The 72,089-nt window shown below is 36.4% G+C and overlaps 1 protein-coding gene across 1 annotated transcript; it reads left to right on the top strand.

Annotated features, from left to right (window-relative positions):
• The first annotated feature begins 40,497 nt into the window (after positions 1-40,497).
• On the top strand, positions 40,498-56,120 carry LOC141566843 (uncharacterized). Its single transcript, XM_074311965.1, has 6 exons — positions 40,498-40,586; positions 41,157-41,472; positions 42,977-43,065; positions 46,246-46,360; positions 46,813-46,908; positions 54,560-56,120. The coding sequence occupies exons 2-6, from the start codon at positions 41,439-41,441 to the stop codon at positions 55,774-55,776; spliced, it is 1,551 nt and encodes a 516-aa protein (XP_074168066.1). The 5' UTR covers positions 40,498-40,586; positions 41,157-41,438; the 3' UTR covers positions 55,777-56,120.
• Positions 56,121-72,089: the final 15,969 nt, after the last annotated feature.

The raw sequence follows: 72,089 nt of genomic DNA, 5'->3' as shown, positions 1-72,089 counted from the left end.
ATGAGCAAAAAATTAAAGTACACTCTAACTATAGATAGCTTTTATACAGATAGAGAACAGACTTCAAACCCTAAGGAGACTAAAAGCAGATTGTCTCCAGATGAATCCCCAAAGGGGGATATGATCTAGTCCTCAACACACAAGGCTCTCAGAAGAAATTTAAAAGGCTCTTACAAGAAAGCTAGAAGAAAAATGGGCAAAGGAAAGGGAAGCTTGACAAGAGAATCTGGATACATCATCCTACTCATTTAAAGATAGAGTGGATAAAGAAATCAAATCCTTGAAAAACAGAATTAGTGAATTGGAAAAAGAAAATAGCTCTCTAAAAAATAAAATGGGCAAAATGGAAAAAAAATTCCATAGAACAAAACAATTCACTTAAAAACTCAATTGGACAATTAGAAAAAGAAATACAAAAGTGAGTTAAGAAAATGATTCATTAAAAATCAAAATTGAACAAATGGATTGAATGACTAGAGAAGACACCAAGAATCAGTCAAGTAAAACCAAAAAAATGAATCAATGGGAAAAAATGTCAAATACCTTCTTGGGAAAACAACAGACCTGAAAAATAGATCTAGGAGAGATAATCTGAGAATTATTGGACTTCCTGAAAAATATGATAAAAAAACAGCCTGGACACTATTTTCCAGGAAATTATCAAAGAGAACTGCCCAGATGTTATAGAAACAGAGAGTAAAATAGATATTGAAAGAATTCATCAATCACCCATTGAAAGGGACCCTAAAATCAAAATTCCAAGAAATATTGTGACTAAATTCCAGAAATATCAGACCAAGGAAAAAATCCTACAAGCTGCTAGAAAAAAATCAATTCAAATATAGAGGACCCACAATAAGGATTACTCAGGATCTAGCAGCATCCACATCAAAGGATCAAAGGGCCTGGAATCTGATATTCATAAAGACTAAGGAACTTGGTATGCAGCCAAGAATAACTTACCCAGCCAAAATGAGCATTTTTTCCCAGGGAAGAAGATGGAAATTCAAGGAAATAGGTGAATTTCATCTATTTCTAATGAAAAAACCGTAACTAAACAAAAAGTTTGATCTCCAAATATAAGACTCAAGAGAAACCTAAAAAGGTAAAAAGAAATCTTGGGAACTATATTTCTGTTATAAAGATACATAAAGAACACATGTATAATTTGTTCTAGAAACTAGAGGTGGAAAGGAAATTGTACCAGAAAAAGGGTAAAGTGGGGGTACTACATCTCACAAAGAGGCAAAGGAAACATATTATATCTAAGAGAAAGAATGTAGGGGGATGAACATAGTGTGTATCTCACTCTCACTAGAATTGGACTAAAGAGAAAAATATTAGACATATTGGATTTAGGGTGAAACTTTTCCCATTTCATTGAAAAGTGGGAGGGGAAAAGGGAAAAGATAAGGATTAAGCTAAATAGAAGGAAATGCAGAAATTGTGAGAAAAAAGGTAAGAAAAGGGGAGGGATTATAAAGAGGGAGGGCTGCATGATGCAAATGGTGCTCACAAGTTTAATATTGGGGAGGGGAGTAAGGGAAAGGAGAAAAGCATAAGCAGGGGTTAACAAGATGGCAAGTAATACAGAAGTGGTAATTTGAACCATAAATGTTAATGGGGTAAACTCCCCCATAAAGAGGAAGCAGATAACAGACTGGATTAAAAGCCAGAATCCTACAATATGTTGTTTACAAGAAACACACTTGACTTAGGACAATACATACAGAGTAAAAGTAAAAGGTTGGAGCAGAATCTACTATGCTTCAGATGAAGTAAAAAAAGCAGGGGTAGCCATCCTGATCTCAAATAAAGCAAAAGCAAAAAATTATCTAATTAAAAAAGATAAGGAAGGGATCTATATCTTGCTAAAGGGTAGCAGAGATAATGAATCAATATCAACACCAAACATATATGCACCAAGTGGTATAGCATCTAAATTCTTAAAAGAGAAATTAAGAGGCCTGCAAGAAGAAATAGACAGCAAAACTATAATAGTGGGAGATCTCAATCTTGCACTTTCAGAATTAGATAAATCAAACTACAAAATAAATAAGAAAGAAGTAAGAGAGGTAAACAGAATACTAGAAAAGTTAGTTATGAGAGATCTTTGGAGAAAACTAAATGGAGACAGGAGTACACTTTCTTCTCAGCAGTTCATGGAACCTATACAAAAATTGACCATACATTAGGACATAAAACCCTCAAAATCAAATTCAGTAAGGCAGAAATAGTAAATGCATCTTTTTCAGACCACAATGCAATGAAAATTACATTTAATAAAAAGCCAGGGGGAAATAGACCAAAAATAATTGAAAACTAAATAATCTCATACTAAAAAATAACTCGTTCATAATCTATTTATTTAGAGCTATACCAATCAGACTCCCAAAATACTATTTTAATGACCTAGAAAAAATAACAACAAAATTCATATGGAAGAACAAAAGGTTGAGAATTTCAAGGGAAGTAATGAAAAAAAAAATCAAATGAAGGTGGCCTAGCTGTACCTGATCTAGAACTATATTATAAAGCAGCAGTCACCAAAACCATTTGGTATTGGCTAAGAAATAGACTAGTTGATCAGTGGAATAGGTTAGGTTCACAGGACAAGATAGTGAATAAAAATAGCAATATAGTGTTTGACAAACCCAAAGATCCCAACTTTTGGGATAAGAATTCATTATTTGACAAAAATTGCTGGGAAAACTGAAAATTAGTATGGCAGAACCTAGGCATGGACCCACACTTAACATCACATACCAAGATAAAATCAAAATGGGTCCATGATTTAGGCATAAAGAACGAGATCAAATAAATTAGAGGAACATAGGATAGTTTGCCTCTCAGACTTGTGGAGGAGGAAGGAATTTGTGACCAAAGGAGAACTAGAGATCATTATTGATGACAAAATAGAACATTTTGATTACATCAAATTAAAAAGCTTTTGTACAAACAAAACTAATGCAAACAAGATTAAAGGGAAGTAACAAATTGGGAAAACATTTTTACAGTTAAAGGTTCTGATAAAGGCCTTTTGAACTCAGATTGTCTTGACTGAGGTCCAGTGTTCTTTCCACTGTGCCACTTGAGTTCTTTCCAGTAAAGTTATGGGGTCTCTTGGTTAATCATGAGTACTCTGTGTCATGATCAAGGTTAATAAAATATCCACTCATTTTCTAAAAAAAAAAAAAAAAAAAAGAATGACTAGTTGAAACAGCAAATCATAGACATAATTAACACCCAAGAAAATGACAATAATGAGACATCATACCAAAATATGTGGGATGCAGCCAAAGTGGTAATAAGGGGAAATTTTATATCTCTAGAAGCCTACTTGCATAAAATAGAGAAAGAGAAGGTCAATGAATTGGGCTTGCAACTAAAAATGCTAGAAAAGGAACAAATTAAACCCCCCCAGTCAAACATTAAACTTGATATTCTAAAAATAAAAGGAGAGATTAATAAAATTAAAAGTAAAAACACTATTGAATTAATTAATACAACTAAGAGTTGGTTCTATGAAAAAACCAACAAAGTAGATAAACCCTTAGTAAATCTGATTTAAAAAAGGAAAGAGGAAAATCAAATTGTTAGTCTTAAAAATGAAAAGGGAGAACTCGCCACTAATGAAGAGGAAATTAGAGCAATAATTAGGAGTTATTTTGCCCAACTTTATGCCAATAAATTTGATAATTTAAATGAAATGGAAGAATACCTTAAAAAATATAGCTTGCCCAGATTAACAGAGGAAGAAATAAATTGGTTAAACAGTCCCATCTTAGAAAAAGAAATAGAACAAGCTATTAATCAACTCCTTAAGAAAAAAATCCCCAGGACCAGATGGATTTACATGTGAATTCTACCAAACATTTAAAGAACAATTAACTCCAATGCTATATAAACTATTTGAAAAAAATAAGGAATGATGACGTCCTACCAAATTCCTTTTATGACCTCAACCAGGTATGTTGAAAACAGAGATAAGAGAAAGAAACTATAGACCAAGCTCCCTAATGAATATTGATGCTAAAATCTTAAATAAAATATTAGCAAAAAGATTACAGAAAATCATCCCCAGCATAATACACTATCACCAAGTAGGATTTCTACCAGGAATGTAGGGCTGGGTTCAATATTAGGAAAAGTATTAGCATAATTGATTATATCAATAATCAAATGAACAAAAACGATATGATCATCTCAATAGATGCAGAAAAAGCATTTGATAAAATCCAACATCCCTTCCTAATAAAAACACTTGAGAGTATAGGAATAAATGGACTTTTCCTTAAAATAGTCAGGAGCATCTATTTAAAACTGTCAGTAAGCATCATATGTAATGGGGATAAACTGAAACCATTCCCAATAAGATCAGGAGTAAACAAGGTTGCTCAATATCACCCTTTTTATTCAATATTGTATTAGTAATGCTAGCCTTGGAAATAAGAGTTGATAAAAAGATTAAAGGAATTAGAGTAGGTAATAAGGAAACCAAATTATCACTCTTTGCAGATGATATGATATAGATGATATACTTAGAGGACTCCAGAGGTTCTACTAAAAAGCTATTAGAAATAATTCACAACTTTAGCAAAGTTGCAGGATACAAAATAAATCCACATAAATCCTCAGCATTTTTATACATCACCAACAAAATCCAACAGCAAGAGATACAAAGAGAAATTCCATTCAAAATAACTGTTGATAGCATAAAATATTTGGGAATCTATCTACGAAAGGAAAGTCAGGAATTATATGAGCAAAATTACAAAACACTTTCCACACAAATAAAGTCAGATTTAAATAATTGGAAAAATATTAAGTGCTCTTCGATAGACCGAGCGAATATAATAAAGATGACAATACTATCCAAACTAATCTATTTATTTAGTGCTACATCAGACTCCCAAGAAACTATTTTAATGACCTAGAAAAAATAACAACAAAATTCATATGGAAGAACAAAAGGTCAAGAATTTCAAGGGAATTAATGAAAAAAAAATCAAATGATGGTGGCTAACTGTACATGATCTAAAACTATATTATAAAGAAGCATCACTAAAACCATTTGGTATTGGCTAAGAAATAGATTAGTTGATCAATGAAATAGGTTAGGTTCACAGGACAAAATAGTCAATAACTATAGCAATCTAGTGTTTGACAAACCCAACGATCCCAACTTTTGGGACAAGAATTCACTATTTGACAAAAACTTCTGGGAAAACTGGAAATTAGTATGGCAGAAACTAGGCATGGACCCACACTTAACACCATACACCAAAATAAGATCAAAATGGGTCCATGATTTAGGCATAAAGAAAGAGATTATAAATAAATTAGAGAACCATAGGAAAGTTTACCTCTCAGACTTGTGGAAGAGGAAGGAATTTGTGACCAAAGAAGAAATAGAGATCATTATTGATCACAAAATAGAAAATTTTGATTATATCAAATGAAAAAGCCTTTGTACAAACAAAACTCATGCAAACAAGATTAGAAGGGAAGCAATAAACTGAGAAAATATTTTTACAATTAAAGTTTCTGATAAAGATCTCATTTCCAAAATATGTAGAAAATTCACTCTAATTTATAAGAAATTAAGCTATTCTGCAATTGATAAATGGTCAAAGGATATGAACAGACAATTTTCAGATGATGAAATTAAAACTATTTCCACTCATATGAAAGAGTGTTCCAAATCACTATTGATCAGAGAAATGCAAATTAAAACAACTCTGAGATACCTCTACACACCTGTCAGATTGGCTCAGATGACAGGAAAAAATAATGATAAATGTTGGAGGGGATGAGGGAAAACTGGGACACTGTTGATAGAGTTGTGCTCTGGAGAGCAATCTGGAATTATGCCCAAAAAATTATCAAACTGTGCATACCCTTTCATCCAGCAGTGTTACTACTGGACTTATATCCCAAAGAAATACTAAAGAGTGGAAAGGGACCTGTGTGTGTGCAGCCCTTTTTGTAGTGGCTAGAAACTGGAAAATGAATGCATGTCCATCAATTGGAGAATGTGCAGGTAAATTATGGCATATGAATGTTATGGAATATTATTGCTCTGTAAGAAATGACCAACAGGAGGAATACAGAGAGAGGTTTGGAGAGACTTACATGAACTTTTGCTGAGTGAAATGAGCAGAACCAGGAGATCATTATATACTTCAACAACAATACTGTATGAGGATGTATTCTGATGGTAGTGGGTAGCTTTGACAAAGAGAAGATCTAATTCCGTTCCAATTGATCAGGGATGGACAGAATCAACTACACCCAGAGAAGGAACACTGGGAAATGAATGTGAACTACCTGTATTTTTGGTTTTTTTCTTAGCTTATTTTTACCTTCTGAATCCAATTCTTGTGCTATAAGAGAACTGTATGGTTCTGCACACATACATTGTATCTAGGATATACTATAACATATTTAACATGTATAAGACTGACTGACATCTAGGGGAGGTAGTGGAGGGATGGAAGGGAAAAGTCGTAACAGAAGTGAGTGCAAGGGACAATACTGTAAAAAATTACCCATGCATATGTACTGTCAATAAAGTAAAAAAAAAAAAGTTATCAAATGACTTAGTTTAAAATCTCTGATTACAAAGTAAGTTCTATATATTATAGAGAAGTTATCAATGTCTATTAGTGGACAGGATTTTACACACTGCGAGTTCTTTATACCAAAAAACAAAATGTTTTACACACTGCGAGTTCTTTATACCAAAAAACAAAATGTATAAGTCCCTATTGTAAAAAAAGTAAGGACTGTGCCCTTCCCTTCACCGACCATTCCTCACATACTTAAATTAGCTGGTGATTAAATAAGCTATCAAAGTATCTTTCTTAGAAGCAAGAGGCATGCCACTTTAAATTGCTTACTATATATTTTTTTATTTATTTATACCTGCACATAGTTTTCTCAGATAGAATATAAACTCCTGGAAGCCAGGAAGTGTTTCATCTTTGTTATTGGATTCCCGATTTCTAATACAATTGGGCCCAGAGAAAGCATTTAATAAATGATGGTTGGTGAATTTTCAAATCTGATTTAATTTTAAAATTAAATTCCTTAAAATACAGGTGCCTAGTTGAATTTAACATTTATTGAGTTTTGTTTTTGTTGTTCTCTTGCATATCAACTTATCTGGAAAACTGCAATTTCTGTTTCATTTTGATCATAAAATAAGAAATTAAATATACAACTCATTGTACATGTTTTCATTCTCAGCTTCTCATTTCCTCATCTTTCAGCAAGTTACTTTTTCTCTCCTTAACCATTTGTAACGTGCTCTCCTGGCAGTTACAATTACTAGTCTGTCCTAGACCCACCAGAGTACCTTTGACTACTGTCCTTAGCAGTGTGAACTCTACCCGGCTCGCCTCCTCTGAGGCCTTCAAAGGTCTCTGGCCACAAGCTCTTGAATCTATAGCTTAATAACCTATTATAATAACCTATAGCTTAATAACCTCTTCCTATTACCTACACACACACTAGCCTATCAAAATTTTTTCTCAGCCTTTAAACTATAATACCATCTCTTTTGCTAACAAAGGAAGGGCAGAGATTAAACCCCATCACTATCCTCCCCTCCCCCAGAGCCAAGCCTCAAACCCCATCTTTCTTTAAAGTTTTGTGGTTTGTGTGTACCTGAAGGGAACATATCCCTCAGAAAATTTTATGAAATCAGAAAGTTAAAGAATCAGAAAGGGTTAAAGAATTCTGGGAGTCGTAGTTTGTAAGTTACGCCTGTGCAGGCGCAATTTCACTTGGCTTTTGGCCTTAGATATCTATTGTTTAGTCCGGTACGGAGGGAAGCTGAGTCCGGTTTCTTGATTCCAGTTCTGTGTTGCGGAGTTCTGTAAACGGATTCCGGGAGGCGTCTGGGTGTGACGAAAATAGGGACACATGTCTCAGGAACGGGCGAGGGGGTTGAAGTGTGAGTGACCATGGTACTTCTATTCCTTTTTCCTGGAATAAACGGGTAGACTACTTCTGGCAGACTTTTTCCTCGTCTGTAAGGTGTTGTTTCCTTCTAGCTCAAACAAATGATTCTAAGTAGGCATACAAATTGGGCTGCATGTTCTATTCGACTGAGCTCAGAATTGTGAGACAAGAACAACTGGGCTCCCATCTAGTGCTTGACATTTCATTTGTGCCTCAGTTTTCTCATCAGCAAAATAGGGATACTACTACATAAGAGGGATGGTGTGAGTCTCAAGTGAGTTAAAGTATTTAGATATTTGCAAATTCTGAAAGTCTCAACAAATCACAGTTATTTTTATAACTGACACTGCGGACAGTCAGAAACTCACCTTCATCTGTGGACACATCTGCCTTCTTTCTTAAGTGCTGACTATTTTAGTGGTGTGTGTGTGTGTGTGCATACACTGGAGCAGAAGAAATGAACACCTGAATCCCTATGGTAGGAAAGGAGAATCCTATCCACAAGATCAGAAATGGATTGTGGAAGAATTGACTTGTAGTCCCTCGGGAAAGGTGCTGGTTATCAAACATTTGTTATCAAACATTCTATCTGATATCTGGGAAAGCAGGCTTGGAATCTGTTAGTGCCTGAAAGTGCTTGATCTTTTATGTGTAGGCTTTGCCTGTAGTCAATAAGTTTCTCTCCTCTCCATTTTATTAGTGTAGGAAACTCCTGATATGAAAATTACCTCTTTAACTCTCTAATTTGCTTTAGAGAGTGCCTGGTGACACTGAGAGGCAGTGAGAATATATCAGATTTAGGATTTGACCACACAAGTCCCTGGCTCCAATGTTAATATGCTTTATCTACTACATCATGCTGCCTTCCTGTTTTCTCCCACTTTTTTCTGAGATTGGGGTCTCTGCTTGGAGATATTTGATATTTGAGTTTGAGAAAGAAAAATTTTCAAGCTGAAGAGATATTTCCTTCTTGGCTTCTAGCTCCCTCTTCCCTTAGGAATAAGACAAGTTGGACCCTTGAAAATAAAATCAAAAGGTCAGTCCTTCCCTTCTACATATTTCACTAGAACCATAATCCATCTTGAAAGACAAGCTTGACCTAGAAATACTCACTAGAGTTTCAAGAGAGAAACTGAAGATTTATGTGAAGAAGTAACATCAGCAATAATCCAACCATTCCACCAGGACTTGAATGATGTCACAATATCCAGAAAACAAGAAAGAATTGGCTACCTCTTTAGTTTTAATCCAAGAGCAAATGCAAAGAGGTGAAAAATATAGTTGATAAGGGAAGGTCAGCCTAATCAGATTAGGAAAAAAAAACAATTATATTTAGATTGATGGAAGAAATTTAGTATATTGGTATACATACATGAGAAGAGATTTGGGAGAGACCTTGGTATCATTAGCAATTAGCTAATTAAAAATTAACATTTTAAAACTATCTCATAGGATTTTTTAAACTGGCTATTCTCATCCATAATTTGATTTTTATTAACAAGAATTTCAGGGGATAGCATTTTTAATAGTGTCTCTACATTCTTGAAACGTTTACCTGAGGTTTGCATTTCCCTTTGTACTCCCTTGTAGCATTATCCATGCATCTTCTCTGATTTAGGAAGTTATATTTGGAGGGTGGATTTGTTAACATATCCCAGTTGATATGGAAGGATTTCTAGGCTAGTTGAGTCCCAAAGCTATAAAACAGCTGTGGTCTTTTCATCTTATATTTTTTAAATAAAAAATTTCAGAGTTAAGGACCTATACCCATTCCAGAAAAAGAATTCCTGATACAGCGTGCCTGATAAATTCAGCTGCTGTTTTGAAGATGGTAATAGGGAATATACTAACTCTTAACGTAGACCATTCTACTTTTGGATAGCTCTAATGGTTAAGAAGTTTTACCTGACATCAAGCTGAATCCCATTGTTTTGGGTACTTTTTTCTCAGGCCAAAGACAGTAAGTCTTTGTTTTCCATATAACTATTTAGCCTTTATTCTTTTCTTCAGGCAGAATTCCTTTTTCTACAGTTGATTAACATATATCTTTTCCAGCATCCTGATTGCCCTCACAGTTACCTCCTTAAAAGTCACTCCTAGATGTGATTTGATTAAGACAGAGTACATTGAGACTATCATCTTATTCTTGGTCCTACCTCTCTTAAATCAAGCTGAGATCATATTAGCTTTTTTTTTTTTTTTTTCTTTTTTGCTCCTATGTTATGCAGCTGAAACTGAGCTTGCAGTCTCTTAAACCACCTTAATCCTTTTTCAAACAAAGTACTGATTACCATTCCCCCCATATCCTGTACTAATTAACTTGATCTTTGAATATAAGTAGATTTCCCACACACTCCTATTAAGTGTAATGTTATTAAATCTAGCCACATGTTCTAACCTGTCAACATCTTTTTGAATCCTGATTCTCTTATTTAGTGTGTTAGCTATGTTTTCCAATTTCATTTTCTTACTTGGAAACTTGATGAATCTGTGCCTTTACTTACCTCATTGATAAAAATGTTAAATAGCATGTCAACCTTAAATCCATGAGGCACATCACTGGAGACCTTCAAGATGATAACTAACTACTCTAATAATTAACAATCCATTCAACCACTTATTACCTCATCTAATTGTACTAGTCTATATTTCTTCATCTTTTCTCTAAGGAAGACATGAGATACTTATTGATGAGGTATCAGGGAACCAAATGATGAGATAAATACCTAATGATGAGGTTTATACCTCATTAAAGTTAGGATTAATTGAGGTCTAGTGGCAGGATTGGGGTACAGGGAGTCACATGGAGCTCTCCTGCAACCCCTTTAGGATTCAGTACAAGGATACAAAGTTAAATGAGGTCTAGTGGCGGCAAGAGTCCCCTGTAAATGAATTTACAGACCCGAAAACCTAGATTGATAAAAAGAGGTTTATTGCAGGGTTTGGAAGCAAGGTTAAAGTCTGGTTAGTAAAAGGCATTAGATAGAGGAAGATATACACCGAAAGCCGTGGTACAGAGAGTCTGTGATGTAAAGCATGGCGCTCGCATGTTTCAACTCTCTGCCAAGGGATGATTCCACCTTGGCTCTTTTATCTGCTTCAAGAAGCCTGGGACAGTGGGCAAATTCTTGGCGGGCTTTTCAGATAAGGAAGAAACTGTTTTGGGGAAACCTGAGCAGATAGTTGGGGGTTGGATTATCTGAACAGATCATTAGAATGGGGGCTGAAAACCCAAACTGGCTCAGATAGCCCAAACTTGCTTTTTTTCTACCATATAGATAAACATAAAATATTAATATAACTATATTAAATCTAAGTTGATAAATACTCTGTGTTCACATCCATCTCTTTAGTCTATTTAGCCATTCCCGTTTTAATCTTCATTGGAATTGGAAACCTTCATTGGAAAAGGAACCCTTTGTATCTTCAAAACTTCATTTTTGAGTTTCATCTCCTCCTGGGTTGACTTGCCTTATAGACTATGACCTTACCTATCCTATCCTACCTTTCCTCTGAATCTGAAAAATCTCTTTTCCCCAAAGCTAGGAATTTTTTTTCTGATTGTGTCTGGCTCTTCTCTTTTACAAAATCTAAGAAGTGTAAGGTTCACTTCCTCCCAAGCTTCCCATAATTTTCACCTCAGCAAAGTTCCTTCTTGTTGATGAGAATCAGATCGAGAATATAATTTCTCTTTTTTGTTTCCACTGCTTTTTGAAGTGTATACTTATCATTACAGTAAGTTAAGAAGTTATTAGCTCTGCTTTTGGCAGAGAGGGCTCTTCTACAAATATCTGAAAGATTACAATTCTACATTAATTTTCTATAGTGAATCCATGCCAGACTTTGTGATTTGTTCTTTTGCTGGGTGTAGCTGGTTCAGTTCATTACTGCTCTATTGGAACTGATTTGGATCATCTCAATCCCATGATTGGAGGGATTAGGATAGAGTAAGAAAATGTGATCACTATGTTGAAGTAATTTAGGAAGGTAGAACTTATCAGAGGCAGAAGACTGTGGAGGATAGTATAACATTAATAGGTAACATTATTTGAATGAAAAGAACTCCTAGAAGATCAGGAAAAGCTTATCGTAGCATAGGGGTAAACTGGAAAGTTCTACGGATGCAATCCAGGGGCTAGATTTCTAGGTATCTGTGAACTTGGATGAAAAGAAAACAACATTATTATTTCACTAATTTATAACTTAAATATGACATTTATTTCCATTGTGAATTTTTTAAAATAACATTATTCTGAGAAAAGGTTTGTGGGCTTCTGTTAGGATTACTAGGTGAGAAGTCAGGTTGTCTGGACAGTGACAAGGTGAGAATTCAGGTTGTCTGGACAATTACAAGGTGAGAAGGAGCAAGCTCATTGGCTGAAGTGGTTCTTCCCAGAAGCCCTTGCATTATCCCACGCCCATTCTCTGGGAGGATAAAAGAGGACACCACTCCAGAGATAGGAGGGGTCTCTGCATTACATCAGGCCTGACGGGGCTTTCTGCAGGAAGGGAAGTCACTTCTCTGGACAAGAGTTAACAGCAACTGCCTGGAGACAACGGTTCACTACAGGAAGAAGAATCTGTCCAAGAGATTTGAGTTGACACAGCAGATCTCTTCCTAGAGAGCGATCCGGCAGCTTCTGGAGACGACAGCACGTTACAATTGGCGTCCACACGTGGGGCCAGGACTTTTGCTTATCCTGACAAGAGGAGCTAGACCAGACCTTCGCAATTTGGTGCCCGGACACGGTCCTGATTCCAGTGGAAAAGCCTCCCATCCAGATCTCAGTCTCTCTGACCCAGAACCGTGAGTAACGAGGAAACTTTGTTAAAGATTATGTGAGCGTGCTAATAGATAAATAAGGAACTTAACTTGTTAAGGGCTAAACCAGGAATCTCTTATAGTGAAATGGGGCAAACACCTTCTGTTCAAGGAAAATGTTTAGAGAGCATCATCAAAGTTATGAAAAGCCAAGGATTGATTATAATTTTGGAGGAGATTACTGAACTTTTAAGAACTGTGAAGGTCATATATCCTTGTTTTTCTCTGGAAAAAGAATTGGATCCAGATGAGTGGAAATTAGTAGGAGAGCAATTAGGTGAACACTACAATTGCCTTTGTGACATTTTACCCTTTGGTTCCAGACCAAACTCAGTTTCCAAAGATACAATTCATACCTACAATTTAATCCAAATGGCTTTAAAAAATGTTATTCTAAAGGAAGAGATGAAGGAGCAAAATGGGGAGGTGTCAACTAAACTAGGTGAAAAGGATGAATCAGATAACAATGAAGTACAATTCTGAGCAACAGCAACAGGAGCACCTCCCATCTCCTCCCTCAATTAACCCTTCAGGGGTGGAGCAAGAAGGAGGAGAGGAAGAGGCAGAAACACAAACAGAATTGTCTGTGAAGCAGTCTAAGCCTATGACAAGATTAGAAAAAGCATTGGTTAAAGCTAAGAAAGAAGGACAGGATATAAGTGATTTTATACATGCATATCCTGTGATTGAAAATATTGATTCTGTAGGTCATAAAAGGAGAAGATATGCACCTTTAGATTTGAATAAAATTAAGGATTTGAAAAAAGGTTGTACCCTTTATGGGGCTACATCAGCTTATGTTAAAATGTTACTAGATGGTTTGTCTTATGAAGTCCTAACCCCAAATGATTGGAAATCCATAGCAAGGACATGTCTGGAACCTGGAGAAAATTTGCTATGGCTTGCGGAATTTCATGAATTATGTAAAATTCAAGTCAGATGCAATTTGGAAATAGGAGTTAACACACAATTCACTTTTGAGCACTTAGCTGGTGAAGGTCAGTATGGAGAGAATTCAGAACAGATTAATTATACCATGACAATATATGAACAAATTGCTAAGGCTGCAATAAAAGCTTGGGGTGTCCTCCCTGGACAGAAAGATCGCGGAGAGGCTTTCACTAAAATACAGCAAGGTCCCAATGAACCTTTTGCAGATTTTGTGGGTTGTTTGCAAACTGCTGTCAAAAGAACTATTGGAGAAAATGCAGCTACAGAAATAATGATCAGACATCTGACTAAGGAAAATGCCAATGAGATTTGCAAAAGAATTATATGGGGATTAGACAAAGATGCTCCTTTAGAGGAGATCATAAGACGCTGTGCTACAGTGGAAACAAATGCTTTTTACACCCGGACAATGATGAATGTGGAAAGGCAGAGTCCCTCCTGGCAAGGGACTTCTAGAGAAACTCGGCGATGTTTTCAATGTGGAAAAATTGGGCATCTAAGAGCTCAGTGTAGGTATGGAGATACAGTGAGAAGACAGGGTGAAAGAAGACCTAAAACCCCATGTCCAAAATGCAACAGAGGACTCCATTGGGCATCAGAGTGTAGAATAATTCAGGGAAATGGGATGAGGGGCCCAGGTCCAGGGCCCCAGGCAAAAAAGACTTGGGACATGATGGCAGCTGATGTTACACCCAAAGAACCTTTAGAAGGCCAGGACTCTGATTTAATCAATCAGCAGAGAAGCAATCACATGGCAGAAAGGGATTACCTGATAAGTCAGTCAAAAGGCAATCAGATTGCAAAAATGGATTACACTTGGGGAGAATACAGGCCTTTTAAACCAACAGGGCTTTGTTCAGTGCAAACAACTCCAATGTAATTGCCAGATGATGAGAAGAGATTTAAAAAGTGGTAAATAGAAGGAAATTAGATAGGTTGGCTGCCTGGGAGAGAGGGTTTGCTTGTATTTCTTCAGCAGGAGAAGGAATCAGATGGGTGCCAACGAGTCATATTCGCCTTGTCCATCAGAGAGAGACAGAAAAAGAGAAAGACCTCAAAATAAAGGAGAAGATCTAAGAAACATCTTACACCGAAAGAGCATGGCTAATAAAAAGACTGTTAAAGAACTTTAAAACCAGCAGGAATCATTGGACTTCCTCACACAAGATGAGACTAATGGACAATGGACTTATGGACATTTATAAATTTTCAATTTATGATTATTTGATTATGTTATTTGTTATATACTTCTAGCATGTGTTATGTTACTATGTTACTATGTGCTTATGTAATTTATGTAATTATGTGTAATACTTCCCATATTGATGGATTTATGTTTCAAGGTCATGACTGTCCTATGTTCTAAATCAAAAGAAAGGGGGAGATGTTAGGATTACTAGGTGAGAACTCAGGTTGTCTGGACAGTGACAAGGTGAGAATTCAGGTTGTCTGGACAATTACAAGGTGAGAACTCAGGTTGACTTGATAGAAGGAGCAAGCTCATTGGCTGAAGTGGTTCTTCCCAGAAGCCCTTGCATTATCCCACGCCCATTCTCTGGGAGGATAAAAGAGGCAACAGTGGGCCTGGAAAGCAGTCTGCCTGGAGAAGGATAAGAGCTGGAGGAGATTCAGAGCCAGGATTCAAGGAGAAGACTCTGCACTACATCTGGCTTGACGCGGCTCTCTGCAGTAAGGGAAGTCACTTCTCTGGACAAGAGTTAACAGCAACTACCTGGAGACAACGGTTCACTACAGGAAGAAGAATCTGTCTAAGAGATTTGAGTAGACACAGCAGATCTCTTCCCAGAGAGCGATCCAGCAGCTTCTGGAGACGACAGCTCACTACAGGCTTCAACTGCCGAAGGAGTCCATGACACACAAAATGGGTAAGGACTTTTTGTATAGAAGGTGATGTTTGAGATTCACTGAAGAAAGTAAAAGGATTCTATGAGGTAGAAGTGAAGGAGGTGGTAGGTTAGCAATTTGGGATTGGTACTGGACTTTACAAAGGAGGCTAAATCTATTCAATCTATTCCTCCTCTCTCATTTAGGTTTTTTTGTTTTGTTTTGTTTTGTTTTTTACCCATTTACCCATGAAAGAATAGTGAGGATATCATTTATAGGGAACTAGGGTTGTATTAAAGTGATTACATAAAATATATTAGACAAAGATTAATTTCCCAAGAAATATAGTCAAAGGAAGTGAACAAACAATTCTCAAAAATTTTCAAATTATTAATAATCTTGTGAGAATCTACTCTAAAACATTAGTAAAACAAAATCTGCAAGTCAAAATAATTCTGTTGTTTTTTTAACCTTATAACCAGCAAAGATGAAAAATGAAAAAAAAAAAAAAGGAAACAGTGAGATACTAATATGCTATAGCTGTATTTTGGAGTTTTAAATTGGTCCAACTATTCTATAAAGCAATTTGGGATTCTTTGAAGGAAGTGACTAAAGCATCCACAACCTCTCATCCAGAGATTCCATTGCTAGTCATACATTTCAAGAAAATCAAATCGGATACAGAATCAGGCTGAAAAACACAATGCAAATTTTCTGGATGGTACTTTGTTGAACATAGGAAAATTTAGAACTTAGGTAAAGCCCTTTAAAAGGCAATGTGGTATTAAGTGGAAAGAGTAATGGATTTAGAGGAAATGTTATTGTACATGCACATTTCTATTTGTTCAATAAATATTTACTTCAACAAACATGTGTATCTTCTGTGTGCAAGGTACCATACTAAATGCTAAGTAGACAAAAAGTTTAGTTAAGTAGAAGATTAAGAAACTATAGATAACACTAATACAATATAATACAGAATGTCCTTTTTTGAAGGGGATCATTGGCATCACAGGTTGATGTCTCTGCTTGTTTATGACTTAGATTTAAATGAGGCAGAATTGTACAAAAGTCATCAGTCTTACTCTCTCTTGCTTAGTCATCAAAAGTTTAGTGGAAGACCATCAGTTGGGGAATAGATAAGTTATGGTATATGAAGGTAGTGGAATATAAAAAATGATGAACAGGCTGATTTCAGAAAAGATTGGAAATACCTATATGAACTTATGCCGAGTAAAGTAAGCAGAACCTGGAGAATGTTGTACACAACATAAACACAAGATTATGTGATGATCAACTCTGATAGGCTTGGCTCTTCTCAACAGTGTAGTGATTCAAGACTTAGGATGGAAAATGCCAATCATATCCAGAGAGAGACCAATGGCGATAGAATATGTATTGAAGTATAGTATTTTTATCTTTTCTGGTTTTTTTCCTTTCTTATTTTTTTCCCTTTTGATCTAATTTTTCTTGCACAAAATGACATATATAGAAATATGTTTAGAAGGATTGCACATATTTAACCTATATCAAATTGATTGCTGTCTTGGACGGAAGGGAGGAAGTAAGGAAGAGAGGAAGAAAAGTTTAGAACTCAAAGTCTTAGAAAAATGAATGTTGAAAACTACACATATTTGAAAAAATGAAATATTAGTGGAAAAAAGTCTAGTGGCAGGACAAAACTCATGACTGATAATAGCTTGGGAAGCAGTGGATGGCTGACCAACTTCTAAGCACTGGCTTCAATTGCCTCATTGCCATTAGAACAAATTGTTCTCATCTGCCCATTCCACAAGCTTGTATAAATATCCACCTAATTCAGCGACAGATTCCAACCCTATCAGTTATTCTCAACCTAGTTTAACCTGTTTGCTGAAATGGTATTAGAGAGATGTAAAATATGGGTGTCTTAATTAGAAGGTATTATGAATTTCAGGATGAGGAGGTATTTGAAGGTTGATAGTGCAGATAGATTGAATAAAATAAAATAAAATTTAGTAGAAACAATTGTAAAATTTGCTATGGTTAAGTTGAAAAAAAAAAGTCAATTTCACCAGTATGATGTGATAACACAATAGTTTACATGAAAAAATCAAAAGGAAATATGCTTAGTAGATTGCAAACAAGTGTCAACAGTATGACATGCCATCCCCCCAAAATCTAGTGCTATTCTAGGTTGTATTCGGAGAATCATAATGTTCAGAATAAGTTCCATTGCATTCATCCCTGGCCAATGAACCAAAAAGCATTTATTAAGTACTTACCGTGTGTCAGACTATTCTAGGTATTGATGATTTTTAAAAAAATTTAAATTCTTATTCTCAAGGAGCTTATATTTTGGAGTAGAATATATAAAACTATGTATATATAGTAAATACAAAATAAATATAGGGTGAGATTAAAATTAACATTTATGATCAGGAATGACATGTAAAAGATGGTTCTTGAGCTGAGTCTTGAAGGAAGTGAAGGATTCTATGAGTTGAAAGTGAGGAAGAGGAAGCAGAGCCAAGGTGGTAGAATGATTAAAAAAAAAAAAAATGTGGTTTGCTTTAGTCTACAAATTTGTCCAAACAGATCTAGAAAATGCACCAGATAAAAACTCAAGGAGGAAATTGAGAAAAAAACAGTGAGTCATTTATACAACCTAGCTTTGCATAAGAAGATATAGAGGTTTGCTTACTGGGGTGAGTCAATCATACACCATGTATGGAAAACTAGTGCCCAGGGAGAAGCAGTGCCCCTGTATAAGAGAAGTTTCCAGACCTATAAAGGGTATCTCCAGACCTATACCAATACCCATTGTAATTGGGACAGATTTTGAGTTGCAGCTTTGTCCATCCACTATCTAATTCCAAGCCTCAGGGCAGACTAAACAAAAAGATTTACTCAGGGTAGGGAGCCCCTAGGTATATACTGAAGAAGTAGGGAATTCAAAAGCCAGCAGCAGTATGGTTTAGATTGTTAGATTCACAGCAAAATCTCACTTCCAGAATCTATCCCAATCTTCAGAAAAATAATGAAGTCAGAAATCTGAAACAAAAGAGTCCATAATTCTTCCACTTTGAACCAATAGAGTTTTCTAGCTAGATTATAGAGGCAAAGCCTTGCACAGATCAAAACCAAACAAGGCTCAGATTAGGGGGCCAGAATCAGATTTTTTTTTCCTGGATCAGATCACTTTGGGAGTACTGAAAGTTTGCAGATCCATAGTCATTCCCTAAGATGCCCCAAGAAAGCAGCAGCTGGACCAGTCCCAACTTTCCTTCTAAAAGAGTGGCAGAAGTTATCTTTAAAATCAAATCTTATAAATTCTGGAGAAACTGAGGCAAGATAGAGATTAGAGAATTTTTAATATTTTATTTGGATTTATGAGAGGGAAAGATTGTGCTGGGGGCATGATGCCCCTAGGGCTGATGTCCAAAGCATCCAGCAGCAAATGTGAGTTCTCAATGACATATTTATAGCTCTTAGACGTGTATGGTCAGGTAGCTAAACAAAGGCAGGAAGGTGGAGTCCAAACTCTGGTGAGTGGGAATCTCCAGTCAGGGACTATCAATCCAGTTCTGACAGGTTGGGGAGTAGGACCATAAATTCTTACAAACTGGGAGTTAAGAAGGTATCCAGTTTAGAGCTAGGAAGTCTGAAACTTAGAGGTATAAACAATGCCAATGAGGTATCTGATATAAGACATCTAGAATCTTATCTTCTAGAATGTCAGATCTCCACAGATCTCACAGTCCTAATTATCTCTATAATAATGGGCAGAAAAGGGGGGTTGCAATCCGGGAAGCTGAGGCAGAACAATTCAGGAAAGTGAGGCAGGACAATTAGGGAAACTGAGGCAGGACAATAAAAGAGAACTGTGGCACAACAATCCAAAATCAAGAAGTAGGTTGGGAAAATGGGCAAAAACAAAACAAAAATAAAAACTTACTACAATGATTATTATGGAGATAGGGATGTCCAAGATACAAACACAGAAAAAAGAGAATGACTCCAAAATATCTATAAGCATTGCCTGAGAATAAAACACAGCTTGAGCACAAACTCAACTAAAATTTCTGGAAGAAATAAAGTGAGAATTTTTAAAAAGATTTTAAAATGTTTCCATAAGAATGGAAACCCCCCCCCTTCAAGGGGGAAAATGGAAAAGAAATAACAGCTGTGGAAAAAAGTTTTGGAAAAGGAATTAGCAGATTGGTGCAAGAGGAACAAAACTTTGTATCTTTTGTTGTCCAATCAACAAATTCCACAAATATTAGAATGAACCAAAGAGAAGTCAATAACTCCATGAGGCCAACAAGAATTGTTTTTAATGTAATAGTAATTTTCCTAATTACACGTCAAGTAAATTTTTAGCATTAATTTTTACATTTGAGTTCCAATTTTTTATTCCCTCTTCCCTTTCCCTCCCTCTTCCTAAACTAGTAGGTAATTTGATGTAGGTTATATAAGTGCTATAATGTAGAACATATTTCTATATTAGTCACAATTTTAAAAGAAGAAAGATCAAAGAGGAAAAAAACACACAAAAATAAATTTTAATAAGTATGTTTCAATTTACATTCAGAATCCATCAGTTTGATGAGATTTAGGTTTTAGGGTTCATTCCCTTTAGTAGGTAACCAAATGATAAGGTCTAGATTTAGGGAACCAAAATGAGATTAGGGTTCCTGGTGGTCAGAGAGTTAAATGATAAGGTCTAGTGGCAGGTTTGGGGTTCAGGGAACTAAATGGAGAGGTTTGGCTCCCTGTACCCCCTCTGGATTCAACACAAGGGTAGGGAGTTTGGGGGAACCCCCTTCTGGCGGCACAGAGATTTTCTGTAAAGGAATTTACAAGCCTGAAAAAGCTAGATTGATAAGAGGTTTATTATTGGCATTGGGAAATAAGGTTAGAAATCCTGACAGAGAGGCATAAAGTCTCGTTAGGGAAATAGGTGAGGATAAAAAGAGGATAGGACTGGAAGAGAATATTATTCCAGCGGGCAGAGGCTTCTTTGGCATAGCATGGCATAGCCTAGAATGTTTAGAACCTCAGCAAAGAGAGGATTTTCGATTGGTTCTCTTATAATAGCTTTGGCTATAAGTTGAAGAGGACTAGTTGGGTGGAGTCCCAAGTTGGCTCTTTCTACAAACTGGGTTTCAGCTTGAGCTGGAATTTGAGTAGAACTGAATGAGTTTCTTTAATTGAATAGGGTTGGAATTCTTTTAGCTCAGGATTGAACCTGATGGGGGCGATAGCCCCTTTGATATTCCTTGTTTGATCTCCAACTTCCTTTGGGACTGACCTTTGACTTACAAGATCTTGTCAAGCTAGTTTGGGCTATATGAGCTGGCTTGGATTTTCTCAGCCCCAACTATCTGCTAAGGTTTCCCCAAAACAGTTTCTTCCTTATCTGAAAAGCCCACCAGGAATCAACCCAGGCTCTGCACACATGCCCTTTCAAGCAGATAAAAACAGCAAAGGTAGAATCATCCTTAGTCAGAGAGTTGAAAGATGCCAGCAAGGATGCTTTGCATCAGAGACTCTCTCTGTCCCTCAGCTTTCAGCATATATCTTCCTCTATCTAATGCCTTTTACTAACCAGACTTTAACCTTGCTTCCAAACCCAGCACCTCATCATGTTATCTCATCATTTTGGTTCCCTGACAAAAGTCCTCGAAAACCAGACATAATTTGGGTACCAGACGGAACTCTGGAAAAGGTAAAATATTTTTTTCTTTTCCTATTTTGCAGTGGACATCCAAGCTACTTCAGTTGGAGCTCTAAGCTCGGGCACAATTCTTTAAGAATTGCTGCGATTGACAACTGACGTAAGATCTCCTTTTGTCTCACTCTCTTGTCTCTGGAGATAAGAGAGAGGCTGCAAGAATTTGGAAAACTAAAAGCTTTTACCAGTCCAAATTCTAGACACACCTCTGACTTTAAAATCTTCTTTAGCAGATGCTGGGTTTGGAGAAGGCTGTCGCTGGAGACAGGCATTTCTAATCCTTTTTTTTCTTTCACCAGAAAACTAATCCTCAGTCCTCCGACTGTGGAGGAATCGTCTCTTTTTCTCCCTCCCCACCAACCTGCATGGCAGTCCTGAGGACCCCACCGCTCTTGGGAATCCCAGACCGCCACTCCCTTGATCTGTTCTGGGGAGAAATCTGTGTTTGAGCCCCTCTCGAACCCAACTTCTAAGTATCATAGAATGTTAGAACTTTTAAAAAGGGCCTCAAAGATCATTTAGCCCAATACTGCCATTTCACATATAGGAAAACCAAGCCCCAGAGAGAAAATGTGAACTTTTCTAGATCACAATGATAGTTGTAGAATTGGAACTATAATCAGTCAATAAGCATTTACTAAACATTTACTGTGTACTAGAAACTGTCTAAATGATGCGGGCATAGCCCCCTTTAAGATTCCTTGTACCTTTGATTTACAAGATCTGGTCAAAACCCCCAGGGGAGAGATCAGAATCTGAGCCAGTTTGGGCTTGTACCCAACCCCCCCACTGGATCTGAGCTGGCTTGGATAGCCCAACCCCCAACTACCTGAAAAGACTCTTAAAAGTCTTCTCCCACACCACAATTTGAAAATGTCAGTTCCTTGATGTTGTTTTCCTTATACTCCAACTCTCAAAACCATACATTGCTACAAGAAAAAACATAGCTTTGAGTATATGCACTATATGGACTTTTGTCAGCATCTCCACTTTTAATATGCTGCCCAGATTTTCCATAGCTTTCCTTCGAAGAAGCAAGCATCTTTTAATTTCATGATTGCAGTTACCATCTTGCAGTCATCTTCTCAAAATATATAAAATCTGACAGTGCTTCCATTTCTTCTCCCTCTAACTGGCTGGAAGTAATGAGACCATTGTTAAGATCTTAGGTTTTTTGAAGTTAAGCTTTAGGCCACCTTTCATGCTCTCCTCTTTAAATCATCATCAAGATTTCTTAATCCCTCTTCACTTTTTAAAGCCTAGATATATAGATATAGACATATGTTATTCATTATTTGTCTGACTTTTACATACCTAGGGTAAATAATCATTTGTAGATTTTCACTCACTGGCCTGTGAAAACTATAAATCTATTAACAGATACAGTCTCCCAAAGGACACTCACCCTACTATGTTTATATATCAAATTTAAAAGACCCTAATGGTGGCATTCAAGTTAATACAATCAGAAGACAGCAGAGCCCTTAAGCTAACAATTTTTTTTCCTTTATGAAAAAAAATCACTGGATTGGGACTTGCATTTTGTGGCATGCTTAGAGAGCATGAAAGAAGTTGAAGGATCAGTGAACTACAAAGGAAAGAATGAAGATTTGATTGGTACTGAATGTAGCTATTAGAAAATATTCATATATGGAATATATAAAGCACCACTCCTTCTATTTATGGGCTCTCCAAATAAGCTACTCCAGGTTGAAGATACTCTGGGTTACATCCACATATGTGTTGAATGTTCATTTATGTGCATACATATACATAAATATATACACATATGCACATATATGTTTTAAATTCTCACATGGAGTGGGGAGAAGATATTTAAATGTTTTCATTTAAATTGTTGGATAGAAAGAACACAGGGAATATCCTGAGGGCCTTGACATTATTATGTAGTGATGAGACTTAAAGGGCAGTGGACCTGAATTATAATTCTAGCTCTGCCACTAATTCACTGTGTGACAAATACTTTGTGCTTCCATTACTTCATCTACAAAATGAATGGATTGAATCTCCAAAGTTCTTTCAAATTCTTAAAATTCTATATAATTGCTATTCCTATCTCTGTGGATCTAGTCTATGAATTACGGCTATCATTTGCACCAAACCCAAGTTAATCAGGTAATAATTAAGATCTTCATTCAGTAGAGGTCATACAATGCAATTAAAAATACTCTTGAGCAGGAAAGTTTTGTGTTTGAATCCAGAATTTCTAGTTATAGGACTATAGATAAAACATTTTAAGCTTTCTGAACCTCAGTTTCCCCATAGGTAAAGTGAAGAGGATAATTGTAGAAATGTTTTATCAATTTATTTGAGTATCAACTGTTAATATATGGAAATCTTAGCTCTGTAAACAGCACATTATAATAGCTGCTTTTGTGACTAATGTTGGGTTACAATGCACATGGTCATGTATAGTTTTACACTTGACAAAATATCCCAAAATTGAAACTATCTTTTTAAGTCTTGTGTGTGAACTAGAAAATTTTAAAATAAGTTTAATAATATAAAGCCACTAGATTCACTAGATAGTGAATCATTATTCACTAATGACTAGTTGAAATGAAATTCTGACTTGGAATATATGTGAAAGTATAGACTAAAGGAGTGAATGGAAGTTAAGGAATAAGTAACCTGGAGTAAATACATATTTACTTTCCAGCAGGTCAAGATGAGACCACACTGGCCATCATCATGTCCACTATGGAAAGGACTTGAATGTTTGATTTGGAAGGGCTGTCAATGAGAATAGGAAGTCGAAAAGTATGCTAATAAGATCCTCACAAAGGGTATTTTAAAAAACATAATATAGAATAAAATTGTATATTCATTATCTGACTTTCCTATACAATGAGATTAGTGACCTATAGACTTCTACTAACTAATCTGTGAAAACTGCGTAGATATTGTCTCCCAGAGAATTATTCTTTTATGTTTATATATCAAACTTAAAAGAACTATCAGTGACATTTAAAGAAGGTAGTAGAGGATTAGTTTATCCTTAAAACTAATGGTTTTTCCTTTTATAGAAAAATCACTGTATTGAGAATGAGGATTTGAAATGTGTTCAAGATACTCTGTGGATTAATATCCATCCAAAACAAAGCTCCCAAGCGTCCTACAAATATGATTAAATTGACTTTAGTCAGCCAAAGTCATTAATGACATAACATAATAAGAAAATTAGTAATAAAACATTTCCACAAATGCATGTGGTCTTTGCTAGGCAATTCTGGTGTCATTGGTGAACAGTATGCTATTGTTCCCTTTTTGCCCCAATTCATCAGAGTGCCTTTTACCTACTTGGTGTACTGACTAAAAGGATTCAATGATTAGAAAACCTCTCTAATATTAAGGGCAGGCTTACAGTTCTTTTGTTTAGTCATTTTAATTGTGTCCAATTCTTCTGTACTCCGTTTGGGGTTTTCTTGGCAAAAATACAGGAGAGGCTTGCTATTCCTTCTAAACCTTAATTTACAGATGAGAAACTGAAGCCAGTGAGGTTAAGTGACTTGACCCTTGCTCTCCATATTTGTAATGCTCTTTTCCCCAATTCAACCATGATGTGAGCCCCAAGGCCAACTCATTTCATCCTAGTTAACCACAATGCTAAATTTCAGAGGCAGACCTAACACTAGCTTTCCTTTAGTTCAGGTTTGATATTAGGATGAAATTAGGCACTGACAAGTCTGTGAAAAGTTATCAAAGGAGGACATGTAAAGGATATACAACAAAGATAACCATGGTTTTATCTAGCTTCTCTGAACTTGGCCCCATTCATTCATTTCTACATAGTCAAGTAGAGCAGGTTATAAAAGCTTCAGAAATTTAGGAGAAGGGTCCTAACTTCACCTGAATGGAACTTTTTATGCCTTATGTAATTAAGAAGCTAAAGCCAAGTGAGGTAGGGACAAGTTAATCCTAAGGAAAGCTTTATTACTCTTTAGGAAAAATCCCTATTGCAGAGAAATGGGTAACAAATCCTGGTTCAATCACATGTGAAGCCAATGATTTTTTTGCTCAGGCATTTTTCTTTAATTTCTGCCATCAAGAGAACATAAAAAAAAATCCAAAGCTCAACTGTTCTTTAGAGTTTGTTTACATTAATTAGAATTAATGCTGGCTAGGTAAAGTGATCAATTATAGCTATTTCTGGTCTGTGTCTCATTATTTGTCATTTCTTTTCTTCTTTGTTTTGCTGAAGCAATTGGGGTTAAGTGACTTGCCCAGGATCACATAGCTAGGAAGTATTAAGTGTCTGAGACCAGATTTGAACTCAGGTCCTCCTGACTTCAGGGCTGACGCTCTATCCACTATGCCACCTAGCTGCCTTTTGTCATTTATTTTCAAAAAGAGATGGGGTAGTGATAATTTACAAGTTGTACAAATGAAAATGAAAGAGGACAAAGCATAAACTGTCTAAATCAATGGGATTCTTGCTTCACTGGGATCTTCTGAACTGTATGAGAGAGCATCCTACTGATTTAAATATTTCTTAAACATTGCAAAGTATGATAAAAGCTGAATTTAAGTGTCTTCCCTTAAGTGAAAATGAACCAATTTTTTGGTAGTTGGTGGTGTTTGTACTTCAGAAAGGACATCATAAGGATGATGTGTTGGCTTACATGTGTTGGATGGAAGTGCTACTTAAAACAATGGCTTTAAATCATATTGGTCTTTCTCTCTATTCCCCTATAGTCATGCTCAGAGTACTTCTATATAGAAGTGACTAAAAAGTGTCCTTGTTATTGGAAGGAGAAGGGGCATGGCAACTAAGGGCAAGCTTACAATTGGGTTGTCACCCAAACCCAAACTGGAACCAAGAGTTTGAAAACCCCAAGTGATGAAGTACATTCTAAAGATGGAGGACCAGAGATGAGGGATTGACCACCCTTTCCTTTAGTAGTGCAGGAAGTGAATTTTTCTCACAGACACCTGGATATATAACTTTCTTCTTCATGAATGTCTAATTTGTCATCATAACAGGGCAACTCATCTCTCCACTGTGGATTTTTGCAAAAGTGAAAAACCAGTCTTGGCTTGATTGATCTCAATTCAGGCACCATAAGCAGAACTAATTTAAATCAGAAGACAATAAATAGGCCTTTTCTCTGATGTTCTAAGTGAGGAACCATCTTCAATAATTCACAATAGCTTATAAATATGCTTTCATAGGAATATGGTTTATATTGTGTTTACATAAGAGCACAGGTTTCGAAGAAGTGCATAGTAGATTTTACTGGCTTTCAGCCTTGCCACCTGATGATTTATAAACTGCCTCAGTCCAGATGTTTATATTGACCACACAAGGGTACTGGAATCCAATAATTTATTGTTGCTCAGAGGTAATATACAACAACTATAAATTCTGCCTAATTCTCTAAATATTTCTTTTTTACTCCGAGTTATCATTCTAGAGTTAAGACCTACTCCATCAATCTTTTTTGAGAAGCCTAGAAACCACTTTTTCAAGGAGCTTAGCTTTGAACTTAGGTCTATGACATCCCTTTCTAAATATTTATGAAACCAATTGATTTCAAGTAGAATTATTGTTTCTGAGAGGATAAATGTGTTATGTGTTTAGAATGTAATGTGGTAAGCAACAATACAAAAATGGCTACATAGAACCCATGGGATACAAGAGAAGGGATTGGGAAAGGAAGTATGTTGGATTCAATCACTAAGCCAGTCTGGCAAGGATCTCTCTGCTATGACACGGTTTTGGTCGTTTCTTGGGTCATCTCCTTCTCTTTTTCTTCAGCCCCTGTTTTAATAGGGGAAACTTTCCTTGTTCCTTCTGGAATCCAGTGGCCTTCCCCATTAGAATCTGCAAGACATAAATATCCCGACCTTTTCTAAAGTACTAAGGATGGACCTTGCCAATGTCCTTCCACGTCCTTCCAAAGGACTTTTTGATGTTCTCTAGCGCTTGAAGCACTATTTTTATGGAGCTTGGTTTTCTGTCCTGTCTATAAGATTATGCCAAATGTATCATTCCTGGAAAGAGGCTGGTATCCCTATCCAGGCACAAAAAATTGTAGTATATAAGGTCTTATACACATTCGTCTGTATGGGCCTTCTGGGGTTCTGTCTACTTCCTCCCCCTTTCTGTTTAATAAGGGTGGCCTTCAGCGTATGATGGGCCCATTCCACTAGGGCCTGATGACGCTGTGGATTATAGGGAATCCCTGTAACATGTTTAATGATGAACGTGGCAAGGAAGGTGGCCATCTGCTTAGAGGTATAAGCTGGCCCATTATTGGTCTTTATGGTATTAGGAACTCCATGAGAGGAGAAGCAACTATAGAAATGTTTAATGACCAAAGGAATGTTCTCACAGGAGGCCATTGTGGACCAAAGGAATTTAGAAAAGGTGTCAATACAAACGTGAATGGGTACACGGCCCACATGTGTAACATCCACTTGCCACAAATCATTGGAGAATAAACCCCAGGGATTAACTGCTTTACTAGGTGAAGGAGGGAGAAACCAAACATACTGCTTCACCATCTGTCGGGCCATAAAGGCAACATAGAGAATTAGCAGGTAAGTGGAGGTAAGTGGAGAAATTTATGGGTATGTTCAGGGCGTGTGGCAACCATGAGAAGGAAACATTGTAAAATATGGTCCACTACCTCATTGCCTGCAAATATGTCTGCTGCACAGCATTGGTGAGAATATGCATACAGAATGTAAATGGGATGTTTCCTAGGATGTAAATGGGATGTATCAGCTGCAATTTAGCAAGAAGATCAGCAATTGAAGAATTCTGAGGTTGTAAGACAAAATCCTCAATGCTTCTGAGCTCTCGGACAGCATATAAATTATCTGATATGATGTTAATGGGCTCTGAGTATCTCTTACATCCTTTCAAGATGTCATATAAAGGCTGCATCAAAGAAATAGGAATAGGGGCATGAGCTCTTAACCATTGAATTTGTCCAATTAGTTTCTGAAATTAGTTCAGAGTATTCACCTTGTCTAATTGTAAGTTAGGTATCTGATTAGTAACTGTAGAAGTCCCCATGCGGAGTCCCAGGTAAATGATGGGATAGTTATGTTGGATCTTTTCAGGAGCTACCACCAGTCCATGTGGAGGGAGAACGCTTATGGTCTCCTTCAGCAGGGCAAAGAGATCTTTCTCTTTGCTCATTGATAACAGTATATCATCCATGTAATGCAGTATCATGGCATGAAGCCACGCCTTCCTAATTGGTTCTAGCACTTGCACTACATACACCCGACACAAAGTGGGGCTACAACACATCCCGAGGAGAACTTTCCATTGGTAGCACAGATCAGGCCTTGCATTGTTTATAGAGAGAATGGTAAAAACAAGAGGGATGGAAAAGAAACAATCTTGTATGTCTATTACTGTAACTGGCCAGCAGGTAGGTACTAGATTAGGATATGGCATGTCAGACGATAGGGCTCCCCTAGGTTCAATAGTAACATTAACAGCCCTAAGGTCCACTAGCATTCTGAATTTCCCAGATTTTTTCTTTATGATAAATACAGGACTATTCCATAGGCTGGATGTTGGTTCTATATATCCGGCTTTCCACTGTTGTTGCACATAAGGTTTGGGCTTTATAAATTGAGAAAGGCCATTGTGGCACCAATTTTACCAGAATATAAGATTTCCATGTTAATGGTGTAGGCGTGATATGAAAGGTGGTGCCTGTAAGGGCCCTTTAAATGGGCGGACACAGTGCATCGGGATTGAGGCCCAGAAGTAATTTCTGTGGATATTAGGACTGCCCTTGGGCGGAATCCTGGCCATATTGAAATAGTTTTGTAATGGGTGACTCTCTCGCTGATTGGCTGTGTGTGTGACCTCACAGGCCCTATATAAGCCCACTGCAGGCAGCAACCGCCCTCTTTAACCTCCTGCTGTTCACCCTGGCTCCTAGCCTGGGTGGCCAAGCCAAGATGGGTAGCCGAAAGAGGTAAGGGTTTTGGTAGTGAACACATGGGTCTTCTGACCAGGTGTTCACTCGGGAACCAACAAGTCAGGGCATCAGTTAGGGCATTATGTGAGTAGGTATAATAAAGGCTTTTAAGATTACATGTGGTTGTTCTTGAGTGCGCTACCGGTTATTAAGCTATAGATTCAAGAGATTGTGGCCAGAGACCTTAGAAGGCCTCAGAGGAGGCGAGCCGGGTAGAGCTCACACTGCAAAGGACAGTGATCAAAGGTACTCTGGTGGGTCTAGGACAGACTAGTAATTGTAACTGCCAGGAGAGCACGTTACAAATGGCGCCCAACGTGGTGGATGCATCAGAAATTATCAGGTTTTGAAAATATTTAATATTCAGAATTAAGATTCTGAAAGATCCGGTAGAAACGCCACTTAAGAGGGAAGACAGAGAAGCAATATGGACCCAGGTAAATCTGGGATCAGGCTCAAGGACACAGCTGAACATAATGCTTATTATATAAAGAGGTTAAAGAGCCAGATGGAAGATCTTTTAACAAAGATCACCACTGAAGAACAGCAGGAAGCTTGTAATCAAGCTCCACAAAGGCTATCCCCACACCCAGTAAATACAGCTCGGAGAGGGAGCAACCTAGAGCTAATGCGTATGTATGATAGTATAGAGTATAAAATGCCACAGCAAGAGTTGCTGGAATTGCAGGTTAAACTACAGATGGAGATAGAGAAAGAAGAAAAAGCTAGGTTACTACAGATAAAACAGGAAGAGTTCAAACCAGTGGCTGAAACTAAGGAAGGAAATAAACGAACCACATGGACTAAAGTTGTAGAAATTCTTCTTAGCATTTTGTTGGTTTACCTCGTGCATTGTTGTTTTAAGGAATTTATTGATTACTCTTTCATTGAGAAGAAGTTTAGTTCTTTTTATGTGCAAAGCTCAGGTTGGATTTTAAATCAGCCTTTGGGGAATTTTCCAATTCTTCTTCCCTCTGCCTCACCTTCTTGGGCCAAGGGAGAAGGGGGAGGAGGAAAAGGAAGGGCGATAATATCATCAGCACTGCCCATTAATCCATTCAAAACTCCGGTGTCTTCATTTCAAAGGACAGGAGTAGGCTTTATGCCCCAAGGCAAAAAGGAATTGTGGGGTATTGAGTATAATCAGAAAAGTTTTAAAAATACAGTTCAGTTAATTTCTAAGAAACCTTACAGGGACAAGACCTTGCAGTTAGAGAGAGTGGAGTTTTATACTTGTAAAACTGCTAGGATCGTCTTTGGAGAGTTGCAAATTCTCTTTTCTTACCTCGTGGATTTTTCACTTCCACAGGTGGGCTTGATTTCCCAACCCCCTACGGGTACTTATAAGGCAGTGTTTATGTCTAGAATGGGTTGGAAAATTGCTGTTTTAATCACTAGAATAAATAGACAGTGTGTGATCTTTGACCCAGGAGGAAAATATCAGATTTATTGATTCACACTCCTGGAGTACAATTCGGTATCAGAAACTCAAACTTTGATTTTTAGGCAAAAGAATTCAGGGATATAGCCGAGTGTTCTAGTAAAGTCATTACTGCACAGACTATCCCCAAGATCTTCTCTTCTAAACAAGAGAAGGGAATTTTGGGATATGTGATTGCTTACAATTTTAAATTTTGATTTTACATTTTTAAACATTTTTGATTTTACATCTTCAAAGTATTTTGATTTTACATTTTAAAGTTATTTTGGTTTTATATTTTTAATCTATTTTGGTTTTACACTTTTAAATTATTTTGGTTTTACATTTTTAAATTCTTTGCATTTTACCTTAGCAATGCACTTCGGGCATACACAGAAAGTGCAGCTAAGTGACAGACTGACTTTTGTCTGACTTGTTAATCTTTTTGACAACAACTTTGTTTCCACTGTGATGTGGAAAGGCCTGGATGGCATTTGGAAAGGCCCAAGTTGGGCCCCGGGGACATTCCTTCCTAGGTGCAGATCCAGCAGCAGAGTTCATCCCCACCAGAGACATTTGTAACCTGGGGATCCAAGAGAAGGACCAGACAACAGTCCAGAGAGACCAGCCAGATGTCCGCAGCCCTTCAGACGCTGATGGCAGCGATGCCCCTCCTGACCGTGACCAGAGACACCAGACACAGTTCCAGTGTTGCAGCTGAAATGGACTGTTTTGGGTGATACGCAATATAAAGACTGTAAATGGACAATGGGCCTGCTTGCTTCTCCCGTGGCCACTTGCCATATGGTGGCCTGGGAAGAGGCTTTGCCCTATGCTTTCTATTGAAGGACTATGCTTTTAAATTAGTGGGTGAAAAACCAACACACCCACCTGCCATTGTTATTGAGACAATGTTACTGGACATGACTTTGCTTATGTGCACCTGTGAAACTAGAATTGTTCTAGAATTGTGAAAAGTGCAATAGTGAATTGTGATAAGCTAGAATTGTTCTAGAATTGTGACAAGTGCAATTGAGAATTGTGATAAGCTAGAATTGTTCTAGAATTGTGACAAGTGCAATTGAGAATTGTGATAAGCTAGAATTGTTCTAGAATTGTGACAAGTGCAATTGAGAATTGTGATAAGCTAGAATTGTTCTAGGAGTGTGAAAAGTGCAACAGAAAATTGTAAGAAACTAGAATTGGTCTAGAACTGTGATAAATGTAACTAGAATTGTGGCAACCTACCTACTGATATTTGTTAACTAGAATTGTGATGTTTTACCTTGTTGACTTCCCACCTCAGTGTTGACATCCTACCTCATTGGCATCCAATCTCTTTGGCCTATTATCTCGAGTATGACTTTGATGAATGGGTTGAACATTTGGGCCACTGTTGAGCCTGGTTCTCATTGTCATACTTCTGTTTACTGATCTGCTGCTTTGTACCTCCTTGGGCATAACACTGTCATCTCATGGACCAAGTGAACTATAGCTGGTGCTAAAAGTTTAGCTTGGTGAGATGTGCGGTTCCCGCAAAACAAGAGAAAGGGAATTGTAAGGGCCCTTTAAATGGGCGGACACAGTGCATCGGGATTGAGGCCCAGAAGTAATTTCTGTGGATATTAGGACTGCCCTTGGGCGGGATCCTGGCCATATTGAAATAGTTTTGTAATGGGTGACTCTCTCGCTGATTGGCTGTGTGTGTGACCTCACAGGCCCTATATAAGCCCACTGCAGGCAGCAACCGCCCTCTTTAACCTCCTGCTGTTCACCCTGGCTCCTAGCCTGGGTGGCCAAGCCAAGATGGGTAGCCGAAAGAGGTAAGGGTTTTGGTAGTGAACACATGGGTCTTCTGACCAGGTGTTCACTCGGGAACCAACAAGTCAGGGCATCAGTTAGGGCATTATGTGAGTAGGTATAATAAAGGCTTTTAAGATTACATGTGGTTGTTCTTGAGTGCGCTACCGGTTATTAAGCTATAGATTCAAGAGATTGTGGCCAGAGACCTTAGAAGGCCTCAGAGGAGGCGAGCCGGGTAGAGCTCACACTGCAAAGGACAGTGATCAAAGGTACTCTGGTGGGTCTAGGACAGACTAGTAATTGTAACTGCCAGGAGAGCACGTTACAGGTGCCCAAACCCCCAATGACCCCAATTAAAAATCTTGTGGAGGTAATATAAAAACTGAGGCCCCACAAGCCTTCAATATGTCCCTGCCCCATAGATTGTACTTGAATCCTGTGACCACCAGGGGTTGGAATATCCCCTGTTTGTCTACAAACTGCCAGGGCAGGTCTTCTGCTGTAACCCCTTTAGATAGCAGCCAAGAGGGCATTCATTTGAAAGGCACTGGAGCCGACATTCTCACATCTCTTTATCATCTTTTCAAGGCTAGCCTCCCCATCTTCAGTGAGCATGGCCTTCTAGCAGTTAGTATTAGCATTCTCCCATGCCAATTTCTGCATAAGGAGGCTGGAGGCTTCTCCTCTGCCCACTGACCTCTCAGCAACTCCCTGTAAGTAAGCCACAAAATCAGGAAAAGGTTCATCTGGGCCCTGTTTAATTTTAGTCATTGGAAGCTTGAATTTTACTAAATGCCCTTTGGGCACACTGGGACACAGCTGCATATACTGCTGCATCATATTGCATTTGATCCTCATTTCTTTCATACTTTCAGCTTTCTGTATTATTTGTCCTAAACTTGTCTAAGAATCTGCAAAGCCTTCATAAGGGAGAGCAGCGGCAGCAGATAGGAGACATATCTCCTCAAGGAGGTCAGGGGATGAGGGAGAAGGTCATACCTTGGAGATGGAGGCAACCTTCCCACTGTTTGTTTTCTTCTCCCTCATCTTACCACCGGCCTTTCCCTCAAGGTCATATGTCTCTCTGTTTATTTTCCCATTCCTCATCTTATCCCTGCCTCCTCCTGTTCCATCATATCCACTTCCTGGTTCTTTCTCACTACCTCTTTCTGTGACATCACATCCACCTCCTTCATCTTCCTTTCTTACTTTCTTATTCTTTCCCATGGCTAACTTCCACCGGCTCCAATTTATGGGCATGGCTGGTCCCGTAAGTGCTGTTTTACAACCCTCATTTGTTTTATGACTCTCTGTACTTCATTATCTGCTTTTAATGGATTGCAGCTTGCACCTCTTATAGTGCCCCCAATCACCTGATAAATGAGGTGATGCTGTTCTGGGATGGCTCCTGGTGTTTCCTTATCATAGGAAGCCATTTGACTACCTACTACCTCCCACTTTTTAAAATCCATTTCCAATCCTGCTTGCTTTATTATTCTATAAGCTTCTTTCCCTCGTACCTTCTGCTCTGGGACCCTCACAATGATTTGTCCCATTTCCTAACTTTTTACTCACTAGAGCAGAGTTCTGTCTCTTTTCCCATCTGTAGGCCTGCTACAAGATGAGGTCCTAACCAAAATTGTCCCTGTTCGGGTGCCACTTGTAGCGCCCCCCCCCTTTGGACTACTCTAACTGCCCACCTATTGTTGGCACGGCTAGGCCACACTTACTCGTCTTCAAGCACCATCCCAGATCCTACCAGGAGGTAGGGGTGAAGCAAAAGATAACTTTATGCTTAGATAAATATATTTATACCCCCCTGAGGATCAGGGGAAGGGGAGGTCCTTTAGGAACCTGGCATAACAGAATTGGCCCAAGAACAGGGAGGGAGAAGTGCTAGTCTTTGAGAGCACTAAAGAGGGAGACATGGTACCTGGGGTCAGACACCGCCTCTTGGGGCTATGCCCCATCTCCACATAGAATTTGCCTGTGCCTCAGTACCTCTCATCCCCACATGCTTTGAACTGAATTCCTTGCTCCTATAGGCTTTTTAACCCTTACAGTATTAACATGAAAGGTGATTTGGTTTTACATGACCCCTTCTTTGGCATAACTAATGCTAAGTGTGAGCTGTTCCAACACTGATTACTCCCTCAATAGGTTGCTCATAGATTGAGTGTGAAGTTCTCTGGGAAATAGAAATGAAAGATATGAAATGAAAGATATAACATGTAAAGCTATAGATACTTGTCAACAATACTTGAGAAAAAACAGATAATCTTAGATATATTCATTTTTCCAAAACATTTATAAACAATCTCTTATGTAGTTTACTATTCAGAAAACAGTATAAAATTAGAAGCTAGAAAATATGATTAACAACTACCATTATAGAAAATCCCACTGGATCATAAGGAAATGACTATGAGAAGGAAAGGCAAAGTAGAATTGTAGGAGGGGTAGTATAGTTTATATGGCCAAGATATAATAAAGTATAAAGAAGTTATGATTTCCAAGCTATTTCTTTAGGCAATGCAAAAGTTTCTATCTTTTTCTTTGAAGCTTGATAGTTCAAGGTTCCATGTTGATATGACTTTTAAACTATTTTTCCTCATTCTGTTGGCTTTTAAATTTCTATCCTTCCTCTACATTGATGAAAAGCAGCTACCCTTGAACATGTCTCAGATCTTCTTTCAATGAACCTTTTGCCTAATATCTTTCTGGATCTTAGTTATCTATCTAATGATAATAGAATAATGCATATTTTGTCTACATACTTAAAAAACTTTATAAAATCATTTTGAATCACCATGTTTTTTCCTATAGTGATAAGCAAAAGACAAGTTTAAATGAACTGAACCTACTCAGAAATACAATAGCCTTATTTCCATAAAAGAGAGCTTATGTTAATGAGTTTTTGTCTCCAAGAATGGAAACTACAGATAATAAGGAACGGTAACAGATGAAGTGGATTGGGACCTTTATAAGATCCTTCCAACTAGCTGACAGAAGAGGGTTCTTGCAGCAGTCTACTATAACTTCAGCTTCAACCAAGGGTAAGCCTACAATTGTGTCACCAAACCCAAAATGGAATCAAGAGTTTGAAAACCCCATATCAGAAGGGTAATGATTAGACTTAGTCACAGATTAAGAGTTGCATTCAGAGTTTGCAGATCCTCAATTTGTTACTACTAAGATTCTTGATGGACAATACCATTCAATACCCAGGAAATCCCCAAACAATACAAATAAGAACCAAAATCCAGACATTCCCTCTAGAAGTGCACAGAGTCTGGCCTTAACATAGTCTTGATTTGGAAAGAAAGACTGGAATATTACTATGCTGTTAAAAAAATGATGAACAGATGGATTTAGAAAAACATGGAAGGCCAAGAAATAAGGCAGTGTGAAATGAGTAGAACCAAGCAATCATTGTATACATAGTAACAGCAATGTTATTCAAAGAGTTAACTAAATGACTAAGCTATTATGAATAATGTGAATATTCAAATTAGTTGTGCTCTAGAAAATGCTCTAGAAAAAGAATCGATATATGAAATAATGTATTATATAGTTCCACATATATGTATATACACACACACATACACACACACACATAAAGAATGAGCATAGTAGCTGAAAGTACAACCAATCTCAATCCTCCATATGAATTGACACTTAAAATCAGCAGACCTTTCCAGCTGGAAAATAGTAGCTGAGTCCAGCTGAAGTCTAATGGAACTGATGAGGGGAATCCTGAAATTGTCCTGACTTTGGGGTAAATGCTTGAGAAACTCTCCTTGAAGGGGAGAAACTCTCCTTGAACTTTGAAGAAACTCTCCTAGGAGAGGCCTGCCTCAGGGAATCAAGAAAAAGTGGTTTCATTCTGTTATCTTGGTGGGACTAGCTACATCTTCTATTGAATTGAGTCCACTGCCTGGGGACAGTGACAACACAGAAGCAATCTTATTCAATTCAGATCTCTTTTAAAGAGCAACTTTGGGAATCACTTCTTTGCAGAGGACCTAAAAGCAGGACCATGGCAAGGGACCTCTCCTCATCATAGCTGTTTTCGAGGACCCCTAGTCCACTGAGAAGACACCCTTTTTTCAGCATCAACCCCTCTTTATTTTTCTGTTAGGATTCCTCTACTAGATCTTTACTTCTATGTCAGGACCTTGCCATTGAGGAAGTCAGCCTCCTAGCAAAAGCTGATTTCTCAGTGCCAATAAACTTCTTCAATAAACCTGCCAATCTAACTTTTCAGGTTTGTAAATTCTTTTATAAAGGACCTGCGCCAACCAGAAGGGGTTCCCACAACTCTCTGCCCTGCACCAAACCTCATCAGAACCTTCAGCACAAACCGACTGCACATCTTGTTCAGATCTAAACTCTGGTCAAGAACTTGCATAGTTCGGACCAGCGGATCAGATTTTGCCCCAGGTCAGACCACAGGAAAGCTTTCAGGTCCCCAGCCTGAACTGTCCCTGAGATTCTGGAATAAAACAATACTTTTCAAGAAAAGAGCAACAGGATTAGATCAGATATTTTCTTTATAAGTTCAAAAAATATGACTATAACATGAAGTTTAAAGTCAGGAGAAAAAAAATCCTACTGTAAGAACTCTAATGGTAGCAGGAAAGCTCAAGACATTAATAGACTTCAAAATAACTATAAGCAAAGTATCAAAAACAACCTGAATTTAAGTTCAATTAATATTCCTGGGAGTGAAGTTTTTTAAGCATGAAAAAAAAAGTTTTTAAATGATAGTACTAGAGAAAAAAGTAGGGGGAAATGGGATCTATGAAAGAAAGAATTAGAAAAAAGACAAGAAGCACAAAACCTTACTCAAGCAACAAAATCCTTGAAAATTAGAATGCACCAAACAGAAGTCAATAAAACAAGAACTATTAAAATAAAATTTAAAAACTAAAAAAAAAGAAATACAAGAAAATGTAAGACATCTCATGATAAAAAACAACTACCCTGCATTCTAGAGAACAATTTGGAACTATGTTTAATCCAATAGTCTCTCTACTGTGTCTGTATCCCAAAGAGATCATAAAAGAGGGAAAAGGATCCACATGAGCAAAAAATGTTTGTAGCAGCCCTTTGTTTTTTGTACTGGTAAGGAACTAGAAACTGAGTGGATGCCCATCAGTTGAGAAATGGCTGAATAAGTTATGTTATATAAATGTAATGGAATGTTATTGTTCTATAAGTAATGATGAGCAGGATGGTTTCAGAGAAACCTAGAAAAATTTACATGAACTGATGCTAAGTGAAATGAGAAGAACCAAGAGAACATTGTACACAGTAAGAAGATATGATGATCAACTGTGATAAACGTAGCTCTTTTCAACAATGTAATGATTCAAGATGATTCCAATGGACATGTGATGGAAAGTGCTATCTACATAAAGAGACAGAGAACTATGGAGTCTGGAGTCTGAATGTGAATGAAATCATAGTATTTTCACCTTTTTTTTGTTATTGTTGGCTTGCTTGTTTTGTTTTTTTTTCTTTCATGTTTTTTCCCTGTTTGATTTTATTTTCTTTTTCTTTTTTTGCTCAGCATGACAAATATGGAAATATATTTAGAAGAATTGCACATGTTAACTTATACTGGATTGCTTGCTATCTTGGAGAGGTGAGAGTGGGGAGAGAGGAAGAAAAATTTTGTCCATAAAGTTTTGAAAAGATGAATGTTGAAAACTACATGTATTTGGAAAAGCAAAATGCTGCTTTAAAAAAATTGGCCTGGGAAATTGATAGGAACAGATAATTTCAAAGCCAATGGCCTATGTGAAAGTCATGATCAAAAAGAGTCTAGACATCCTATTTCAAGAAATCATATAAGAAAACTGTTATCACAAGACAAAGTATTTGTTACTGGAAAGAAATGTCAAAATGAAAATTTCCAATAACATTGTATCCAAAATCTATAGCTTCCATTTCCAAAAAAAAAAAAAAAAAAAAAATTTAACCAGCTAGAAATAAAGAAATAAAGAATTCAAGTGACAAGAAACCACATGCAATTTAGCAGCCACTACTATTAAACCTAAAACAAACAAACCAGAGGCCTTGGAATATAATGTTTCAGAAGAAAGGAAACATGAATTTATATATCTGCTGTGTGCCCAGCATTGTGAGAAGCACTTTGCGAAATTCTCATTTGATCCTTACAACAATCTTGGAAGGTATTACTAGTATCCTCACTTTACAGCTGAGGAAACTGAGGCAGACAGAGTTTTAGTGATTTGTCCACATAGCTATTAAGTGTTTGTGGTTGAATTTGAACACAAATCTTCCTGAATCCAGTCACAGTCTTCTATCCATTATGCTGCCTACCCACAAAGGAAATAGGCTTATAACCTAGAATAATTTATTCAGTGAAACATAATATTATCTTACACAGAAAAAAATGTATAATTCATGAAATAGAAGTATTCCAAGTATTCCTGATGAAAAGTCTAGAGCTGTGTAAAAACTTTAAAATGCAAATATGTTAGAGAAACATAAAAAGGTAAACCAGGATGAATGATCATAATGACCAAAAAAGAATAAATTTCTAATATGGGAAGATGAAATCTGTGTCATCTCTTAACTCGCATCATGATTAAAGAGCATCTAATCAGAAGACCTAAATTTTGATGTTCTTAAAAAAGAACAATGGAAAAGGAGAGGGAGAGGGAGAATACCCTAGCTGGGGTGGGGGTGGGTGGAGGAAGGATGGGGAAAATTATATGATGTACTAAGGAGAAGTCCATACAAAGAAGGGTGGGGAGACATTTGAACCTCATTTATCTAAACTGGTCAAAGAAGTGAAACAGTACACACAAATGGTTCTAAAAATTAATTTCACTAAATAGGCAATGGGGCATAGGGGGAAAGGAGAGAAGAGAAATATGGGGCAACAAAGAGGACAACAGATCAAAAAGGAAGAATTAGTCTAAAAGCAAAGCCTGATTATAATTAAAGATGCATGAAAATATTTATAGCAGCTCTTTTTAAAATGGCAAAGGAAATTGAATGGATGCTCACCAGCTGGGCAATGGCTGAAGAAGTTATGTCATAAATGTAAAATATTATTGTACAGAAAGAAATGATGAAGGGAATGGTTTCAGAGAATCGTAGAAGACTATTAGGAACTGATGCAGAGTGAAATGAATTGAATCAAAACAATTTGTACAGTTTACACTATTGTAAGAGTTTTAAAAATCTGAAATACTTAAGAATGCTTTGATTAACACAAGGACCAATCAGGGGATTCATGATGATATATATATATATATATTCAGAATGCAGATTGTGGCTTTTTTTTTTTGGACATGGCTAATTCAAGGATTTGTTTTATTTTATTAACCATGTTTGTAACAGGAGTTTTGGGGGTTTTTTTCTTAAGAAAATGCAGGGGGCATAGATGGGAAGGAGAGAAGACCTATTTTTATTGAAAAGAACCCAATTATAGGGGGAAAAAATGTGATTGGAAGAATGAGTAAAAGACTTGCCAGGAGTCAAGACTCCCTTGAAAAAGATTACTATACTAGGGATGCCTAAAAACAAGTCCTAAAGAAGAGATCAATTCCAAAGTATCAACAAACAAAGCCTCCAAGAAAAATAGGGCTTGGTAACAAATTTATTCTTGTTTCTAAAAATCTAGAATTCTTGACAAAATAAGTCAATAACTTTAATTTTATAAATGAAATGGGTATGCTAGAGGAAAGAATTGGAAAAATAATTAGAGCTTTTGGAGTTTAAAATTCAGTTATAACAGGGAAAAGATACAAGGCATCCTTGTCAAATATTTCCTCATGCTGGGAACAGAAAGACAAAAAGGCGGCCATTGCACCACGGAGCAGAAAAGATAAAGAAGAGTCACACTGTACTAAGGAGATATCAGGAGAAATTGGGGAGCCAGGCAGGCGCAGCGCAGCCGGGTGAGGAGAAGGAGGCAGAGATGGAGCGGGGAGGCGCCGCCCGCGCAGGGTCTGGCAGCAGCAGCGTTCAGAGGTTCGGGATGCGCAGGCGCAAACCCCTCTCAGGCCTGGAAGCCCGTGGTCTTTGTCCATTCTGGAGTCGGCGTGGTAGGTGAGTGTAGAGGCAGCTCTAACCTCATTGCCCGTGCTCCGGCGGGTAGAACGGTGGCCCCCAGCAGGAATGGGAACGGGTGGCAAGGCAGGGCAGAACCAAGCCGTAAAAGATGGGGGTGGGGGAGCGCCCTTGCGGGGGTGGGGCCTCGGAGCTTCGCGCTCAAGCGGCCCTGCAGCCTGGGGTGTACCGGAAAGTGAATGAGGTCGAATCGACCCGCCTCCTGACCCGCTCCCCACACCCTGAGTATCTGAGGGGGTGTGTGTGTGTGTGTGTATGTGTGTGTGACATTTGGGAGAATATCTCCATTTGGGATGGGGAGCGGGGGAGGGGGAAAGATTTGTGGGAGAAGGTATTATTTGTGCTTGGGAGAAGATGGAGTTGTCACTCTGGCCTGCCGCCCCCGCCCCTTCCTCCCCCAGGAACTGATATTGCTGAAATTACAAGTGTTCCTGCATCTCTTGCTTTTTTTTTACTGGACTCTAAAGGCCTAATTCTGAATCTGAGGCTACTAGGTCCCCCCTGCTTGACCCAGCTCTATCTCTTCCTCCCACTCCCCACCCCCATCAGCAGTCCAAGTCTGGACTCCAGGACCGAATTTCTGTTAGGTGATGAATGTTGACAGCTAAAGTTGCCTCTGAACTCCCAAACACTAAAAAAAAAACCTATCCCTGAGCACCGAGGTGGAAGCGACCAACCTACGGAGCTAGAGTCCATCCTAGTAGGAAAGAAAAGTTCTAGCTCCTCAGAGCCCCTGGACAGAGACAAGAGATTCCCAGAAGAGAGCAGATCCTGGAGCTCAGAGAGATCAAGACTGAAGTCCACCAGCAGAATCCAAAGAGGTGATTGACCATGGAAAAGTCAACTCAAGTGATTGATGAGGAAGGTGAGAGTGGCACTGTAGGTGATAAGGTTAACTTTTTATAGAAAATGAGAAAACACACTTGAGTAGATAATGGGAGAAAGGAAAAATTACTTGGACTTAGTAAAGGAAAATGGAGCCTCAATATAATCTCTTATGTCACAGTATCCATCCCATGTCCTCTTTCCAACTCAGAGAGGAAACATCTTTTTCTGTGTTGCTACTGCAGTTGAGCTTAAGAGAGTGACTTATTTATTCTTCTCCTTACTCTCTAAAGATTGTTGCCAGTCTCAGGTGCAGCTGGTATAACTGAAGAGTTAAAATTGACTGGGAGTTAAAATTTAATTTTGACCAGGTTCAAATCTAATTTTGTCATGTCTTAGCTGTGTAACCGTGAGTGGCTCATTTGGCATTTCTAATATTACCTCGAATAATACCTGTGTTACCTACAATATTGTTGTGAAGCTCAAAAGTGATGTCTGAAATTTTGTTACAGAAAGGCGCTATTTAAAATGTTAGCTGTGATTAAGTGAATATGAGGATTTACATTCCTGATTGTTGAAGGTTTTTTTGTACCTATGAATTCATTTTATCTTTACAAAAACACTTTAAATTTTTTTTATCTTTTAATTTAAAATTATTTTATTTTTCTAATTACATATATATTTTTCAGCATTCATCTTTATAAGTTTTTGAGTTCCACATTTTTCTCCATAAGCAAATGGATACAGGTTATACATTTACAGTTATGTTAAAATATTTCCATATTAGTCATGTTGTGAATGAAGAATCAGAACAAAAGGGAAAAACTATGAGAAAAAAAAAAAAAAAAGTAAAAATAGCATACTTCAATTTGCATTCAGACTCCATGGTTCTTTCTCTGAAAGTGGTCAGCATTTCCCATTACAAGTCCCTTGGAATTGTCATGTATTTTATTGCATTGCTGAGCATTGTCTGTCATAGTTGATCATTACACAGTGTTGCTGTTACTGAAATACAATATTTAATAAAAGAGGCTTCAATTAAGTGACTGACCTTAGACCCAGCTAGTGACAGAGGGTAGAATAGAACTCTCAATTCTCTGTTCTTTCTACTAGACCAGGTAACCTAGGTAAATATTTTTGGTGAAGCCATCCCCTCTCCCCTCCCAAAAAAAAAAAAAAAAAACCTTAGGATATTTTCTCATACATTCTATAAACAAGAATGAACCATAGGATTTTATTTTTAAAGTAAAAATTTTAATTTCCTTATTGAGTCAGGAAGTGAATGAAGCACAGAGAAGTTTACACAGATCTGTAGAGAGAGGTGTAACTTCAGCCCCCCTTATGTTGTATTTCCCAGGACAGAATTTTCCCCTAGATCACTTGGGAGCTTCAAGCAACAGTAACTCTGATACTGTTTTCTTATCTTCAGAGCAGATGAGGCTAGTTTGTTTCCTTTGATAGAGATCTTATGATAATGGGCTATACATAGTTGATAATTAGGGCAGCATCATCTTTTTCTAATACATTATGTTTTCCTTTCCTAGCTCAGTCTTCTCAGGACTTTTCCTTTCCCCAAGAAAAGAAGATCCAGGAGGTAGAATCAGCTGCCCTTCAACTGACAGCCAGGTCTCATGTAAGTTGAACTTTTTTCCTTCTTTCCCTTCCTTCCCTCTAGAAATGGACTCTTAGTTCTCAAAATGTGGCTACTTCCCCCCTACTCCCTAGAGTTTCTCTGTCTTAACAGAGATTTAGACCTGAGCCTTTATTCTAAGAGATTAACTAATTTATAATATGAGGGATGTAGAAGACCCTTACCCAAAATGACTACTAAGAGATCACTCAGTAGAAGGCAGAAAAGTTGTTTATTGAAAACTTCCGGAGGATGAGCTGTCCCATCGAGAGATAAGAAAGAGAAAGCTCAGGTAGGAGGGCTAAAGAAGTAGTAAAGATACATAGCTTTTATATAAGAAATTACATCACAAGTAAGAGAGCATTGAGAAGGGCAGGGGGAGGCATCTAATTGGTTGTTGCTATTTGGAGAGATTGGAATGGAAGGTTTCTATTTCCCCAAAAATCTCCTGATTTCTAGGAAACAGAAAATCAGGCCTTCAGGCTTAATCAAGCTAATAGACTAAATATTGGTAAATGTTAAATACTGATAAAAGTCATCAGCTCAGGATTAGCAAATATAGTTTAGCTGGTCAAGGCTCAAATAAATATGGGCCTGTACATATTATACAGGCCAGAGGGGAAATACAGAAAAATAATTCACATATTCTTGTAAGTTCTTCACTTTATCTCTATTTCCCACAATAGGATGTTCGAATTAACAATTCAGGTATCCCATGGGCAACTAGTTGGTGTAGTGGATAGAGCACCAGTCCAGAAATCAGGAAGACCTGACTTCAAATTTGACCTCAGATACTTAACATTAACTGGCTGTGTGACCTTGGGCAAGTCACTTAACCCCAATTGCCTCAGCAAAAAACAAACAAACAATTCAGCTTTCCCAGTTCCAGGAATGCTGTCATCCTCTAATCTAATTAGTTCTCAACTATAGCCATTGTTTCTGCCTCCTCTTTGCTGAACCTCTTGGAGAATGCTCTCTGTTTGCTTAGTATCTTCTTTCAGTCCTTTTGATCTTTCCATCCAGCAATTACTCTTTCACTTAACCAGAATTCATTGATATCTCACACCTTTATCCTCTGCTTAATACTTTTTGTGCATGTTGTACAAAAATATAAAATATGTATTCATCTAAATCAAAACAATTGCCAGTTCTAACATGTATTTTCTCATAGTTTCTTACTATTGTAGAGGAAGAAGTTTCTTCCTTTCTACTTGTATTATTCTTTTCTACCTTTCAGGATCATTATTTCTACAGTCATTATTGTTATCTTCATTGGTAGCCCTCTTTCTCCTCTTGCATAGATTAGCTACATTCTCAACACTATACTTTCTAGGCTTTTTTTTTTTTTTCTTTTTTCTTTCTTTTTTTTTTTTCTAGAACTCTATTGTGGCCTTTCCTGAAGGTCACTAATGCTTTCTTTGTAGCCCAACTCCCTTACTCCCTTACTCAGGGCATAGCCTTTTGAGTCTTTGGCACATGACTACCTTCCTTGATTTTGGGCATATTGCACTGTCTTGATTTTTACAAAGTTCTTTTTCTTGCCATAGCAGAATTCTGTAATCAGGAGGCAGGAGTGAAGAAAGATTATAATTTTATTTCAAGATTGAGAATTGTTATGACAGGGATAAAGGGGATCTAGGATTATAAGGGAGCATTTAATCAAATGTGGCCATTAGTTGGAGATCATAGAAAAAGGGATCAAGAAAAGGAATAGGTATTTATTCTTACTCCTCAGTAAAGGAAAACAAATATGGTGGAAAGTAACTTGGAGCCCATCTCTTTTTATTTTACATTCGAGGAAGGCAATCAAAGAGTTTAAGTAACTTAGTTGGCTAACTTCATATAAAGATTTGAACTTAAGGAAGCTCTTCGAGAATAGGAATTGCTTCATTCCTTTTTTCTTCTTTTCTTTCTTTTTTTTTTTTTTTTTTTTTTCCTGGATCCTTAGCCCCCGTACAGTGCCTGGCACATAGGAGGTATTAGCTATATGGCTTTGAATGATCCTTATGGTAGGTAAGAAAGTTGTACTCAGAGTTCTGACACCAGTCAAGTTTAGAGTCTTGGACATGTGGCTATATTATATAATGGGTCTAAGATGTGGCCTTGCCAATGATTATTGGCTAGAAGTGAAAAGTCAGTAGAATTCAGAAAGTCGAGGAACCGTGTTCTTTAATGGATATTTAGTACCATCAGCATCATTCCCGCCAAAGAAAAAGAGAGTCCTTTACCAAACTTCTATTACAGAGAGCCTTTTATATCCTAGCTTAGGATAGGATATAAGTCATAGCAATGACTCTGGAGAGACTGCTTATCAGAGGACATTTCAGGTACTTTTGGTTATTTGGAGGCCAGAATGATGGACACAATAACTTGCAGACATGTTCATCTGCTCTTCCACTTTGGCTGAGATAAATTTTCTAGACTAGGCCATTATCATCAGACTTCCTGCTTTAACTGTCATTGTTACTATTCCTTCTCAATTTCTTGAGATAATTTTTGCAGATTCAGGACTTGAAAATAACTTTCTTAATAGTAAAGCATCATTATACTAGCACTTTAGGAAAAAAACACTAACTCTGTATAGGTAATTATGGGTACTGTTACAGAAATTAGTAATGTCCAGCTTTGGACTCAGGGTTTAATTCTTTTGAACCTGGATTCATTACTTACTTTGCTACCAAACTTTATCTCTACCTCCAACTGAGTCCCAGCCAAGCTCATTTTTATAATTCTTCATTTTCTACCTTAAATCCACTTAAATTGACTTTTTTGACTTTGTATATGCCTTGAAATTCTATTTTTTCATGTGTTTTGCTCTTTAAGTCCTACTATCTGCATGAAGCTCTAATCTACCCTGATCTCTTTTCAATTTATTTTCCAGTTTCCTGCATTTTTCTTTTCCCCTTAATAGCAATGTTATAAACTCTTAAAGCTTAGAGACCATATCTCATACTTAAAAAATAAAGATTCTACAGTCTAGCACAAACATATATGCTTGGTTTAGATTGTCATTTAAGTGGTTATTACATTACATTACATTACATTACCACTTCTCATGTATCTTACCTACTTTCCTCACTACTGCTGATTTTACTACTCTTCTAAGAACCATGTAGGATTTTTTTTTTTTTGATGGGGGGGAAAAGTTGGCATATTAGCATTAAAATGTGTTTGGTATTCCAGGAATCAGTGACTTTTAAAGATGTGGCCATGGACTTCACCCCAGAGGAATGGGGGCAGCTGGATCCTGCTCAGAGGGATGTTATGCTGGAGAATTATAGGAACCTGGTCTCTTTGTGTAAGGACAGTTCTCCCTTGTAACTCAGAACTTGACTTTGGGAAATCAGTTATTTTTATATATATTTATAGCATTTGAAATGCTTTAGTGGGTTTTGGCTTGGGTTTAACAGATCAGAAGTTCCTAACTTCTTTGTCTTTGGGAAAAGATTAACTATCACTGTTCCTGGATCGATAACTTCCCTTTGCCAGGGAATCTCCCCTAAAGTATGAGTACAGATACTTCTGTGGGTGGGAAGTTACCATCTTACAGCAAGGAAAGTGAAATAAAATCCCTCACTAGTCTTCCCTACCCTCTTTGGAATAAAATTCTAAATACCTTCATCTACCATTCCTTTCTCTGAGTCTTCTTCCCTATTGACCTGAGACTGAGACTTCAACTGAAACTGAGGGCTAGGAGGTTATTTAAGCCCATGACAAATGTCAAAGTCCCGTTTCTTTCCCAATGAACAGGGCTTCCAGTTTCCAAACCTGATGGGAATTCTAATTTTGATCAAGGAGAAAATCAATGGATGGTGGAGAAAAAAGTCCTAAGAGGCAACTGTTCAGGTGAGTAAGTAGCAGTTTTGGATTATTATTTTGACTTGCTGTTCTCTTCTTACTCCTATTTTTTTCCCCATCTCTTTCACTCCACCTGGTTCTGATATCTGTCCTTTCTTACTTCCATACTCAGAAAAGAGAAATCTTTTTTATCTGTTTCTTTCTCAGTTTTGTCTATTCTGTAGCAGATGATGCGCTTTCTTCATCTTTTTTTTTTTTTTTTTATTCCCTACCTTACAATCATGCCTACTATACACAGCTTGGTTGAACCTGTAATATCACTTTTTTCTAATCAAATCTTTTTGTAAGTCCTCAAATTTCTTTGTTTCTGATGATTTGATTCTCCTTACTATCTTTTACATGTACAATGCTAGGTATTGCTTTGTTTCTTTTTTATCTTTGTACTTCTCTGATGGCCCTCTCTCTTCTTTTTTGAAAGATCTTCAATAGCCTTTATCTATTTAAATCCTACATATATTCCTAGCTGTCTGACCTTGGGCAAGTCACTTAACCCCAGCCTCAGAAAAAGGGGGAAAAAACAAACAAACAAACAAAAAAAAATAAATAAATCCTACATATTCTTTGGTAGCACAATAAAGAAAGGGAAAGGAACATGGAGGCAATCATTGACTTAGGAGAATGTTTCATTAATGCAGTTTGAGGTGTTAAAGGTTTAGTCTTACAATGAAAATGGAAAATAATTGACCTTTAAAAGCATTTCTCCCAAACATATGTGACATTATGTAAAGGGCTAGAACTGAGCAAATGCACTTGGATAATGGAGCACGTGAGACTAATTGCCAATCGAATAATTCTCTATTAACATGTTTGAAGAATGACCCTCCCCAACTATTCAGTGATGGCTGGATCAGTGGGTGTGGACAAAGAAGGGGAAGTGACATGAGTGGGTGGAGTAGAAGGAGGAAATTGAGGCATTCTTCTGGCGGTGGAGAGAGAGGAAGGAGGTGTGGAGATTGCTAGATTTAATCCCCTGACACAGCAACCATATGTATTATAAGTCCTGACAGATCACTTTACTTTACATTACAGTCCTCTATTTCCACCTGTCTATAAGAATTTGTTTCTCACTGATCCCTCTTCTCCTTTTCCTTCCTATGATTATAATCTCATTTTCTGTGTGTGTGTGTGTGTGTGTGTGTGTATCGGCTATATTCCAATAGCCTAGGCTAGAAACTTGTTTTTGACTATTCCCTTTCTTTCCTTCCTCATATCAATTATTTCTTTGATTCTCCCTTTACTTTATATTCCTAGTGCATTGTTGTATCCTGTATAATTTCCCTTATTCTTGGATTTAAAAGGTGGAAATCTTTTACAGGTGAAATCAAGGGATAGGTAGGATTTAAATAAATGGAAAATGTGTCAGATTATTTTGAGAACTAAACAAGGACTACTCCTTTGTATAGTATAACATGATATGATGTGGAATCCTATTTGGTGTATGTAGGGGACAGTAAATAGTTAAGCTTGACTGAAATTTGCATAATTTAAAGTACATTTATAAATTTTGTTATTTATGTGTTTGTTTACACACACACACACATGAATGGACACCAGGATCTTTCAAAACAAGGCATAAAAACTTATGCTTAATGTATTCAGCTACTTCTTCATCCATGTGCCAGTAGATTAAAAGAGGAAGAAACCAGAGGTAAAAGAGACCAGCTAGATGACTGGTATTTAAATCTTGATGGCCTCAGTAACAATGGGAATAAAGAAAAAGAAGTAGCTAGGTAGTATGGGTAGAGTGCTAGTATTGGAGTCAGGAAGATACAAGTTCAAATGATACAGCCTCAGCTACTTAGTAGCTATGTGACCCTAGGCAAATTGATTTATCTTTGTTTGCCTCAGTTTCTTGACAATGGGTTGTTGTGAGAATCAAATGAGGTAAAATTTATAAATCACTTAGCACAGCATCTGGTAAATAATAGGCACATAATAAATACTTCCTTCCTAATTTGAGAGACAATTCAAAGACAAGAATTTATGTCTTATTAGCTTTGAAGCAAAAGAAGGGGGGAAAGGAAAATATTCTATTTTTTTTGCATTTGGAAAAATGGGGAAATAAAGACATTTTTAAGCCGAGATAAGGAAGATGTGGCTAGCCATTTTTTAGAGAACAGTGATAAGTTTGGTTTTGGACATCTAGGAAATCTGTAATAATTACTTTCATTTTATGTTTAGATTTGCAAAGTTAGTATTTCAGATGATGTTCAGTATAACATCCCAGTTGGAGCAATAGTTAAAAAGAAAAAAAAAGCATCAAAAATTTTTGTGTTGCTAGGCACCTTAAAGACTATTTAGTGCAAACTATATATTATCAAAAATTTATAACAAATTGTCATACATTTGCTTGAAGACCTCAAGGAAAAAGAATCTACTACTTACCAAGATCTCCCATTTCTTTTTTTCAAGGAGTTTTGGTAGAGAATAATTGATTTAAGGAAGTTAACTAGATTTAAACTAATTATATTTTTCCTAATAAAAGACAAGTGCCTTGAAATCACAGAATATTTTGTTTTTCCTTCTTTGTTATCTCTTACATCTAGCATGATATCTTCTACATAATGAGTTCTTAATAGGCATCGGCTGAATTGAATTGAAATTCTACCACTTGGGCCTCTGAGGTCAAAAAGAACATCTAATCTTTCTTTCATATCATGTCATTTCAAATATTTGTAGATAATTGCCTTAATTCTTCTTTATTCAAGCCTAGGCATTTCTAATCCTTTACAGCTTGTTTTTCCTAAAATGTGGTTTCATGAACTGAATACAACATTCCAGAAATAGTCTTTTTGATTGCCTTGTTGCATTGTTAACTTTTATTGTATTCGTTATCATAAGGATGATTGTAACATAAAGCCCCATATCCTTTTCACAAGAACTCTCGTTTAGCTATACCTTCCCTTGTCCTGTACTTGTGAAATTAAATTTCATTAACCAAGGCATTAAAGACTACCTTTGCCTCTACTTATTATTGAAATTGGTTTGCAACATTTTACTAGTTCATTTTTGTTCTTTCCTTTCTAATAAAAGCATTGTTTTTCTTGTCAGAGAAAACAAAATAATTCTGCTTTCTTTTTCTTATACTGTTCAACAGTTTTACCTTTCCTTTTTTTTACCCAGTTACAACTTTAATAAGACTTTTTTATTGTACTTTATATTTCTGAGAAGATAGATATATATTTACAGTGGGATGAAAAATTAGCCCTTGAAGTCTGGAAGACTTGGTTAAAATTCTGCTTCTGTCATATACTGTCTGTGTGACCATGAGCAAGTCACAATCCTTTAGTGACCCATAACTCTCTTAAGACTATAAATTGTGGATACCAATTTAGTAATCTATATGATGGTAAATCTATATGAAGTTTGGCTTCTACACTGGTTACCTCTGATGTTGTAGTTTCTATGTACTGCAGATCAGTTGAAGAAAGTGGAAGCTCACTGTCTGAACTGCAGTTGAACTACTTCCTGCTCCAGATGCTGTAAGTAATGAAGCACACAAGTCTGGGCAGATAGTACAGTACAAAACTGATGAAATAGCTGATACAAAATTGGAGAGCGAAGTGAATGATGATCATGTAGAGCTGTATCTGATTAGAGAAAAGGCAAAAGACAGAAAAGTTTCATACTCCACTATTGGCAGTTGTGATGTTGAAGTAGAAAACTCTGAATGCAGTATTAAAGAAAGCCTTTTTTTTCTAATTGGATCTGGAGCAAATATTACTATGAAAGGAGAAGAGTATAATTTAGAAGCTATACCCACAGTATATAACCAGTACTCTTTTAGTACCAAAAGTATTTTTAAAAACCTTCAAAAATGGATTGTGAGGAAAGAAATATTAAATGATTAGAAAAATTTCACATTATATCTAAATATTTCATAAGACATGATAGAAGTTTCAGATTTAAATAGCATTGATTATACATTAGTCTTTATACATCTTGGTATCACTTTTATGCCTGTCCATGTTAATTCTATTCTAAAAGCATTTCCAGTTTTATCGATAGAGATATAAGCCTTGCCTTGATCACAATAGGGGAGAAGCTCCCTTCTATTGAACACAGGCATTTTTTTCCCTGGACAATATAGGAGGGGAATTCTCTGCAACTGAAGCACAGGGTCCCGATTCTTACTCTCTTTGGTGAAGGCAAGAAATCTTGCCTGTGAAGATATAGCTGTCCTAGTTCAAGCCCTGATCAGTAATTTATGGACTCAAGAGGAAGAAGCATTTCCTAACCAGTGAAACTCAAGGTTTAGTGACCTGGTTTTTTTATTTTTTTTTCTGGAGAAGACAGTGTGTGGCAGGGGAGGCTGTCTGCCCCATCCTATCCATGAAAGTATGGCTGCCAGAAAACATAGTTTTAATTTTAGTCAGTAGCTTATGAACTTAATAGGGGTACTCTTGGTTTAGTTGGATTCTGACTGGAAAGGACAACTCCAAGAGCCATTATAGGAAACTCTGTTTGTATCAACATTTAACACCACTAGAGGCCTGTGGTGAATGTGAAGTAGTTCCAGAGGCTAAGAACACAGACACTGAAACCTAAAGGGAGGAATAGGAAAGGGGAGAGAGAGAAAATAGTCCAGAGGGCAGAAATAGAAGTCCCATACATGGATTTAAGTAATTCCTGTCAGATAGAAAAGCTGATCTCTGAGCTGAGGGTGGGAGACTACCATCTAGTCAAGGGACTGGCAATAATTGTTTCATTGTCTGGGGGTTTGAGTGGAATTTGCCTTTGTGTATCACCATTACCACCAAACTGCACAATGATTGGGCCTGTCTCCAGAACTTGGCATATCAATAATGAATGGCTTTACACCAAGAATCAGAGTAGGAGATGGTTTCCTATTGGAAACATAGGGAAAGCCAAAAAGCACTTGTGTTTCAGGAAGCTACCTAATAAAATTTTCACAACCAAGTAAAACTGGATTCCAAGTCAAAAGTTTTAAGATGGACCCAGGTTACAAAATGGAATCTAAAAAGCAATGCATATTTTCACCACACCATACCAATACTTCATTTTTGGGCACTGATTGCTTTTCAACCCAGCAATATACCATATTCAGCACTGTGACTATTCCTAACTTCTTGATATATTAAAGAAATAAACCAGTGGTGAGTTTTAATCATACAAACTGATGTAGTAAAACTTGAAAACCTTTATTTACATAAATATAAACCAAGAATGATGTAGTAATGGCAGAATACGATCATATAGGCAGGCCCTCTTTTTAGCACTTTGCTGAAAAGTATTAATTGGTTCATTGTGTTTCTTCATTTTGTTTAATTAACTTAAGTAGTGTGCTAAGATTGGGCTGAAGATATTCTGTGACTAATTCCAGAGTAAAATCATGAATATCAAGAGTAATAATAGATTGAAAAGAAAACTTGTACAAATGAATTTTAGTCTTTGATTTCAGAAACATACTATAGTTACTTTATCTACAGTGATGCATGAGTTTAACTTAAAAATATTTTTGTATTTGTTTAGTTATTGAAGATGAAAAAACCACACCTAAGTGTCCTTGATCACAAACTTATAAATTCTCCCTCCAAAAGTTTTGTCATTTCTTTTTTAGCAATCAATTTTTTTTTGTGGGCCAAAAACAGATTCAGAATAGTAGTTCCCTTTGTACTTTTCTCTGCCTTTAAAAGAAGGATGAAATTATCATTAAAGTAATCAGATAATTTACTATTTGGTCTTTTTTCAGCAAAGAATAAGAACTCCAGAAGATGTCTAGGATAAGTTCCCATCAGTACTACCTCATGCCTTCTTGACCAGAATGCCTCTTAAATGTTTCTTGAACTCATCTCATCTACTCTCTTTATGTCTAGTTGGCCCAGTTACAGTATTATTTCTGGTTTCTCTCAACATTTTTATCTAGATATTCTCTATCTACTTCTCCCCCAGTTTTAGCTTCCCTCACATGAATATATCTTATTATATTATGCTATTTAGCTATTCATTTTGTCTTTTCTATTCCTTTTTTTAAAAATTTAACTTAAGTAGAAGAGAAAAAGGATTGTAGCTAGAGCTTACAAATCTGTTACATATAGCTTGCTTTTTTAAGTATGTAACAAATTCATGTAATTTTCAGAGCTGTCCCTCATATATTAATTTTGTTCTCTTTTAAAAAATACTTCAACGACCTTCTTTTTCCTGTGTGAGACCACTACCCTACTTATAACTTATTCCTACTACCTCCCCCATCAGTAGGGGTAAAAATCTTGTGATATACATAGCCAAACAAATCAAGTGTCTCATTCTATACCATTTGTCCATCACATCTCTCTGTCAGGAGATGGGTAGTATGTCTTCTTTCCTCTGGCATTATGGTTAACTGATCAGAGTTCTTTAGTCTTTCTAAAAGCTAATTTTTATTATAATAATGTTTTTGTTAGATTTACCTTAATTCTTCTCCACTTTACCTCAGTTTATAAAGGTTTTTCCAAGTTTCTCTGAAACTTCCTTTTGTCATTTATGATGTAATAATGTTCTATTGTATTCATTTAACAATATGTTCAGCTAGTCCTCTTTAGGTACCTCCTTTGAGGATAGGGACTGTTTAGAGGAGATTTTTGCATGATTGCAATGATTACCAGGTGCTAAGTGTGGGGTATAAAAGTAGAAAAATAAACAATCCTTGGTCTTAGAATTTGTCTTCTAATGATGAAACAACATATGAGATTTTAGCAACAAGTCAAATAGAAAGGTCCCATGGATTTTAGGATGCAGCCACAAAGCTCATGTTAATGCCTCTGAAGTCATTTCTACCGATAATATTTTATAATTTCTCATGCAGAAATGTTTAGAAGTGCCAAGAACTTTGGTGGCAAAAACTTTGTTTACCTGCAGGAGCAGGTTTGTTTACCTGCCAGACTGTACCTCCACAGGAATTGCTTCCTAGGAAGCATAATAGATGTAATAAGCATTATATTAAGCACATAATAGTTGCTTAGTGGCTAAAAGTATTGCTATTTCCAGGGCTCTTGTTTACAATGTCCTAAGATGTCTCTATCAATTGAGGGTTATTAGAAGTGACCTTGTTATGAGATGTTAATTAATTAGCGGCAATGACTTTATTGTTTGGTAATTTGAGTAATACCTGACTCTTTGTGATCACATTTGGATTTTTCTTGGCAAAAATAATTGTTTGCCAATTACAGATGAGAAAATTGATGAGACATTTTAGAGATGAGGCAAACAGGATTAAGTGACATGCCCAGGTTCACACAACCAGTAAGTGTCTGAGTCCAGATTTGAACTCAGAAAGATGAATCTTCCTGATTCCAAGCCTGGCTGGCATTCTATCTACTGCATCACTAGCTTGTCCTGTGGCAGTGTGCCTTGTCTACCTTATTCAATGTGCTTGTCCCACCATCTTCATCTACAGCCTTTCTGCTTAGCTAAATTCATTGGATTACCTTAATTCTTATCCTTCCTACTTTCCCAGATATAATCTAATTATGCTTAGTGAATCTAGCCCCCTTCCTATCTCTTCCATTCCTTTTTTCCCCTCATTCCCATCTCCCTAAGTTACAGGGCTGTAGTTAAAATGATAGGTTTTATTTTTAGCTTTGTTATCCCATTTTGTTAGTTTCTTTTTTATGACCTTTGTATTTTTGCTTTCTTTTAGATTGGGATACTAGGTCTGAAAGCAGAGAGTCAGCCTCAGTACAGGAAATCTCTGAAGAGGAATCATCACAAAGGGTGATGGTGGGAAGAATCACAGAGGATGATGTTTCCAACTTGGAAGAATGTGAGAAATGGTTAGAGAGACAACAGAAAAATGAGAGACATTTGAGGCAAGTGACAATTGCTCACAAGAAAAATCTTACTAAAGAGAGAGACTTTGAATGTAATAATGCATACTGGAAAAGTTTTAATCAGAGATCAATTATTGTTAGTCAAGAAAAAGTTCCTACAGGAGAGAAATTGGGTAATTTTGAAAGAAAGACCTTCAAACAAAATTCAAACCTAATGAAAAATCAGAGAATCTACAAGGAGAAAAAAGCTTGTAAGTGTAATGAATGTGGAGAATCCTTTAGCTACCATTCAGTGCTTATTCGGCATCAAAGAATCCATACTGGAGAGAAACCATATACATGCAATAATTGTGGGAAAGCCTTCAGCCACAAAGCTAACCTCAAAAAGCATTTGAAAACTCATACTAGGTCAAGACTCTATACATGCAATGCATGTGGGAAAACTTTTACTGAGAGCTCAGCTTTTTCTGAACATCAGAAAACACATATTGGAGAGAGACCTTATGAATGTAATGAATGTGGGAAGGCCTTCAGTCGGACTTCACATCTTATTCAGCATAAGATGATTCATACTGGAGAGAAGCCCTATCAATGTAACGAATGTGACAAAGCCTTCATTCATTCCTCAGCTCTTATTAAGCATCAAAGAACTCATACTGGTGAGAAACCCTACACATGTAATGAATGTGGAAAAGCATTCAGTCATTGCTCATCCCTTACTAAACATCAGAGAGTTCATACTGGGGAAAAACCCTATGAATGTAATGAATGTGGGAAGACCTTTAGTCAGAGTACACACCTTGTTCAACATCAAAGAATTCATACTGGAGAGAAACCTTATGAATGCAATGAATGTGGGAAAACCTTCAGCAGAAGTTCAAACTTTGCTAAACATCAGAGAATTCATAGTGGAAAGAAACCCTATGAATGTAACGAATGTGGCAAAGCCTTCATTCATTCATCAGCTCTTATTCAACATCAGAAAACTCACACTGGAGAAAAACCCTATAGATGTAATGAATGTATGAAAACTTTCAAGTGTAGTTCCTCTCTCCTTAGACATCAGAGACTCCATACAGGGGAGTAAGCCTTAGAAAATAATAATGCAGAGAAACTTAGAATCCTAAGTAGAACATAAGCTCCTTGGGAACAGGGACTGTTTCATTTTTGGTCTCTATCCCTGCCATCTGGCTTTCTACCCAGGCAATATAGTGCCTGGGACATACCAGGTGCTTAATAAATGCTTGTGGGGTTGAACTTGTCATTTTGTTGAATATTTTTACAATCAGGGAAGGAGATCCATAAAAGATTGTAAGTTTTTTGAGGCAAAACTTTATATACTTGTTACTTTATTTGTACAGTACATTGTCCAGGTGATGGGTATTTATCATTTAATAAATATTTGTTGATTCATCGATGATAACATCAAAAGTTCCGGTGTTCTCAGGAAATACATATTAAAGAAAACCTTACAAATAAATAGGAAGTTCACTGCCCAATTCAAGCATCATTTACTTTAAAGAATGGTTATAATTGGGGCTGAGCAACCAAAAACTCAGTCCTTATATACTTTCTAATCCTCAAATCTGAAGACAAGGAATTTAGGCAGTATTTTTCTCTTGGGCTTGAAGTCATAAAGTCATGAGATGATCAAAAAATAATAGCGTCTTACATACCATCACCACCACTATTCCCTCAACTAAGAAATAGCTGAGGTCCTAGAAACAATTTTAGGTCAAGTTTCCTGTAATTTTACTTTTGTTTTCACTTTAGAAAGGTCTGTTTGTGAATTTGTGGATTATGGCTTCAAAACCTGCAATATTGCGATTATGGGGAACTAGATCAGTATAAGGGAAAGGACCTGGAGAGAGATTAAGGAGCTCAGGTTAGGGAAAAGAGTGCATTGAATTTACTGTTTTGGACCTGTGACACATGGCAAAAACTTGAAATCAAAATTCCGTGTCCAAGAAAATCAGCATAAGATGGCTTTGTCTTAGATGGAAAGGAAGTGCTCCTTGTCCTATATCTGGTTTCCTCAAAAGATTCTGGGGAAGTACTAGTGTGGAAGTCGCCTCAAATCCTTTTGACTTTAGGAAAAGAACAATTCAAATGAGCTGATTTAGTAAAGTTTGCCCTTTGTTACAGACATAACCTGCTAGTGGCTGCTGGGTGTTATAGGAGCCATTACTGTGTCTGTTCTCCCTTTCCTTCCCTACAGGTTACTGAAGGAACTCTCCTGGGAGGATCCTACTCAGGAACAGTGCTGCTGCTTCTTTATTTCTTGTGTTTCTTGTGTTTAGGCTCCATCTGTTATGGGAGCCATCTGCTAGTGCTTGCTAGGGATCTAATTCTGACCAACAGAACAGATCCCTTCATGTGAGAAGATGATAAGAATATGGGGAGACTGAGAGGCAGTTTCATTCTCTGAACCTCTCTCCTTTTCTCTCTTGCCTCCAATTTATTTCATTCCCAATTCACAAGCAACATCTGCATCAGTAAAGGTTGACTTGTAATTCCTTATGATTCACACCTGTGGGGGCTTTTGGAGAATCAACCAGCTCCCTTATACTTAGCGTGTCCTTAGTAGCCCTTCATCATTATTTCCTTCCTTTGGCCAAAAATTTGTATTTTTTAAAGACATGTTAAATATTTTGCTTTTAGCATCATTATCCTCTGTAAGAACCTTACAATAAATTAATAAGGCAACCTCCCTCAAGTTTTTTTTTTTTTACAACATGGCCACATTTCACTCTCCCTTTACCCTTCTGCCACTTTTGTTTCAATAATTTGCTCCATCCTCCAAACCATGCTATCAACTTTCTTTACATTCTAATTGTTTTCTTACTTGCCTTGTCTTTCTTAAATCTACCTTTTTTTGCATCTAGATTATCCTTAATCACCCTTAGTTCTTTAATATTTTCTTTAATTGTTCTTAATACTAGAATTTTAATCCAGAACTAGAATTTGAACAAGTACTTGGGCTGGAAGTTGTTACCCAAATTTCCCCAAATTTCTGTTCTCTAAATTCAACCTTTGACCTACATTATTATTCCCTCCAAGTCGACTGTACTATCTTTGAATTGTTTTAAGTTCTTTCTTTTCCTAATCCATTTTCTACAGAAGTTGGAGATAGAACAACCTGAAAAATATCCAGAACTGGGCAAAGAGTGGTGAGCCCACATTATAAAAATTTAATAATCACAGTTGAAGAAAGCAGAGAAGTTTATTCTGGCAAGTAGAAGCCTTTGAGGAAGACATAGTTGATTGTATCAAGTGTTTGAAGAGCTTTCTGGCCCTTAGAATTAGATTTATTTTATTTGGCCCTAGAGAGTAGAACTAGGAATGGAAATTGAAAAGGCTACTTTAGGCGTGATGTCAGAAAATGCTTCCTAACAAGAATTATCAAAAAATGGAATGGATGTCTTAAGTGGTGATAGACTTCCCTGCTTTGGAGGACTTTAAGCAGAGACTAAATGCTCATTTATTAGGTATGTTTGGCTATGAGTTTAACTTCTAAGGCCCCTTCCACAAATAATAGTTGGTAACTACTAGTTAATAGCAAAGCAGCAATTCATTGGCTAATATACATATATGCTGTTTTACCAGCTATTCAGAAATTAACAGACTTAACAAACCTAGTGGTAATTGCACATAATCATGTAGGGACAATGTCACAATATGGTACCTAGAGACTATTCCTAAATATTTTGGAGTCCTGGAAAAAAATACAGAAAATTTTAGGGATATGTATTTTCATTATTGTTGCTGATTGAAGGTAAGAGATCAAAGTCAGAAAATGGTATTTAGATATCTTTTCCTTCTTTATTGTGGTTTTGTTTGTATGAAAACTACTTTCACATAATCAAAATTATCCATTTTATATTTGTAATGTTCTTTAACCTAATGTCAGATCATAAATAGATCAGACAGGTAAACTAATGCTCTCCTAATTTTCTTATATCATCCTTTATGTCTAAGTCATGTAACTATTTTGATCTTATCTTGATGTAAACTGTGAGATAGTAGGCAATACCTAGTTTCTGTGAAACTGTTTTCTAGTTTTCCAATCAGTTTTTGTTAAAAAGTTGTCTCCCCCAAATCTTTAAGTTTATCAAAACTAGATTGCTATAGTTATTTACTATTGAGTCTTGTGTACCTAATCTATTCTACTGATAATACCAGTTTGTTTTGAAGATTATTGCTTTATAATACACTTTGAAATATGATCTAGCTAAACCATCTTCATTTTAAAAAAATTAATTACTTTGATACTCTTGATCTTTTGTTTTTCCAGATTAATTTTATTTTTCCTATCTCTATATAATTTTTGGTAGGTTGATAATATGACACTAAGTAATTAAAATAATTTAGTTCATTTTATTATGCTGGTTCAGCTTACCCATGAGCAATTAATATTTTTCCAGATGTTTAGATCTGATTATTTCTGGGAAAAGTATTTTGTAATTGTGGTCAGTAGTTCCTCAGTTTGTTTTGTCAGATAGGCTCCCAAATATCAGTATTTTAAAGGAAACTTCTCTTTCTATCTCTGCTAGATTTTCTTGATAATATATAGAAATGTTGATGATTTAATGAATTTATTTTATATCTGGTGACTGCTGTTAATTTTTTCAGCTAATTTTTAGTTTATTCTCTTTGATCCTCTGAGTGTACTATCATATCATCTGTAAAGAATGGTAGTTTTGTTTCCTTATTGCCTGTTTTAACTCTTCAATATTTTCTTCTAACAGCTAATATTTCTTATATATATATATATATATATATATATATATATATATATATATATATATATATAGAGAGAGAGAGAGAGAGAGAGAGAGAGAGAGAGAGAGAGAGCTTTTTATTTACAAGATATATGCATGGTTAATTTTTCAGCATTGACAATTGCAAAACCTTTTCTTCCAATTTTTCCCTTCCCTCCCAGATGGCAGGTTGACCAATACATGTTAAATATATTAAAGTATATGTTAAATACAATATATGTATACATGTCTATACAGTTATTTTGCTGTACAAAAAGAATTGGACTTTGAAATAGCGAACAGTTAACCTGTGAGGGAAATCAAAAATGCAGGCAGACAAAAATGAAGGGATTGGGAATTCTATGTAGTGGTTCATACTCATTTCCCAGAGTTCTTTCACTGGGTGTAGCTGGTTCAATTCATGACTGCTGTATTGGAACTGATTTAGTTAATCTCATTGTTAAAGAGGGCCACATCCATCAGAATTGATCATCATATAGTATTGTTGTTGCAATATATAATGATTTCCTGGTCCTGCTCATTTCAGTCAGCATCAGTTCATATAAGTCTCTCCAGGCCTTTCTGAAATCATCCTGCTGGTCATTTCTTACAGAACAATAATATTCCGTAACATTCATATACCTCAATTTATTCAGCCATTCTCCAATTGATGGGCATCCACTCAGTTTCCAGTTTCTGGCCACTACAAAGAGGGCTGCCACAAACATTCTTGCACATACTTGTCCCTTTCCCTTCTTTAAGATATCTTTGGGATATAAGCCCAGTTGTTACACTGCTGGATCAAAGAGAATGCACAGTTTGATAAGTTTTTGAGCATAGTTCCAAATTGCTCTCCAAAACGGCTGGATGTGTTCACAATTCCACCAACAATGGATCAGTGTCCCAGTTTTCCCACATCCCCTGCAACATTGCACATTATCTTTCCCTGTCATTCTAGACAATCTGACAGGTTTGTAGTGGTATCTCAGACTTGTCTTAATTTGCCTTTCTCTTGATTAAAAATGACTTGGCACATCTTTTTATATGGCTAGAAATAGTTTCAATTTCTTCATCTGAGAATTGTCTTCATATGCTTTGACCATTTATGAATTGGAGAATGACTTGGTTTCTTATAAATTAAAGTCAATTCTCTATATATTTTGGAAATGAGGCCTTTATCAGAACCTTTGACTGTAAAAATGTTTTCCCAGTTTATTGCTTCCCTTCTAATCTTGTCTGTATTAGTTTTGTTTGTACAAAAACTTTTCAATTTTTTCTATTTTGTGATCAATAATGATCTCTAGTTCTTCTTTGGTCATAAATTCCTTCCTCTTCCACAGGTCTGAGAGGTAAACTATCCTATGTTCTTCTAATTTATTTATAATCTCATCAATTGTAGTTGCAAGTCCAATTCATTTGATCTCCTCTTTCTCTATTCTGTGCAAGTAAGCATCTAGCAATAAAAAAAAAAAAAAAAAACTTTTTCATCTATTTTCCCCTTGTCTTTTATTGAATGTAATTTTTATTGCATCGTGATCTGAATAAATTGCATTTACGATTTCTGCCTTTCTGCATCTGATTTTGAAGTCTTTATGTCCCAATATATGCTCAATTTCTGCATACGTTCCATGAACTGCTGAGAAGAAAGTGTACTCCTTTCTGTCTTCATTCAATTTTTTCCAAAGATCTATCATATCTAGCTTTTTTAGTATTCTATTTACATCTTTAACTTCTTTCCTATTTATTTTGTGGTTTGATTTATCTAGTTCTGAAAGAGCAAGATTAAGATCTCCCACTCCCACTAGTTATGCTGTCTATTTCTTCTTTTCACCTCTCCTTTAGGAATTTACATGCTACACCACTTGGTGCATATATGTTTAATATTGATATTGCTTCATTATCTGTGGTACCCTTTAGCATGATATGTTTCCTTCCTTATCTCTTTTAATTAGATCAATTTTTGCTTTTGCTTGATTTGAAATTAGGATGGCTGTCCCTGCTTTTTTTTACTTCACCTGAAGCCTCCAGCTTTTTACCTTTACTCTGTATATATTGCTCTGTCTTAAATGTGTTTCTTGTAAACAACATATTATTGGATTCTGGCTTTTACTCCAGTCTGCTATCCACTTACATTTTGTGGGAGAGTTCATCCCCTTCACATTTACATTTAAAACTACTAATTCTGTATTTCCTGCTATCTTATTAACCCCAAATTATACTTTTTCCTTTTCCCCTTTCTCTCCTCCCTAGTATTTTACTTATGAGCACTACTTACCTCAAGCTGTCCTCCCCCTTTAGAGACCCTTCCCCTTGCTTATACCTTTCCCCTATTATTTCTCCTTTCCTTTCTATTTAGCCTACCCCTTCTCTTTTCCCCTTTCCCCTCCCACTTTTCTTTAAGATGAGAAATGTTTCTTGGTAAAATCAAATATATCTACTATTATTTCTTTGGGCCAAATCTGATGAGAGTAAGATTCACATAATATTCATCACCCTACCTTCTTTCCCTCAATTATAATGTTTTCTTTGCCTCTTCCTGAGATGTAATTTCCCTCATTTTACCTCCATTTCCCCCCCTTTTTTTCTGTTACAATCCCCTTTCCATCTCTAGTTTCTTTTTTATATTATAACAGTAAAATCAGATTATACATGTACTCTCAATGTATACCCATAACAGAAATATAGTTCTCAAGAGGTTTTTTTTTCCTTTTTACCTTTTTATGCTTCTCTTGCATTTTATATTTTGAGGTCAAATTTTTTGTTTAGCTCTGTTTTTTTTTTTTTTTTTATCAAAAATAAATGGAATTCACCAGTTTCATTGAATATCCATCTTCTTCCCTGAAAAAAAATCCTCAGTTTAGCAGGGTAATTTATTATTAGCTGCATTCCAAATTCCTTCCTCAGAATATCAGGTTCCAGGCCCTTTGATCATTTAAAGTGGAAGCTACTATGTCCTAAATAATCTTTCTTGTGGCTCCTTGGATTTTGAATTGTTTCTTTCTGGCTGCTTGTAATATTTTTTCCTTGGGCTGATAATTTTGAAATTAGCCATGATATTCTTTGGGGTTTTAATTTTGGGGTCTCTTTCAGGAGGTGTCCATTGAATTCTTTCAATGGTCATTTTACCTTCTGATTCTATGATATCTATGATATCTTTGATGATTTCCTAAAAGATAGTGTTTAAGCTCTTTTTTTTCATCATGTATTTCAGGAAGTCCAATAATCTTTAGATTGTCTCTCCTAGATCGATTTTCCAGGTTGGTTGTTTTCCCAATTAGGAATTATACATTTTTTTTCTATTTTTTCAATTTTTTGGTTTTGCTTGAATGATTCTTGTTGTCTCATTGAGTTATTTCCATTTGTTCAATTCTGAATTTTAATGAATTATTTTCTTCATTTACTTTTTTTTTTTTTTTTTTTTTTTACTTTTTGTATTTGTCCAGTTTAATTTTTAAATGAGTTGTTTAGTTCTATGGAATGTTTTTCTATTTCACAAATTCTGTTTTTTAAGGAGTTATTTTCTTTTTCTGTTTCACAAATTCTGTTTTTCTGGTGGTTGCTTTCTTTTTCCATTTTACCAATTCTTTCAATGCCTTTTCCAAACCCTCTTGCAAATTTTTCATTTTCTTCCCCCATTTTTCTTCTAGCTCTCTTTTAAGATCCTTTTTAATTTCTTCTAGGAGAGCCTTTTGGGATGGAGATCAGGTTATATTGCATTTGCAGGCTTCATCTGGAGACAATCTCCCTTTAGTCTCCTTAGGGTTTGAAATCTGTTCTTCTCTTTCACCATAAAAGCTGTGTATTGTCAGAGTCCTCTTTATTTTTTTACTCATTTCTTTAAAAAAGTTAAGATCTGCCTGTAGGGTGGAGAAGGTTTTCCTGCACTGGGTCAGTGTTGGTTCACTCTGGGTGCTGGGTGGGTGTGGCCAGGTCTGGTGAGATTCTGGCATTTGGGCATTCACTTTATGTTTGTGTTGGATGTTTTATAACTTTTCTGCTGATCTACTGGCTTGCAACTAGGGACAACAACATTGGTGTAGATTCCTATAGATTCCTCCCCGTAGATTCTCTGCCACCCGGAATCTGCATCACCCCACGGAATGTGTACTACCCTGAGACTCTGCACTATTTGTGCTGGTGTTTGTACTCAGCTGCTTGTTCTTTGTTGCCTCTATTGTTTCCAATTGAAACAGATCTTTTCTGGTGATCTTAAAAATTATCTTCTGCTGAAAATTTGTTGCACTTCCAATATTTATGGGTTCTGCCAGTCCAGAGCTAATTCAGAGGCTGTATTTCATAATTAGTGTGAGGGTTATAGAGAAGGTCATAAAGAAATGTGTGTCAGGATGATTTCAGAAAGGTCTGGAGAGACTTACATGAACTGATGCTGAGTGAAATGAGCAGAACTAGGAAATTATCATATACTTCAACAACAACACTATATGATGATCAATTCTGATGGACGTGGCCATCTTCAACAATGACATGAACCAAATCAGTAACAGTAAAGTAGTAATGAACTGAACCAGTTACATCTGGCAAAAAAACTCTGGGAGATGACTATGAACCACTACATAGAATTCCCAATACCTTATTTTTGTCTGTCTGCATTTTTTATTTCCTTCACAATTGTACACTATTTCAAAGTCCAATTCTTTTTGTACAGCAAAATAATTGTTTGGACATGTATACATATATTGTATTTAATTTATACTTTAACATATGTAACATGTCTTGGTCAACCTGCCATCTCGGGGAGGGGAGTAGGGAAAAGAAAGGGAAAAATTGGGAACAAAAGCCTTGGCAATTGTCAGTGCTGTAAAATGACCCATGCATATATCTTGTAAATAAAAATCTATACTAATAAAAAAAAGAAAATGATAACTTGAACAAAAAAAAATCAAAATCAAAATTAAATCAGAAATTGTGTTGGTTAAAAAAAAAAAAAAAGAAAGAAATGTGCGTTATCTCCACCATCTTGACTCCAGCCCGGAAATCCTAAATGTCAGGTCTTTAAAGGTTGTATCGTCTAAAGAAACATATGATCAATTCTCTCCTGGTCTGTGCTCTTATCTGTGACCAACCATAAGCACTCTTTTCCACTGAGGAACTTTGATGAGGGTCCCAGTTCCTATTAGTTCTCCATCTTATTCTGGAATTGCAACCCACAATCTTGTATAGGCAGTACAACAGAGTTCAGTATCCAATGCTAACAAGAGTCCCCTGTAATTTCCTGATAACCAGTTTTCTCACACCATTATTGCCTATAGGCTGAGAACTTCTAAAGCTCAGAAGTTGCCCCACAGATTGTCAGGACATAAGACTTCATACCACATTCACTTCAGCGAGATACACTTTTCTTGCTCACCTTTTAAGTTGTCTTGGCTAGGAATTTGTTTCATTGCATCCTTTTATTGATATTGCTTGTCTAGAATTCATTTTGAAGCATTATTTTAACATTGTTTAGAAGGGAAGCTGGAAGAACTTAGGTGAATCCTTGCCTTTACTCTTACCATCTTGGCTTTTTCCCTCAACATCCCTTTTAAAATTTTTACTGATGCCTTTTATTTTTATATGTCTTTTCCAGATATTCTCTTCATCCTCCCCCATTCACCCACCCTGGCTGTCACTATCAAACAAACCTCTTCTTGTAATAAAACTAATAAAGCCAGTTGACACAACCAGTACATCTGGGAGTATTTTAACTATTATGCACCCAAAGGTCATTTCACATCTTCACTGAAAGGAGAGTGGCAATTCCTCATATTTTTTCCAGTCAGCCAATAAATATTTATTAAACACTTGCTACATGCTGGTCAGTTAATATGAAATTATTAAGCACCTATTATTTGACAGACAATGTACTAAGCCCTAAGAATACAAAAAGAGGCAAAAGACAGTTCTTGTCCTCAAGGAGCTCATGATCTAATGGGAAACAAGTAAACAAATACAAACAAAGTATATATGAGACAAATAGGAAATAATAGAAGGCATGTGAATTGAGTGGGTTGGGAAAAGCTTAGAAAAGGAAATCAGAGAAGCTAGGAGATGGAAATAAGGAGAGGTTGGGAGACAGACTAAGAAAATGTGTAGAATCAGAGATGGAGTGTTTGTTTTGTAAAATAGCAAGGAAGTCAATGTCACTGAATCAAAGAATCATATGTTGAGAATAAGGTGTGAGAAGACTGGAAAGAGGGAAGGCAAGGCTAAGTTATAAAGAGCTTTGAATGCCAAATGGGATTTTGTATTTGTCTCTAATGGTGATAAGGAGCCATTGGAGTTCAATTTTATGTGTTGAGGGGTGGAGAGGGAGGGGGCTGTGGTAGGCATTATAATTATATATAGGCATTGTGCAAAGCATTGGAAATATAAAGAAAGGTAAAAATCTCTGCTTTCAAGGAGTTTGTAATCTAATGGAGAAGATGACATAAACAGCTAGTACAAATAAACGATATATGAGATAAATTGGAAATAATCAACAAAAGGAAAGCACTAGAATTGAGAGGTTGGGAAAGGCTTCTTGTAGAAGGTGAGACCAGGAATTGAAAAAAGCCTGGAAAGCCATCAAAAGGGAGGGGGAACCAGGTTTTGGAGGACAGCCAGTGAAAATGTAGTTAAAAGAGGTAATGCCTTGTTTGAGGAGCAAAAAAGAGGCCAGTATCTCCAGATTACATTATTTTTCAGCAGGGCAGGGAGTGGTAAAAGGAGAGGGCAGTATAAGATATAAAAAAGACTGGAAAGGTGTTTGTGTAGAGAAGATTATGAAAAGTTTTAAACACCATATTTTTATTTTATATTTATTCTTGAAGCCATTGAAGTTTATTGAATAGAGGAGGATGATATACCCTACTCATTAGAAAGACTGATAAAGCCTCAGAGATATTTTACTATGTATTTCTCTTATAAATGATTTTGAGCATATTTCATATGGTTGTTAATAATTCCCAATTCTTATTTTGAAAACTGTTTAGATCATTTGACTGCTTTTCTATTGTGGTCTTTGTGTCAATTCCATATAGGTCTTAGATATTGATTTTAACTAGAAATACTTGTTTTCTCTCATTTTTTCTGCTTAACAATTTCTTCACTTAACCTAACCTAGATTGATTTTGTTCATACAAAAGTTTTAAATTTTTATTAATTAAAATTATCTACTTTTTTTTTTTTTTTATAAAACTCTACCTCTTATTTGCCTAAGAATTCATCTCAGCCAGAGTTACTGCATATTCTATACAAAGAATTTGCTGTGGTATATAGTGTATGGTGCTTATCTAAACATATTTTCTGCTAAACAGCTTTTCATGCTTCCAAGCAGCTCTTGTCAAAGGGAAGGCCTTTCCTACTGATAGATTCTTGGGTATAATGAATAAGGAGTTACTAAGTTCAATTGTTTGTGAACTTTTTCATTTTGCTTCTCTTAGGGATCTACTTTTCTATTTAAAAGGAAAATGGTTGCTCTGTAAAATAGTTTGAGGTGTGGAAGTGCTGAGTTGCCTTCATTCCTTTCCCTAACCCTTATTTTTTGTTTCATTAAATGAATTTTGTCTAGTTCTCTAAAGTAGCTTGATTAATACTGATACTAATTCTATTAATTAATTTAAAAGATATCATGTTCATTATACTGGGGTAGCTCAACCATGATAAATGAATAGCTTTCTAATTTTTTTAAGACTTGTTTTATTTTATTTTATTTATTTATGTATTTATGTATTTATTTATGTATTTATTTATGTATTTATGTATGTATGTATGTATGTATGTATGTATGTATGTATGTATGTATGTATTTATTTATTTATTTTTGCTGAGACAGTTGGGGTTAAGTTACTTGCCCAGGATCACACAGCTAGGGAGTGTTAAGTGTCTGAGGTCACATTCGAACTCAGGTTCTCCAGAGTTCAGGGCTGGTACTCTATTTACTGCACCACCTAGCTCTTCCAAGACTTGCTTTATTTTTATAAAGAATATTTTGAGTGTGTCTTGGTTTGTTGATGTATGTTTGTAGTTATATTGAAAAATTTTGCAATAGATTGATAGGTAGAACATTTATTAAATGGTTACTAAGTGTCCTAGGTTCTAGTGATTCAAATACAAAAATACAAGACAGACCCATTTATCAAGGAGCTTACTTTCTAATAGGGAAAAACAAAACATAAAGGGGAACTGAGAATTGGGAGGTGGGATGGCTGTCAGTGGTCTGTAGTAATCTAGAATGTGAATTGAATTTTTTTCTCATATTGCTAGGAGAAGAAGAAATGGTCATATAGAATATAATATACATTATTATATGCATATATGTATATAGATATGTAGGTACATATACATGTATATGTACATGTACATATGCATGCACACACACATATAAAGACTTTTCTTAATTTTTCTCTTTTTTGATCTCTGCAGCATTTGAATACTGCTTCTTGAACATTTTATACTTCTTGGATTTTGAGAACATTGCTCTTTCCTTGTTCTCCTACCAGTCCAACTCTTTAATCCATGTCCAACAAGCTCCTAATCACAGGTGTTCTCCTTATTGAAAGGTCTGTTCTAGGCCCTCTTTTTCTATATACTCTTTTTTTACTTTTTTGGAGTTCAGTCATCTCTATGTAGATAATTCAGATTTACATATCTAGTCTTTTCTCCTATGTTCCAGTCCTTCATACTCGGTTCCTATATATCTCCAATTCATCATGTCCAAAAAAGAACTCATTATCTTTCCCCATAAACCATTTCTTCCTCCAACTTCCCCTATTTCTATTGTAGGTACCACCCCCCCTTCAATGATCTCTTCCCTTTCTATCACTTCCACTATACCCATAATTCTACATCCAAAATAATGCTTTTTTTCTCCTCTTATATGTATACAATCATTTTTCAGTCCCTCATTATTTTTTGCCTGAAGTACTACAACAATATTGTAATTGAATTCCTTGCTTTCAGTCTCTCCCCATTCTAAATCACCTCCCTAAACTACCAAAATAATCTTCCTAAAGTATGTATGATTATGGCACTACCTTGTACAATAAGCTTTAATTATTTGTTTTTGCCTTTAGGATAAAATGTTCTTTGTTTAATACTTTGTAAACCATCTACAGCCTACTTTTTCCAGGTATACTACTCTACTTTGTACACTATGGGTTCCAGTCAAACTGGCCTTTGAAATTCCATGACTTGGCAAATATTCTGTCCTTTATAACTGTCATGTACTTGCTACTCACTTTTACCTCTTAGAATATTTAGCTTTCTTCAAGGCTCAATTCATATGCTACCTACCATGAAAAGTTGGAACCTTCCTGGTTATTAATACTCTTATTCTTCATGAAATTTTCACGTATATACTTAAATGTTTACATTTTATATTTCACCCCTACCACCAAAGTAGATTGTATATTTTGAAACAGGAACTATTTTTGTTTTGTCTTTAAACTTCCAGCATTTTTCCCAGTGCCCTACACAGAAAATGCCTAGCAAACACTTGTTGAATTGGATTTAAATTGGAATTTAAACCTAGGAAAGTCTAGATCTAAATCCTGTAATCCTATGATACAACAAAAAATATACCAATTGGCTCCACCATAAATTTATGTTATTTAATCTCAACAGACCTCATTTCTCCATAATAATTTTATTCTTCTCTGATGCCTGTATCTTGAAAATATTTCATAAACAAATAAAAAAATTCATTGATGCTATTTTTTATATCACTCATTTCAATGACAACCTTTGTTGCCCAAATAAAACTCTCCACAGTTACAAATAAGTACAGTCATGATGAACAGTAGTAAATTTATACTGAGTCCTCTCCTCCATGCAGGGGCCCCTTTTCTCTAAACTCACATATGTGGTCATATTGTATTCTTTGCTGGGAGAGTCCAACCTAAAATGAGAGGAATTAAGTCTCTTTCTCCCCTCCTCCACAATCTTTGGATATTTGAATCCCCACCCTAGAATACCAGGGAAAAATTACTAAAAGGAGAAGTGGAGCCAAGAGGGCAGAGTAAAGGCTCTGTAAAGAACTCACTCAACTCACTCCCAGACTCCTCCAAATTCCTTTACATAATGACTCTAAACAAAATTTTAAAGCATCAGAACCTGCAAAAAGATGAAGTGGAACATTTTTCAGCTGAAGACACCCTAGAAGGGCAGAAGGAAAAGTCTGTAGCACCAGGGTGAGAGTCCAGTGCACAGTCCTGACACAAACTACATACACCAGCACAGTTTTTGCCCCAAGGTGGCTGGGAAAGCAGGAAATAGCTTTGGAGCTTCTGAGTCAATGGCAGTACTGAGTCAAACCTCTTAGCCCAGAGACACCAAAGATGACTTGGAACATCAGCAGGAAAGATTTGTCAGTAGTATGAGAGGAGTGGTCCAGGGCAGCAATGGTGGTGGTGGCAGCTCTAAGAAACCTCAGATCACAGAAAGTCTCTTTATTAGCACTGAAAAAGGACTCTTGCTTTAGCATACTAAAACATACAGCCACAGAGGAACAAGGACCCTCCTGACAGTTCCAAAGCAAAAAATAGTGCTTGTGGTTAGGATCTCTGAAAACAACTACATAAGGTATCTCTGAAAACAATTGCACAAAACCCTTGAACCTTGAGACAGTGCACCCTCCACCTTGGAAACAGAGCCTTACTTTAACAAAGAGTTAAAAGCTAAGTAACAGCTTGGATAATGAGCAAACAATGGAAAAAGATTCTGACCATAGAAAGTTACTATGGTGACAAGGAAGAACAAAACAAATACTCAGAAGATAACAAATATTCAAAGCCTCCATGAAAAATAAGAATTAGGCTCAGGCCATGGAATATCTCAAAAGGGATTTTGAAAATCAAGTTAAAAGAGATAGAGGAAAAATTGGGAATTGAGAGTGATACAAAAGGAAATATAAAAAGCTAACAAAATAACAAAAAGCTAATGACTTAAAAAGCAAAATTGGCCAAATGGAAAAGGAGCACAAAAGGAGTTCCTTGAAAATTAGAATTAAGCAAATGGAAACTAATGATTTTATGAGAAATCAAGAAGCAATAAAATAAAACCAAAAACATAAAAAAATAGAAAACAATGTGAAATATCTCAATGGAAAAACAACTGACCTGGAAAAATAGATCTAGGAGAAATTGTTTAAAAACCATTGGTTTACCTGAAAACCATGATCCAAAAAACCCCCAACAACCCCATGAATCATCTTTCAAGAAATTTTCAAGAAAAACTGTCCTGATATTTTAGAACCAGAGAGTAAAAGAGAAATTGCAAGAATGCATTGATTACCTCCTAAAAGAGATCCCCAAATAAAGACTCCCAAGAATATTATAGTCAAATTCCAGAACTCCCAGGAATGTTATAGTCAAATTCTAGGTCAAGGAGAAAATATTGCAAACATTTAGAATGAAACAATTAAAATATAGTGGAGTCACAGTCATTATAACACAAGGTTTAGCAGCTTTTACATTAAAGGGCCAGAGGGCTTGAAATATAATATTCCAGAGAGCTAGGATTACAATCAAGAATTAGCAAAACTGAGTATAATTCTTCAGGGCGAAAGGTGGTAAGATTTCAATAAAACACAGGACTTATGAGCATTTGCGATAAAAAGACCAAAGCTGAATTAAAAAAAAATATACTGATTTTCAAATACAAGACTTAGGAGAAGCATAAGGAAGTAACCAGGAAAGGGATATCATAAGGGATTTAATAAGGTTTTACATTCCTACTTGGGAGGATAATACTTGTAACTCAGTAGAATTTTCTCATTATCATGGCAGTTAAAAAGAGTATATATAAACATAGGGAACAGGTGTGAGTTTAATAGGAATGTATAATATCTAAAAAAGTAAAATTAATAAATGAGAGAGTAATGTACTGAGAGAATAGGAAAGGGAGAGATGAAATGGTGTAAATTATCTGCCATAAAAGAGACTAGAAAAAGTTTTTACAATAGAAAGAAGGAGAAGAGTCGGGGAATGAGTGAACCTTTTTCTCATCAGAATTGGCTAAAAGAGGAAATAACATACACACTCAATATGAGTATAGAATATTACCTCGCAGGAAAGTAGGGGAGAAAAGGAATACAGGAAGGGAGCAGGGTGATAGAAAAAAAGGAATATTAGAGGAGAGGTTGGTCAGTAGCAAAACACTTTTGAGGAAGGTCAAGAAGAAAGGAGAAAGAGAATAAACAGAGGAGAAATACAGTTAGTAATAGTAATTAGGAAAAATAATTTTGAAGGAAGTTTGATGAAGACCTTATTTCTCAAATATATAGAAAATTGAATCATTTATAAAAAAAGAGCCATGCTCAATTGATAAATGATCAAAATATATGAATAATACCCAAAGGGATATCAACTCATGTATACCACTATTAGGCATGAATCCCAAAAGTGATTTTTAAAAAATTTTTTAAAGGATCTAGCAGTTCTCTTCTCAAGCAAAGAATTGGAAACTGAGGGGATGTCTATCAATTGGGGGATGACTGAATGAGTTGTGGTATATTAATCATATATAGAATATAGAATATTATTGTTCTATAGGAAATGATGAGCATGATCCTCTCAGAAAAATCTGGCAAAGTCCTACATAAACTCAAGCAAAATAAAATTGTACTGTGTGCACATTATTAGTAATGTTGTGGGATGATCAT

The sequence above is a fragment of the Sminthopsis crassicaudata genome, chromosome 4 (assembly GCF_048593235.1).
Source record: "Sminthopsis crassicaudata isolate SCR6 chromosome 4, ASM4859323v1, whole genome shotgun sequence".
NCBI classification, from domain to species: Eukaryota; Metazoa; Chordata; class Mammalia; order Dasyuromorphia; family Dasyuridae; genus Sminthopsis; species Sminthopsis crassicaudata.
The sequence above is the reverse complement of the archived record's forward strand: the minus strand, read 5'-3'. Positions and strand labels throughout refer to the sequence as shown.

Excerpts from the sequence above, each read along its gene's own strand:
- LOC141566843 (XM_074311965.1), top strand. The coding sequence starts at position 41,439 with ATGGAAAAGTCAACTCAAGTGATTGATGAGGAAG. Across the intron at positions 41,473-42,976 it reads TCAAGTGATTGATGAGGAAG|CTCAGTCTTCTCAGGACTTT; the intron begins GTGAGAGTGGCA and ends TTCCTTTCCTAG. Across the intron at positions 46,361-46,812 it reads TAGGAACCTGGTCTCTTTGT|GGCTTCCAGTTTCCAAACCT; the intron begins GTAAGGACAGTT and ends CCCAATGAACAG.